Source organism: Phyllobates terribilis, unplaced genomic scaffold (assembly GCF_046119375.1).
Source record: "Phyllobates terribilis strain yellow unplaced genomic scaffold, ASM4611937v1 Scaffold_3__8_contigs__length_932513732, whole genome shotgun sequence".
Classification (NCBI taxonomy): Eukaryota; Metazoa; Chordata; class Amphibia; order Anura; family Dendrobatidae; genus Phyllobates; species Phyllobates terribilis.
In genome coordinates this window covers 266128183-266200271 of record NW_027362763.1, presented here as the reverse complement: position 1 = coordinate 266200271, position 72089 = coordinate 266128183, and the positions used below count along the sequence as shown (strand labels likewise).

The 72089-nt window shown below is 42.7% G+C and overlaps 1 protein-coding gene across 2 annotated transcripts; it reads right to left on the bottom strand.

The window, feature by feature from the left end:
- Positions 1-12013: 12013 nt before the first annotated feature.
- On the bottom strand, positions 12014-59743 carry MLF1 (myeloid leukemia factor 1). Of its 2 annotated transcripts, XM_073674790.1 has the most exons (8): positions 59589-59743; positions 42824-42980; positions 40123-40167; positions 27649-27735; positions 20131-20259; positions 16687-16846; positions 14986-15127; positions 12014-13289 (listed from the first exon to the last, which is right to left on the bottom strand). In XM_073674790.1, the coding sequence occupies exons 1-8, from the start codon at positions 59633-59635 to the stop codon at positions 13259-13261; spliced, it is 798 nt and encodes a 265-aa protein (XP_073530891.1). In that variant the 5' UTR covers positions 59636-59743; the 3' UTR covers positions 12014-13258. The 2 variants fall into 2 exon arrangements, with proteins under 2 accessions (XP_073530891.1, XP_073530892.1); XM_073674791.1 differs by lacking the exon at positions 40123-40167.
- Positions 59744-72089: the final 12346 nt, after the last annotated feature.

The following is a 72089-nucleotide window of genomic DNA, read 5'->3' as shown; positions in this document are numbered from 1 at the left end:
CAGCCAAAAAAAATTATGCTTTATCATGAAACCGCCGAACAAAAAGTGGAAAACGCAATCAAAAAGATGAATGTAAATAAAAATGGTATCTCTGAAAATGTCATCTTGTTCTTCAAGAAACAAAGATGCGATACAGCTCCATCAGCGGAAAAATTATAAAGTTATTGCTCTCAGAATAAAGCAATGCAAAAATAATTATTTATGTAATTGTACTGACCCAAAGAATAAAGCTGCCTTATCAATTTTACCACATGTGGAACAACATAAAAAAAAAACACAAAAAAAACAATTCCTGAATTTCTGTTTTTTGTTCATTCTGCCTCCCAAAAATCAGAATAAAAAGCGATTAAAAATGTCATGTGCCGGAAAATGGTACCAATAAAAACATCAACTCGTCCCAGAAAAAAAACAAGATGTCACTTGATTCTGTCGGCCGAAATATGGAAAAATTATAGCTCTCAAAATATGACGATGCAAGTTTTTGCAATAAAAAGCGTCTTTTAGTGTGTGACAGCAGCCAGTCATAAAAACCAGATATAAATCTGGTACCGACCCAAAGAATAAAGTCGCCTAATCACTTATACCACACGAGGAACAGCATAAAAAATAAATATAACCAATTCTTCACCTGCTGTTGATTTGTTCATTTAGCCTCCCAAAGATTGCAGTAAGGCTCGGCGCACATTCATCCTGCGCTCTGCGCTGAGCGCTTACACCAGGTTTTCCGTGTAAATCTCTGAAATACGTGATTCTGACAGAACCCCCGGTGGAAGATTCCCCATAATGAGGCAGATGGAGGCAATGCGGACGCCGTCTGACCTGTGTTCCGGCAGTGTCCGTCTTTTCAGGCGTGCATAAAAGTGCCGTTGGCTACAGTTTTGTGCACTTCTGAAAAGGACAACGCTGAACAGAGGCTAGACGGAGTCCAGAGTAACTCTGCTGCCTCATTTTAGTGAATGGATCCCTAGGGGGTTCATCTGAATCACATCACTCCAAGATTTAGATGGAAACTCTGATATAAGTGCTCAATGTAGAGCGCATGATAAATGTGATCCAAAATGTTATGTAAAATGTTCCCAACAAAAGCTTCAACTCAATCCACAAAAAAAAGCAAGTCCCACTCAGGTCCATCATCTGTTTTCAGAAATATAGGGGGCTTCCACATTACTGGTAGCACAAAGGCTCTGGAAAAGCGCCATGGCTTCTCATCCCCCAAAAGAAATTCAGAAAATTCTGTGCTCCCAAATCCAAATGCCCCCTCTCTTTGGAGCTACACAGTGTGCCTAAACCGCAGTTAGCATCCACATGTTTGGCATTTCTGTAGCGATGAGAGGCCGTCTAATTTACATGTGCATGTCTCCAGAAGCATGAGCTGGGCATAACGTACTGGTCACCACAACTGCAGTTTTCAATTTTCACTCAGCAACATCCACTGCTGCTTGTTTCTGTAAAAGACCCATCGGGTCAAAATCGTCACTACACCTGTAGATAAATTCCCGAAGGGGTATCATTTCCAAAATCGGGTTACTTGAGTGGGGATTCTGCTATTCTAGCACTTGGGGGGCTCTGTATTTGGAGACCGCATACTATTCAAGAAAAATCTGGGCTCCAGGAGGCAAATAGCGCTCCGTCCCTCCTGAGTCTCGCCGTGCGGCTAAGCAGTACTGTACAGCCACATATGGGGTATTGCCACGTTCATCAGCAATTGTGGGACAAAAAAATGGTGCCATTTTTACCCATTTCCCAGTGTGAAAATGTAAAATCTGAGGCTAAAACAAAATTTTGGTGGTAAAAATGTAATTATTTTTTTCTTCACTGCCCAATGGTATAAAATTCTGTGACCCACCTGTGGTGTCAATATGATCACTGCAACCCTAGATGGATTCATTGAGAGGTGTAGTTTGTAAAATGGGGTCTCTTATGGGGGGTTTGCTGTTCTTGCACCTCAGGGGCTCTGCCAGTGTGATATGGCACCCTCAAACCAGTCCAGCAAAATTTGAACTCCAATATGGTGCTTCTTTCATTCTGAGCTTTGCACTGTGCTTCAAAAGTAGTTTTCAGCCACAAATTGGGTATCGGTGTACACAGGAAAAATTTCACAACAAATTTTGGGGTCCATTTTCACCTGCTATCCTTATGAAAATGAAAAAAAAATGTGGGGCTAAAATATTTTTGTGGGAAAAATATATTTTTTAATTTTTACAGATCCACATTGTAAAGTTCTGTGAGGCACCTGTGGGTTCAAGGTGCTCACCACACATTTAAATAAATTCCTTGAGGGGTCTAGTTTCCAAAATTGGGTCACTTGTGGGTGTTTTCCACTGTTTAGGAACATCAGGGGCTCTCCAAACACAATATGACACCTGCAGACCATTCCATCAAAGTCTGCGTTTGAAAATGTCACTCCTTCCTTTCTGAGCCCTGCTGTACACCCAAACAATAGTTTTCCCCCACATATGGGGTATCTGCATGATCATGAGGAATTGCACAACAAATTTTGGGGTCCATTTCCTCCTGTTACCCCTTTGAAAATAAAAAATTGGGAGCTAAAAGAAATGTGTGACAAATTGTATTTTTCTATTTTCACGGCTCTACATTATATACTTCTGTGAAGCACTTGGGGGTTCAATTGTATGGTGCAATTTCTCCTGTTGCCCTTATGAAAATGCAAAATTTGGGTCTAAAAAACATTTTTTGTGGGAAAAATGTGAAATTTTTATTTTCATTGCTCAACATTATAAACTTTGTAACGCAGCCGGGGGTTCAAGATGCTCACCAATCATCTAGATAAGTTCCCTGAGGGGTCTAGTTTCCAAAATGGTGTCACTTGTGGGGGTTTCCACTGTTTAGGCACATCAGGGGCTCTCCAAAGGCGACATGGCGTCTGCTAATTATTCCAGCAAATTTTGCATTCAGAAAGTCAAATGGCGCTCCTTCACTTCCAAGCCCTGCTGTGCGCCCAAACCGTGGTTTTCCTACACATATGGGGTTGGAGCATGCTCAGGAGAAATTACACAACAAATTTTGGGCTCCATTTTTTCCTGTTACCCTTGCAAAAATAAAAAGAAATAGGTCTAAAGTAAAATTTTTGTGAAAAAGAGTTAAATGTATATTTTTTCCTTTCACATTCCAAAAATTCCTGTGAAGCACATGAAGAGTTAATAAACTTCTTGAATGTGGTTTTGAGCACCTTGAGGATGCAGTTTTTAGAATGGTGTTACTTTTGGGTATTTTCTGTTATAAAGGCCCCTCAAGGTCACTTCAAATGTGGTGTGGTCCCTAAAAATATGATTTTGTAAATTTTGTTGGAAAAATTAGAAATTGCTGGTCAACTTTTTTTTCCAAAATTGTGCTGATGTAAAGCAAACATGTGGTAAATGTTATTTATTAACCATTTTGTGTGACATGACTCTTTGATTTAAGGGTATAAAAATTGAAAGTTTGAAAATTGCTAAATTTTACACATTTTCGACAAATTTCCATTTTTTCACAAATAAACGCAAGTCATATCGAAGAAATTTTACCATTAACATAAAGTATAACATGTCACGAAAAAACAAAATCTCAGAATCAGTGTGATCCTTTGAAACGTTCCAGTTATTACCTCATAAAGTGACACTGGTCAGAATTGTAAAATTTGGCCCAGTCATGAAGGTGAAAAGAGGCTCGGAGGTGAAGGGGTTAAAACCTTGTCTGGAAAGGGTGTGTAAATAAGGATTGCTGAGCCCTGGAGTGGGCCACACACCTTTAGTATTAAGTTAATGTACAGATGCACAAATACACTATGTGGCCAATATACAAACATATAAATACATGATGCATGAGGGTGGCATGGGGGTTCATATGACAGCCGGGGGGGCTGTTGAAGACCTTCATGCCTGTCATCATGGCTGTGGCTGGGCTTCAAATGAGACCATAAATTTTACTATATGCAGTAATACTGATCAGACGATAACAGGTTCAAGTCCATGAAAGGAACAATAAATACAGTAATAGTTAAAAAAAAAGTTTTAAAAAAATCTGAACAAAAAAAAAAAGTTCGAATCACCTCCCTTTTACCCCATTAAAAATAAAGATAATAAATAAAATGTAAAAAATTACACATACAGCTGCATGCCCATAAAAACCAATGCCACTGTGACGCTGAGTCACTACTCACAGGCAAGCCGTGAGGCTGGGTAGTCAGGAGGTCTGAGGTCAGATACCCTTCTGTACTTCAAGCCCTCCTGGTAAGACAAAGGCGTGGTCAGGTAACAGTCCAGGGTCAAATGCCAGAAGGGTACGTCAAAACCAGGGAGTACAACAAACAGATAGTTAGAGGCCAAGTCCGGGGTCAGGTACCTGAAGTCAGAGAGCGTCCAAAGCAGAAGGGATAATCTACGAGAGTAATCACAACAGATCCAAGTCATAAGCAAGATTAGAAGTAGACATAGCACAATCACACACACCTAAAGCAAAGCTACAACTGACTACTAACAGCTAGCTAGCTAAATACCTTGCAAATCATTTCAGGATGGGAGGCACCTGGGGAAACACCTGCAGACTAGACCAGATTGAGCAGCAGGGCTGTCAATCAAAACGCTGACAGCCCAGCACGCCCCAGAATCAGATTGAATGACTGGACTGTCACTCACAAAACTGACAGTCCAGCACACCACAGATCCCATAGGGCGGCTGAGCTGTCACTCAGAGCGTCCCTAGACCACAGTCAGATAAGAAACTGTAACAGCCATGACTCTTCCAGGATGCAGTTTTTGTGCTGATGTTAATGTCAGAGAAGCTTTGGGACTCTGCAGCTATTGAGTCAGCTGGTGAAAGTTGGTGACTTTTAAATGGAACTTGTCACCAGGTTTGTGCCATATGAGTTAAGGTCAGTACCTTTCAGCCCTGATATACAGCATTCTATGTGAATATGCCCCCAATCCAGCCTGCAACAAAAGAAAAAGACCTTTTATTATACTCACTTATGGGGTGGTCGGGTCCGATTGGTCTCGCTGTCTTGGTCTGGCGCCTCCTCCTTCTCTGCTTCGTGTGGATGATGCATCCCACGTCATCCACACAGTATCCCCGGCATCGCGCTCCTGTGCAGGCATACTTCTCTAAACTGACCAGGGCGGAGTAAAGTACTGCAGTGTGCATACGTCGAGGCTCTTTGACCTTTCCTGGTGCATGCGCACTGCAGTACTGTGCTCTGCCCTCGACAAGGCAGAGAGAAGTACGCCCCGTAGGCGAGTATAATAAAAGGTGTTTTTCTTGTCTTGCAGGCCGGATTTGGGGCATATATAGAATATTAGAATGCTATATCTCAGGGCTGGAAGTTACTGGCCTTACCTCATATGGAACAAACCTGGTGAAAGGTTCCCTTTAAGCACTATGCACCTCAGCCATCTTCTATTCTGTTTTCTAACATTATTAAAGTTTCCACTTTTCAATATTACCACTCACAGTTGATTATGGCTCCTCTCCTGCTTTGGCCTGGTCATTACGCCCCTGGTTAACTCCAATAGGTAGCACTATACTTTCTGTCCTCTTCATCTCTGATGAGATTTATTGCATATAAACATTTACAGAGCCCGCAGACAGGAAATAGAAATTACAGGCTGTTGGAAATAAGGAATGATGCCTCAAAAAAGTAGATATTACATATAGATATATTTAGATTACTGGTCATGCTTCGGCAGCACACATATGGGTAAATAAGACTTTATCTGCCAGGATAGTAGATCATTGATTAGCAATATTTAATTAGGGCACCAACTACATATGCTGGATATAAATTTTAAATATTTCTTAAAGTACTTTATATATGGTGTTTGCGGTGTTCCTTCGGCTATACCTTCATACTTCAGGCTGAATACTAAGCATTTGCCTGGTCCCTCTACCATATATGATGCTATTGCCCCGGAGCTCCTTTTGCAGCTATGAATTTCCACTTTTGTAAAAGTTCTGATGTGCATGGTATTACCTTTCACTTTGAGGATGATGCGGAGGTGGTAGGAGATTCCAGGAATGGCTGAGAGTTCTGGTACGAGTACACCAAGAAAGCCACCGCAGAGTTTTTTGCTGTCCATCCAAAGTACACAAAAATGGCATCTACTGAGTTCTCTGCTGTCTGTCCTAAATATGCCATGATTGCTGCCACTGAATTCTCTGCTGTCTGTCCAAAGTATACCAAGAAGGCAGCCACTGAGCTCTTAGGTCTCCACCCAAAATAGGTATACCAAGATGGCCTCTACTTACAGTACGTTCTCTGCTGTACATCCAAAGTATACCAAGATGGTAGCCACTGAGTTTCCAAAGTAGGTAAACAAGGAAGACCACATCTGTCTGTCCAAGATGTGTACCAAGTTGGGTTCCCGGGGAGGGACCGAGGTGGTGCATGTGTTTTAAAGACCGCACTCTTTCAATTGATGGCTGCGTCTCTGCCAGGCAGCAGAACCTTCAACAGCTCTAAAGTATCTAGAAGATGTTCTCCTAGAAGTGTGATGTGCTGGCCTTGTTATTGTGCGTCTGTCTTTAGATATTCTGTTTTCTCTTTCCTTGCAGGTATCTCATCAGCTACATATACAAGTGCTTCTCACTAAATTAGAATATCATCAAAAAGTTAATTTATTTCAGTTCTTCAATACAAGAAGTTAAACTCATATTATATAGATTCATTACAAACAGAGTGATCTATTTCAAGTGTTTATTTCTGTTAATGTTGATGATTATGGCTTACAGACAATGAAAACACAATAGTCGTTAGCTCAGTAAATTAAAATAATTAACAAAAACCACCTGCAAAAGGCTTCCAATGCAATTAAAAAGGTCCCTTAGTCTTTTTCAGTAGGCTCCACAATCATGGGGAAGATTGCTGACTTGACAGATCTCCAGAAGACAGTCATTGACACACTCCACAAGGAGGGTAAGCCACAAAAAGTCATTGCTAAAGAAGCTGGCTGTTCACAGAGTACTGCATCCAAACCTAATTAATGGAAAGTTGAGTGGAAGGAAAAAGTGTGGTAGAAAAAGGTGCACATGCAACCGGTATAACCGCAGCCTTGAAAGGATTGTTACGAAAATGGCATTCAAAAATTTGGGGGAGATTCATAAGGAGTGGACTGCTGCTGGAGTCATTGCTTCAAGAGCCACCACACACAGACGTATCCAGGACATGGTCTACAAGTGTGTCAAGCCACTCATGACCAATAGACAATGCCAGAAGCGTCTTACCTGGGCCAAGGAGAAAAAGACCTGGACTGTTGCTCAGTGGTCCAAGGTGTTGTTTTCAGATGTAAGTAAATTTTGCATTTCTTTTGGAAATCAAGGTCCCAGAGTCTGGAGGAAGAGTGGAGAGGCCACAATCCAAGCTGCTGGAGGTCTAGTGTGAAGTTTCCACAATTAGTGATGGTTTGGGGAGCCATGTCATCTGCTGGTGTAGGTCCACTGTGTTTTATCAAGACCAAAGTCAGCGCTGCCGCCTACCAGGAAATTTTAGAGCACTTCATGCTTCCCTCTGCCGACAAGCTATTTGGAGATGGAAATTTCACTCTCCAGCAGGACTTGGCACCTGTCCACACTGCCAAAAGTACCAATACCTGGTTTACAAACAACAGTATAACTGTGCTTGATTGACCAGCAAACTCACCTAACCTTAACCCCATTGAGAATCTATGGAGTATTGTCAAGAGGAAGATGAGACTCCAGACAATGCAGACGAGCTGAAGGCTTCTATCAAAGCTACCTGGGCTTCCATAACACCTCAGCGTGCCACAGGCTGATCACCTCCATGCCACGCCGCATTGATGCAGTAATTGATGCATAAGGAGCCCCGACCAAGTATTGAGTGCATTTACTGAACATACATTTTGATAGGCCAACATTTCGGATTTTAAAAACATTTTTCAAGCTGTTGTTCTAAAGTATTCTAATTTACTGAGATAATGACTTTTGTGTTTTCATTGGCTGTAAGCCATAATCATCAACATTAACAGAAATAAACACTTGAAATGGATCACTCTGTTTGTAATGACTCTATATAATGAGTTTCACTTTTTTTGTATTGAAAAACTGAAATAAATTAACTTTTTGATGATATTCTAATTTAGTGAGAAGCACCTGTATTTATTCAGTTCTTGATCTGTGAGGATCTCTGCATTGGGACCCTCAGTAATCAGACATTTATAATTGATCGATAATAAATGTCTTTTGTGGTAAAATCTAACAATATATTTTATGTACTAGAAAAAAAATCTATACAATAGTTGAGCTTTTTTACATAAAATTAAAAAAAACCCTTTATTAATGTCTGAATAATGCACAATTCTGTCTGTCATGAATCAATTTTGTAACATCTGTTCAATTTATAATGCATTATATATATATATATATATATATATATATATATATATATATATATATATATATATATATATATATATAATCAACAAATCACAAAAGTGTACAAGAAGGTTTATTCTGCAATACATTATAAAGTCTGAAAATAGAAATACGATTAATATATTCTTAGTTCAGAGGACTGAGAATTTCGACCAAAATATAAATGCATTACATACAGCCTTGGTAATGATAGAATAGCTTTTTTAATTAATCAGCCAAGTTTAGAAAAAAAGTGGGGAAACAGATGAATGAATGAAGAATAACTAACGTTCCTCTTTCATGTCATGCAAATGATCACAATGCGTTGGCTTAACAGCAATGGTTTGCTTTAATTTGATTGTGAATAAGTCCAGCACTTTATATTTTAACAGTATATGTACAGGGATGACTTTACATCAATGGATCTATATACATGAAGCCAAAATGCAAATGAGAGTGATAGGCCATGTTTACATCTGTATACATTGGGAGCATGAACAGACATATCCCGCTGACATAAGTTACTCTGTAGCCACACTATACAGCATGAAATACATTTTAATGTTACAGTTGGGGTCACAGTTTTTGCAGTGGCAGAATGTACAGGAGAGTGCACCACCCTGATGGAAGAGCCAAGAGGACACGCTTTCAAGCTCCATCGGGTAAATGAAGACCTATCATTATCTTTGGCATAAACGGTGGGAGCATTTCCAGCACATATGTTGAACATGTTTCTATAACATGTGAACAGAGCTCTAAGTGGTCACCTTTCAATTTTTGAAAATAGAAATGGAAATGTTGCTGTTACACAGTTTTGAACCCTAGTTCCTGGGCTCCTAATCATTAGAAATCAGGAGCTAGGGTTCGAGACGAGCAAGAGTCTACTAAAATTCTTTTTTGTAGTGTTGACTTAATATGTTGGAATAAATGTCATTGTTCTTAAAGAAGTTGTCCACCACTTGGAAAACACCTTCTCATACCCCACATTTGGCCCTGATAAAATAAAATAAGCTTATATACTTACCTCCCATGCTGGCACTGTTCCAGAGTTGTTGCGACTCGCAGTCCGGGGGCTCCCGTGCGGTTGTTGTGACACGCCCGCCACCCGTCACTGTTCCCGCCTTCTGTTGAATTGAACATGAAGAGGAAGTCCGGGCTGCAGCTGATCTCTGACCTCCTCTTCATGTTGGATTTGTCCGAAGGCAGAGACCATGACACCAGCGCTGATTGGGTGCCTGGCTCACGTGTCATAACAACTGCACTGGAGCCCTGGGACCACGAGTGCTGACATCACTGGAACGGAGCCGGCACGGGAGTATAGCTTTTTTATTTTATCAGCACCAAACATTTAGATCAAGAAGGGGTTGTCCTAGTAGTGGACAACTCCTTTAACATTATTTGAACATGTGCCGGACTAGACTTTCTTTTAACGGGACCAACCCTCCAATATGCTGCGATTACTGACACTATATCTTGCTTGAGAATACCATTTAGCAGGGGGGATAGCTGAATTTTTTTTTTTTTTTTCAAACTCAGCTCTTGTATAAGAACATAATTTTTGTGAATACAGACATAGGAGAGACTAGTTATTTCTTCCTTTGTTGTGGTTTACAAAGGCAAGGTATTTTGTAGTGCTGACCAATACATAGGTTATAAGTATTATAGCGGTGCCGGTTTCTGGTTAGCTCTGTACTGGGCACCACTGGTTTTCTGGGTCCAAACTGACCAAGAGCAACATCTGAATGGCGTTAGTATGTTCTCTCTCCAATTGTGTATGTTTTCTTCCAAAACCTAGGTTAATGGACTTTCCAAAAATTGGTTTTAGTATTGAGATAGGGATTTAGATGAGAGTCCCACTGCAGACAGGGGCTGCTGTGAGTTTATACAATCTATGTACAGAGCTGCGCTATACAGTGGGGCAAAAAAGTATTTAGTCAGCCACCAATTGTGCAAGTTTCCCACTTAAAAAGATGAGAGAGGCCTGTAATTGACATCATAGGTAGACCTCAACTATGAGAGACAAAATGAGAAAACAAATCCTGAAAATCACATTGTCTGATTTGGAAAGAAATTTTTTTTCAAATGTTGGTGGAAAATAAGTATTTGGTCAATTACAAACAAGCAAGATTTCTGGCTCTCACAGACCTGTAACTTCTTCTCTAAGAGGCTCCTCTGTCCTCCACTCATTACCTGTAGTACTGGCACCTGTTTGAACTTGATATCAGTATAAAAGACACCTGTCCGCAACCTCAAACAGTCACACTCCAAACTTCACTATGGTGAAGACCAAAGAGCGGTTGAAGGACACCAGAAACAAAATTGTAGCCCTGCACCAGGCTGGGAAGACTGAATCTGCAATAGGCAAGCAGCTTGGTGTGAAGAAATCAAATGTGGGAGCAATAATTAGTAAATGGAAGACATACAAGACCACTGATAATCTCCCTCGATCTGGGGCTCCACACAAGATCTCACCCCGTGGGGTCAAAATGATCTCAAGAATGGTGAGCAAAAATCCCAGAACCACACGGGGGACCTAGTGAATGACCTGCAGAGAGCTGGGACCAACGTTACACAGGCTACCATCAGTAACACACTATGCCGCCAGGGACTCAGATCCTGCAGTGCCAGACCTGTCCCCCTGCTTAAGCCATTACATGCCCGGGCCCGTCTGAAGTTTGCTAGAGAGCATTTGGATGATCCAGAAGAGTATTGGGAGAATGTCATATGGTCAGATGAAACCAAAGTAGAACTGTTTGGTCAAAACATAACTCGTCGTGTTTGGAGGAGAAAGAATGCCGAGTTGCATCCAAAGAACACCATACCTACTGTGAAGCATGAGGGTGGCAACATCATGCTTTGGGGCTCTTTCTCTGCCAAGGGACCAGGACGACTGATCCGCGTACATGAAAAAATGAATGGGGCCATGTATCGTGTGATTTTGAGTGCAAACCTCCTTCCATCAGCAAGGGAATTGAAGATGAAACATGGCTGGGTCTTTCAGCATGACAATGATCCCAAGCACACTGCCAGGGCAATGAAGGAGTGGCTTCTTAAGAATTTCAAGGTCCTGGAGTGGCCCAGCCAGTCTCCAGATCTAAACCCTATAGAAAACCTTTGGAGGGAGTTGAAAGTCCGTGTTGCCCAGTGACAGCCCCAAAACATCACTGCTCTAGAGGAGATCTGCATGGAGGAAAGGGCCAACATACCAGCAACAGTGTGTGCCAACCTTGTGAAGAATTACTGAAAACGTTTGTTATACATCCTTTGTTGGCAGTGACAGAGGTCAAAGTATTGAGATGAACTTTTGCAGGTGACCAAATACTTATTTTCCACCAAAATTTGAAAACAATTTCTTTCCAAATCAGACAATGTGATTTTCTGGATTTGTTTTCTCATTTTGTCTCATAGTTGAGGTCTACCTATGATGTCAATTACAGGCCTCTCTCATCTTTTTAAGTGGGAAACTTGCACAATTGGTGGCTGACTAAATACTTCCCCCCCCCCCCACTGTATGTTTTTACTATATAACCAACATTAAATAATTAAAAGGTATATTCTTGTCCATGGAGGGTAATATTCCAGCAAACAAGCATGTGGAAAATTTGCAATTTTACTGCTAATTCAAACATGATCTGACTATTCTGTAGGATGCTTCATGAATGTGATTCTGTACCTTACCATCATTATCATCACCTGCAAGAAAAGGACTCCAAAACAATCGTATCACCATCTATTCTCACCATTCTTTGCAATGTCTTAATTTTTGGAGTCTAAACATTCATAATCCCTTTATTACTATTACTTTATTGCTCTCATTTAATGAAGCACTCCCACTATCTTTTTTATGCAGAAATGTGTGTGTACATTATTAGTGTTGTGCAATGTGCTAGGATAAGGGGTCATCCGAGGACGCTTGAGTCCTAACAGAGTATCTTCGGCGTGCTCGCAAAATATGTTCGCGTCACCGTGGCAGCATGTTTGAAAAGCCGCGACATGCAGGGATTGCCTAATAAACAGGCAATCACTGCATGTGTTGCGGCAGTCTAACAGCCGTGAGACATGCAGCCGAGGCGACATGAACACATTTTGCGAGCACGCCAAAGATACTGTTATGACTCGAGTGTCCTCGGATAACCCCTTATCCTAGCACGTTCGTGCAACACTAATGTACACACACATTTAATGAATAAAAAAAGTTAGTGTGAGTGCTTCTTTAAGCTTTTACATTACGATTTATAGCCATAGTGAGAGCAGTAAACAAATCTTAAAAAAAAAAAAAAAAAAAAGTTGCCGATTAAAAAATTAATTGTTTAGACCTTTGTAGTTTTTTTTTTCAAAGATCGCCAATTTTCTGATCATAGTGAAAAGTCACTAATGGTGAAGCCATCCCTGTAACAGGCTTTCCTTGCAATATATAACATTCATATTATGGTATATGTATCAGACAGTATATGGCGAGTTAGTGACCTCTGTGCTATAGGAGTTTAGACACTTCTGATTCACAGTAATAATTTCAGTATATGACATTCCTAGCATCTCACTAAAGTAGATACAATGCTTTAGGACAATCACAAAGTTTAGCTTAAAGTTTAGTTTTCTACATCTTTTACTGAACCTGGAAAAGTGCATTTTCAGTCATAAAATATTACACTGCCAAACATGATAGAGAAGTGCTGAAACGGTCCTACACGAAGCTTTGCACAACACTAAGCTGGCACAGGAGAGCAGGCACCATCAGTAATGAATGACCTTAAAAATAAGATGCAGAACCCAATCAAATGTGCACGTCTTGTTTATTTAAGAGACCTTGTTACATCTTGCATGTCCCTTTAAATGATTCCTAGTTGACCTTGAAATATTCTTGTAATTATTGATGTCACATTCTTTGGCGAATCTTCTAGATGACCATTTTTGAGATGCACCGTTCCCTAAAATAAAGAAATGTAAAAAGTAATGTTACAACTGCAGTCAATGCTTTGTCTATTTGTAACAATATTTAGTGTAGAGAAATTACTAATACACAAGGATCCAAATTAGAATATTGGAATTCTAAGCAATTGTATACGTATACAGACCAGTTACCACACTCTGCTGTACAATTACATCCTGCAGATGGAGCGGTCTCAGGATTTGGGCCTGCGACCCCTGCAGCAGGTAACAGAGCTGGCACCCTGCTTTAGAGGCCAGGACTGCAGATATCCGCATTGTTGACTGCAGAATCTAAGAAGTCAAAATGAGGGACCTCCCTCTTTCACCTCATCAGCCCCCAGCAATGCAGTTGTGGGGTGCCAATAAGTGGTCATGGTAGCTAGGGACTTAATAATGGCCTCCATTGTTGTTCAATCCTGTCAGAAACACAGCCTTTGTGTTAAACAATCAAAGAATCAAATATTCTAGTGAGATAGAGAAAATTTTGTTCAAACCCCCCTTAAAAAGAAGAAATAAAAAAACGGAGCAAAAAAGTCATATGCACCCCAAAATGGTACCAATGAAAATATTCACTCATCCAACAAAAAAGTCTGCACACCACTCCATCGATAAGAAATGTTATGGTTCTCAGAATAGTGCAACACAAAGAATAGGATTTAAAAATATATATGTGCTAAAATAGAAATACTGACAAAGTACAGTACTGACATGCAGAGTAAAGAGACATGGCGTTAATGTGAACACTGTCAAAATGAAACCCCAAAAACATTACAAAACAAAATTGCAGTTTTTTTTCAGTTGTGTCTTCCCAAAAATGTATACAAGTTTATCAATACATTGCATAAACTTCAAAAGTGTACCATTAAATATAGAATAACTCTATATATAGGAAAGGGCTAAGAGTTTCAGTATTTAGATAATATTCTACTCAGCTGAATTTTATCTAATATGGACAATCATGTGACAATCTCTCATAAGAGCACATGATTTTGGAAGTCACATGACAGGAAGTACATTATATACATTATAAAGGTGAAACAAATATAATTAACTAATTAAAACACGTCCAGTTAGTAGGTATAGAACCAGGTATATGAACCACATGAGGATTATCACAATATTATTCTATTGAGCAACTTTGACAAAAATATTAAGAATCATTAAGAAAATAATTTTCAAGAAATTAAAGGAAATCTGTCAGCAGTTTTTTGCTAAGTAATCTGAGAGCAGAATAATGCAGGGTCTGAGACCCCAATTCTGGTGATGTGTCACTTGCTGGTCTGCATTCTGTCATTTTGATACAATCCCTGTTTTCTTTGCTGCAGATATAGCAGTGCTCAGAATGCTGAACCCTGTATAACCAAGCCCACACCACTGACTGGCAGATTTCTGTGTACACTGTGCATAGACAGAAAGCGGCTAGTTAGTGGGGGGGCGGGGTTGACTAGAGCTGTTGACTAGGAGGCATGCAGACACCTAGTACTGTAGTGAAAATATCCTGCTGATAAAACACTGATTTTATTGAAACAGCAACACCCAGCCTAGTAAGTGACATCACTGGAATCAGAATCTCAGCCCCTACACAAACCTGCTGACAGATTCCGATTCCCTTTAAGATCTGCTAATGTATACAACAGCACATTACTGACATTGTACATACTACTGACACTTTACACAATTGCTTTTCAGGCTCACCTTTTAGGCAATTTGGGAGGTCCTATTTTGGTAGAATACTGAACTTTTTGGTGTTTCGGAGCTTCTATGGAAAACGGTCTATCACGTGGCTTATATTCTGAAATCACCCGCTCCCATTCATTGTCAAATGATGGTGCGTCAGCTGCAACAGAAGAAAGTACAGTTACAGTCCAGCTACACACTGCTCCGTTCTGCTGTAGAACATCCTCCATGCTGCTGCTTTTGACAGTGCTACATAAAGATATATGGGAGACAGTATTGCAGCTTTTCTCCACCCATAAGCTCAGAGAAGCTGAAAATTAGAAATAGAGGCTGCAGAGGGGAAACTAATGAAAAGATGAAGGATACAAGTCATATAATGGTCAGAAATAATGTTATTCCTTATGCAGTCTCAAGGGTAAAGTTTCTCCTTGTGGTTGGTGTAGTGAGACTTATAGGTTATGCAAAGTTTCCCTGGGAATTAAATATGCAAATAGCCTTTTAGATAGTGCCAATTATTGGAAGTGAGAGACCCAAAAGTCAATATCGACCCTTTAAAGGGCCTTGCCACATGACTTAGGATAAGAAGTCAAACAAGAAAAGACCATTTGCAGACACGGGTTTTTGTTTTTTTGCCCCTCATCAGTGCACAGCAGAAGAACTGGTTTAATGGGTGACAGGCCTTTGACAGGTGATAAGGGTTTGTGCACATGATGTCTTTCAGGTGGGTACACTCTCTAAAACATCACATACAGCAACTAAAAAAACAAAAACAAAATACAAAATAAAAATGAATAAAAATGCAGTCAAATCCAAGTCAATATTGACTCTTTAAAGGGCCTTGACACATGGCGCTCCATTTGCTTACACGTTTTTAGGGATTTTGCTTTTCATTAGTGCATAGCAGGAGAACTGGTTAGCTTCCTATTCTGAATCATGTGGAAGAGCCCTTTAAATGGTCAATACTGACTTTTAGGATTGCTACCTGAAATAGGTGGCACTATAGTCCCAGTCTTTTTCCTCTATGGAGGAGGCCATGTGCATATTTCTCATGTACACACAACAGCTTATTCTAAAAAAAAAATAAAAAAAAAAAATCACTCTTTAAAGAGAGCCTGTCACCAGGTTTAAAGTGTCTAGTTTTTGCTCTTATTTTATTACAGCTACTTCCCTGAGCAAGCCATTTTATTTTAGTTTAAATCTGGCATACGATTCCAGAGATATCCTATGCTTTTTTATTTGGTACTAATTTTTATGATCTTTACAAGGGGTAATAATACAGAGCTGCCTAAATACATGCCCCTGAGAATCCTGTGAGCAATGCCCCTTATTAAAGACCATAAAAGTTAGCACCATATAAAAAGCATAGCATATCTCTGGAACCCTATAGCAAAATTTAAGAAGAAAAACAAAACTGAATCCTCAGGACAGCATCGGGAATAAAATAAGAGCAAAAACTGGTCACTTCTGACCTGGTGACAGGTCTTCTTTAGATTATATTTTCAACTAACGCAAAGCTATATGAAGGTCCCTGTAAGAATACACTTTGTATTGGCTGCTTTAACAATATTCATGGTGTCTACTTTGTTAACACTATATAATTTTGCGGTGTTGGCCACAAAGCTGAATAAAAGGCATAACATCAGGAATGTGAAGACTAACCCAAATACCAAAAGTGCAAAGTATCTAGAAGGATTTGGAAGAAAAAGATGTAGGACTCACATTCATCCATATTTAAAAATTCCTGATTGAGTTCTTGATCTCCCGTCTTGTTGTTCTTCATTTGCTTGACAATATGGGCACGGTCTTGGATGTGATGTCCGACAGCCATCTGTTCCACTCCACTTACAGAGTCCTTGACAGATTTCTTAGTTTCTTTTATCTGCATGTAAATTGTAGTTTTCATTACGACTGCTATTACAACACCATTAGAGTAGGTGCACACTTTTAGTCATGGTAGAATGGCTTTTATGATCAGAATAACGTTAACTAGGTACCCTATATTATTTACATGTACTATTACTATTTTTTTTTATTTGCGGTAGGATATATGCACTTTTTTTTTTTCTTGGGTTTTCGCTTTAATGATGAGTCACGCTTTTGTCTTAGATGCAATAATAACTGGAGATTGGTCTGGAGAACACATGGGCAAAGCAATGAAGAGGCCCTTCAAGAGGGAACATGAAAGTTTCCTTGGAGACGTTTTTCAACACAACAATGCCAGGCAGCATGTTGCTCTTGCTATTGTGAGCAGCCTGCATGGTCTAAACGCGTTAACATGGCCTGCAGTGTCTCCAGACTTGTCTCCCACCAAGCACATCTGGAACATCATTGGTTGGTAATTGAAAAGGGAATTGCGTGCCCAAGTACATTCAACATCCCTCAGACAACCATTAATAACCTCACTCATAGTAGCCAAGTAAGTGCGTGTATTTCTGCATGTGGCACTCATACTATGTACTGAAAAAAATCAAGACGTTTTGAAAACTTTTTCTTTACATTTTTTTCATAATTTGCACATAACTAACCTGTCTATGAAACCTGTGATTTCCATAATTCCACAACTTTTACTTATTTGTGTTGCAATTTCAATGTTGAAGAGTGTATATAGTAAGATTTTACAGTACAGACCAAAAGTTTGGACACACCTTCTCATTTAAAGATTTTTCTGTATTTTCACGACTTTGAAAATTGTACATTCACACTGAAGGCATCAAAACTATGAATTAACACATGTGGAATTATATACTTAACAAAAAAGTGTGAAACAACTGAAAATATGTCTTATATTCTAGGCTCTTCAAAGTAGCCACCTTTTGCTTTGATGACTGCTTTGCACACTCTTGGCATTCTCTTGATGAGCTTCAAGAGGTAGTCACCGGTAATGGTTTTCACTTCACAGGTGTGCCCTGTCAGGTTTAATAAGTGGGATTTGTTGCCTTATAAATGGGGTTGGGACCATCAGTTGTGTTTTGCAGAAGTCTGGTGGATACACAGCTGACAGTCCTACTGAATAGACTGTTAGAATTTGTATTATGGCAAGAAAAAAAGCAGCTAAGTAAAGAAAAACGAGTGGCCCTCATTACTTTAAGAAATGAAGGTCAGTCAGTCCGAAAAATTGGGCAAACTTTGAAAGTGTCCCCAAGTGCAGTTGCAAAAACCATCAAGCGCTAAGAAACTGGCTCGCATGAGGACCGCCCCAGAAAAGGAAGACCAAGGGTCACCTCTGCTTCTGAGGATAAGTTTATCCGAGTCACCAGCCTCAGAAATCGCAGGTTAACAGCAGCTCAGATTAGAGACCAGGTCAATGCCACACAGAGTTCTAGCAGCAGACACATCTCTACAACAACTGTTAAGAGGAGACTTTGTGCAGCAGGCCTTCATGGTAAAATAGCTGCTAGGAAACCACTGCTAAGGACAGGCAACAAGCAGAAGAGACTTGTTTGGGCTAAAGAACACAAGAAATGGACATTAGACCAGTGGAAATCTGTACTTTGGTCTGATAAGTCCAAATTTGAGATCTTTGGTTCCAACCACCGTGTCTTTGTGCGACGCAGAAAAGGTGAACGGATGGACTCTACATGCCTGGTTCCCACCGTTAAGCATGGAGGAGGAGGTGTGATGGTGGGGGGGGGGCTTTGCTGGTGACACTGTTGGGGATTTATTCAAAATTGAAGGCATACTGAACCAGCATGGCTACCACGGCATCTTGCAGCGGCATGCTATTCCATCCGGTTTGCATTTAGTTGGACCATCATTTATTTTTCAACAGGACAATGACCCCAAACACACCTGCAGGCTGTGTAAGGGCTATTTGACCAAGAGGGAGAGTGATGGGGTCCTACGCCAGATGACCTGGCCTTCACAGTCACCAGACCTGAACCTAATCGAGATGGTTTGGGGTGAGCTGGACTGCAGAGTGAAGGCAAAAGGGCCAACAAGTGCTAAGCATCTCTGGGAACTCCTTCAAGATTGTTGGAAGACCATTTCTGGTGACTACCTCTTGAAGCTCATCAAGAGAATACCAAGAGTGTGCAAAGCAGTCATCAAAGCATAAGGTGGCTACTTTGAAGAACCTAGAATATAAGACATATTTTCAGTTGTTTCACACTTTTTTTGTTAAGTATATAATTCCACATGTGTTAATTCATAGTTTTGATGCCTTCAGTGTGAATGTACGATTTTCATAGTCATGAAAATACAGAAAAAGCTTTAAATGAGAAGGTGTGTCCAAACTTTTGGTCTGCACTGTATATATATTTATACTAAGAAAACATCTAAAAGATAATTTTTTAAAGCGAACAAACCCTTTAATAAACTAGGGAACACAGGTTCACCAGGCTCTATGCAGCTGCCTTACCACAGTTTGGGCACTACATGAGGATCCAATTTCCCAGAACACCACTTCCCGTAGTGCCAGGCTTTAAAAAAGTGTTAGAGATGTACATGCCACACACCCTTTAGGCCGGCCTAGTCTGTGCTGTAGGATAAATACAGACTTCCAGAAACTTCTTCAAATTATATAAAGATGTGTGTTTTATGATGTATTTCATGTCACCTCTTACCTTTATGATTTTTTCGGGATGGTGATGCTTTGTGGTTGTTATTTTTAGTCAGTGATGTGCCACCCTTGGCCTTACCTAAATATAAACTGTATGGCCTTCAGCACTCTCCTTGGCACGCTGGCTAATAATCATGCCTTAATATTTTCTTCACAAAACAACAACTAATTGCTGCACCATGTCGCTGACTGTCAGGAAGCTCCTGTGTAATATTATTAGAGACCTTTGTTGAAGCACATACTTCTTTGACAGATTGCTATTTTCTACTTCCGTCTAGAAGGGAACATGTGCTCGGCTTTAGGGTTCAAATTCATATTTCTTAGTGGCGTTAGGTACAGCAGCTGCCAAGGAGCCACTGAAAGGCCAGGGTTAAATTAGTCACCGGAGTAGCAAAGTAAAATTACTCCATGCGATCCATCAAGAAGAGCAGGAAGCACATTATACACCAGGCTATATTTTCAGAGCTCACACTCATACTCCTGCGTGAGTCAACTTCATTTTATAAACCAGTATATTTATTGGAAGCCAAAGCTATAAAATAAAGTGATGTGAAGACTATAAAATACAGAGCTTCTTAGAGACATAAAACTAATCTAACACTTACACCACCAGGAGCTTTACGGGTTTGACTTGTTGCTTGGAAAATCTTAGGAGGTTCGTCACCAGTCTTGGAATAGGTCATCACCGAGGAAGACTTAAATGAGTGAACGTCAGGTCTGTCTGCCAATCCTTCCTGCAGAGAGCAAGATAAAACGTATATATAGTAAATGATGATGTGAACAGAACGATAGACAGACCAAGGTATGACCGATATAACAAAGGACCATGAGGTTCAGTAGAGGATAGCCCCACTTGTTAGGGTGCAGTCAGACAGCCGTATAACATGGACGACAATCGCATCGCAATGCACAGACTGGCCGGCAGCTCTCCTGACCCAAGTGTGGCAGCATGTATTTCTATGCAGCTGTCACGCTCGGGTCAGGTTAGCTGCCGGCCAGTCTGAGCACTGCGATGGTTGTCTGTTATACGGCTGTCTGACTGCACCCTTACTCTGGCGTACAAAACCTTGTAAAGTACAGTTGCATTTGTCCCCTATAGCTGGCATTTGGACACCTGAGCAACAAGACTTCAGAAGTTTGCTCCTTTTTTTTTGTGTACTAAAAAAACAGACCTCTGTTATCCGTGTCCCTGATCTAATTATCATCCAATTTTGGTCGGTGTATTCTTTATTACCATAATGGTGAAAAACATTTGTTTCATATGAAAAAAAAAATCTAAGCTTATCCTACGCAAAAAAAAAACCCACAACGAACAATACTTGAATGATTTTTTGGGTTCTCTTTTTCAGACAAATCGGTCTGCAAAATAAAAAAAAAAAAGAAAAAAAAAGGAAATTCGAACAATTGGTATGTGTTCTTACTGGGATATGTGCAACTTCAACATATACATTGCCTTGTGAAAGTATTTGGCCCCCTTGAACTTTTCGCCACATTTCTGGCTTCAAACATAAAGATATAAAATTCTAATTTTTTGGGGAAGAATCAACAACAAGTGGGACACAATCATGAAGTGGAAAGCAATTTATTTGATATTTTAAACTTTTTAAAAAAATTAAAAACTGAAAAGTGGGGCATGCAATATTATTCGGCCCCCTTGAGTTAATACTTTGTAGCGCCACCTTTTGCTGCGATTACAGTTGCAAGTCGCTTGGGGTTTGTCTCTATCAGTTTTGCACATCGAGAGGCTGAAATTCTTGCCCATTCTTCCTTGCAAAACAGCTCGAGCTCATTGAGGTTGGATGGAGGGTGTTTGTGAACAGAAGTTTTCAGCTCTTTCCACAGATTCTCGATTGGATTCAGGTCTGGACTTTGACTTGGCCATTCTAACACCTGGATACATTTATTTTTGAACCATTCCATTGTAGATTGTGCTTTACGTTTGGGATCATTGTCTTGTTGGAAGATAAATCTCCGTCCCAGTCTCAGGTCTTTTGCAGACTCCAACAGGTTTTCTTCCAGAATGGTCCTGTATTTGGCTCCGTCCATCTTCCCATCAATTTTAACCATCTTCCCTGTCCCTGCTGAAGAAAAGCAGGCCCAAATCATGATGCTGCCACCACCATGTTTGACAGTGGGAATGGTGTTTTGAGGGTGATGAGCTGTGTTGCTTTTGGAACAAACATATGGTTTTGCATTGTGGCCAAAAAGTTCGATTTTGGTTTCATCTGACCAGAGCACCTTATTCCACATGTTTGGTGCGTCTCCCAGGTGGCAAACTTCAAACGAGACATTTTATGGATATCTTTGAGAAATGGCTTTCTTCTTACCACTCTTCCATAAAGGCCAGATTTGTGCAGTGTACGACTGATTGTTGTCCTATGGACAGACTCTCCCACCTCAGCTGTAGATCTCTGCAGTTCATCCAGAGTGATCATGGGCCTTTTGCCTGCATCTCTGATCAGTCTTCTCCTTGTTCGAGATGAAAGTTTAGAAGGACGGCTGGGTCTTTGTAGATTTGCAGTGGTCTGATATTCCTTCCATTTCAATATGATCGCTTGCACAGTGCTCCTTGAGATGTTTAAAACTTGGGAAATCTTTTTGTATCCAAATCCGGCTTTAAACTCCGCCACAACAGTATCTCTGACCTGCCTGGTGCGTTCCTTGGTCTTCATGATGCTCTCTGCACTTGAAACAGAACCCTGAGACTATCACAGAGCAGGTGCATTTATACGGAGACTTGATTCCACACAAGTGGATTCTAATTATCATTACCAGTCATTTAGGACAACATTGGATCATTCAGAGATCCTCACTGAACTTCTGGAGTGCGTTTGCTGCACTGAAAGTAAAGGGGCCGAATAATATTGTACGCCCTACTTTTCAGTTTTTAATTTGTTAAAAAAAGCTTAAAATATCCAATAAAATTCGTTCCACTTCACGATTGTGTCCCACTTGTTGTTGATTCTTCCCCAAAAAATTAAAGATATAAAATTCTATGTTTGAAGCCAGAAATGTGGCAAAAGGTAGAAAAATACTTTCACAATGCACTGTATGTGAAACACAGACATGTGAATGAGGCCCAACATCCATATAAAATACATGCTCCTGATAGGACATTTATGTTAAGCAGACATGCACCTGGTGTAAGGTGTACAGTTGTGGGAAAAAGTTTTGAGTCTGACAAAGTCTGCTACTTAAGTGTTTTTAGATCTTTTACTCAGATGTTTCTATGGTTATTGAAGTACAATTATAAGCATTTCATACGGTTTTATACTTTTATTGACAAATGCATCAAGTTTATGCAAAGAATCAATATTTATTTTTCAAGACCTCTGCAATTCGCCCTGGCATTCTGGATATCAGCTTCTGGCCCCAATTCTGAATGACGGTAACCCTTTTTTTCCTTTATCAGTGCTTGGAGCTTCTCACATTTCAATTTCTGTTTTTTTTTTGTCCACTCACTTTATGAAGATTGACCACAGGTTGTCACAGAGATTGAGGTCTGTCGAGTTTTCTGGCCATGGACCCAAATTGTTTTCTTCACCGAGCCACTTAGTTATCGCTTTTGCCTTGTGACATGGTCTCCATCATTCTGGAAAAAACATTGTTCAATCACCAAATTGCTCCTGGATCATTGGGAGAAGTTAAATATTCTCCAACTTCCCCCAATGATCTAGGAGAAATTTGGTGATCAACAATGCTTTTTCTAGCATAATGCCTTCTCCACTGACAATTTACCATAGATGCTCAATGAGATTGAGATATGGGGAGTTTCCTGGCCATGGACTCAACATATCTGTGTTTTGTTCACTGAGCAACTTGGTTATCCCTTTTGCTTTGTGACATGAACAAATGAAAAACAGAAATTGTGATAGAGCCCAAGCACTGATTAGGCAACAATGTGCTGCCATCAGAGATAAGCGAATCCGAACTGTAAAGTTCAGGGTTCGTACCAGACATCTAGTGTCTGGGGCTCAACTACAAACACAGACTTCTCCCGAAAGCCCGTTTTAGCGTTCAGCGTTCCGGGAGGAGATTAGTTTGGCAGCCCCCTGGCCCTTATTGTGACCATTTCCAACACCAGAGTTTGGATCCCCATGGATTTTTATGGAGTTCGGGTTCTGGTTAGAGTTTGGGTAGAGTTTTAGTACCAGAACCAAAGTTTGGACTAAAGTTCGGACGAACCCAAACTTCCATGGGTCCACTCATCCCTAGTTGCCACTCAAACAGGATCTGGCCCAGAAGCTGAAATCCAGCTGATATATTCTGATACTGCGAAGTCTTGAAAAATAAGGGTCAACCCTGAAAATATTGAGTCTTTGTTCTACAGTAACCATAGAAACATCTGACTAAAAGATCTACAAACACTGAAGCAGAAAACTTTGTGAAAACCAAAATTTGTGTTGCCACAACAAATTTCCATTTGCTGATAATAAGCAGAGCTTGGGAAAATGCTGACGAAGATACACAATAGAAGGTATTATATGCTTTTTTAATATACAAAACATTGCTCCATTTACAGAAAAAAACAAAACATAATTATACAGTATTTATTAATGAAAAAAATAATATCAGTGACTATAACACGTGTGCCATATTGCTGCCAGCATGAGAATGGCTTTTGCTGTCACAGGATATTCACTAGCTTGGCTTTAACTGGTGTGCTATGTTTTTGGAAGAGCAAATGTGAGATTGCGAGCCGATAGCACGATTATAGCACTATGATCCCAGGGCTTGAGTGTCTCGTGTGCGAGTGAAGATTAGAATTTTTTTTTAACACTGGAGATGCAGCATTAGAGGGGAGATAATATTACTACATTAAAGTATGAATCACTCATATATAGACTTGGCTGATACACTGTACACATAAGCAAGTCTGTGTAGCCTTCCACCCTGACCAAACATGGTAGACGGTTACAATAGAGTGTATGTGAAGGGAAGGGATATATATAGCAAGAACGATGATATATAAAATGGGGCATTAAATCAGGTCTAGGTATAAAGGAGGCATTTTCTTGGAAAGACTAAACAGATCTTAGTCTGGCATAGGAAGAGAATTCCAAAAGGCATGAAAAGCTTCTATTAATCGCCATCAGGAACAGTGAATGAAGATCCTGTCAGGGCACGGAGGACATCTTCTTGGCAGCCATTGTGCAGGGGTGGAAAGCGTATCATAACCGGATCACATGCACCCATATGACCTGGACCACAATAATTTTGTAACAGAAAACCCAGACACCAATATGATATGAGCGTTTCTTCCTCTAGAACTGCCTCTGTTGCTTTATTTTGGGCTCACTTCACAAGATGCCAAAAAAGAATAAGCCGTAAATGCAAATGATGAAGGCGAATCAATAGGATCCTCTAAAAGTGGGGGGTAATGTTAATGTTTCTAATTGAAAGGGACGAAAGCGGTTGTGTCATGAAGATAACCTATTCCAAAAAAATAAGCCAGTCTAGCTACAGGGCTGTCCTTCTACTGAATGGACGGGCCAGGTCCACCTGGACAGTTAACGAGTACCTAGAACTAGTCTGGGGCATCCAGAAAAGAGTGGCATCCCCAAACTGGTAATTTTCCTAAATCTAAGTTATTGTCAATAGTTCTCATCAGTAACTCTAATGCCCCCACCTCTCCATCCCCGAAATGGACTGAATTTCTAGAAAAAGGCAAGCCCGAACTTCCAGGTTGAGGAATCCTGGCATGAAGTATGGGAGTCCACAACCCTCTTGCGAGATCTCACCTTTTCCACTAACCCAGTGCTGCTCTGTACTTTACTAAGGGGTTACAGACAGAAAGGTAATGTCTGTAAGGTTACCCTAAACAAAGAGCAGAGCTGGGTTAGCATAAGGAGTGAGATCTCATGCTTCACTGTGAGGGGCAGCAGAGGGTTGTGGATCCCGCTCTGCATGCTGGAAGTTTGGGTCTAACTTTTGATAGAAACTCAGGCCCTTTGGAGGGCATTAGGGTTTCTTATGAGCACTTTTGATAATAACTTATATTCAGTAAAATCACCAGTCAACATTTTGGCCCATGGAATGGAAAATACTGTTATTTTTTTAATGCAGACCATTGGACCATGTGCACTTGGACATTGGCTAAAACTGGTCTTTGTCCTCTGTCGTGTATATGGACAGCACACGCACTAAAAATAAGTTCATGTAAACAAAACTTAAGTGTATTCGCCACATGTCCAAGCAGCAATAGGAGAGTAAATGATAAAGGTTTCCTGCGAGATCCAGCTTTTGCTTTTCAAAATTGCAATATGTGGCAAAAAATGATCAAGTAATAAGGACATGATAGTAAATGTTGGCAGAATTTTGCTTTAGGCATATTGTGAGTTTTCGTTTACACTTTGCAAATTGGATGTGCGTGTGAATGAGATGATGACTGGCATCGTCCAATATTTTGTAATCTTTGGGAGGCTCTTCAATGTGGATTAGCCTAGATACTCTGCTTACAGAGACATTCTCATAGCAACAGCCCAAACATTAGCTGCATCCAAGACAATATATATATTTAGAATGGTGTACGATGTAATTATCAGGTTACCACTTCCCACTACTAGTGATCCAGTAATAAATTCATTTTATGAACAGTGAATGACATAAGAATGTATCTACACTTAAAGGGAATCTGTCAATAACATCACCCCTCCTAAGCAGTCTATATGGGCATAGAGCTCATAGGAAGCTGAATAAAATGATACATTGATATCTGTGATCTGATGTCTTATGCCAGAGAAATCCATCTTTTTCTTATATGTAAATGAGGTGTTCCAGGTTATGGGCCGGACACTGATCTGCATGAGAATCTGCCTCCAGAGATTATTTTACATAAAGGGGGAGTTACCAGTGTGAGACAAGTAATTAACACAGCGCAAGGAAAATTAAATTTGTTTCATAACAAACACATTTGCTACAGCTCTCACAGCTCTACTGTACTTGAACAATATTACAACCCTGTCTGCCTGTGACACGATAGCTGAAGCTGAGAGGAACCTGCAGATGTATCAGTCAGGGCCCAGTCAGAATGACATATTTCTATGCAGCTGTCACGCTCAGGTTAGGAGAGCCAATGGCCAGTCCGAGGATTGTGATGCAATCCTCATGCGAGTAATACGGCATTCTGACTGCTCCCTTATAATCCAGCACAGCTCTGCAATGAGATCAGGAGAGCAGAGAGCGGCCATTACACATCACACTGATAACACTGGTAACCATTACACATCACACTGGTAACCATTGCACATCACACTGGTAACCATTGCACATCACACTGGTAACACTGGTGACCATTACATATCACACTGGTCGCCTCCTTTCATTTACATCAATCTCTGAAGGCAGATTCTTATGCAGATCAGTGTCCAGCCCATAGCCAGGAACAGCTCATTTACATATTAAGAAAACATTGATTTTTCTGGAATAAGACATCGGATCACAGATATCAAGGTATCATTTTATTCAGATTCCTATGACCTGCATGCCCATATAGACGGCATAGGAGGGTTAATCCGACTGATTGATGACAAGTAAAAGTACCAATAAAGTCAGTAGCTGCTAAACTGGTATTTGGATAAGGACTATTTTGGAAAGCTTCATCTGCACAACACTAATTGCAGGATTATAAATGGAGCAGGGAAGGACCATAGTGCAAAAGTCAAAACGCCGTTCACTTCAATAGACTATGCCAATCGAGAAAAGGAGGGTTTGAGGATTGCTGACCATGCCCTTAAAATCCTTTTTAGTCTGTGCAGAAGGGGAGACCTTTAAAAGCAGAAACCGGCAGGGATCTGCTGTGGACTAGTCATCCGAGACGCATAGTCCCCGGCAGGATTTATAATGTAGGTTTTCTCTGAAGCGCCACACAGTAAAAACACACATAGCTACAACAGTGCAGCAATACTGATTCCTGCTGCGGTGGTTGGGCAACATAAATCAGAGGACAGGTCAGGTAGCAAATACTACATGGATATTTCTAGGAAAAAGAGAGACAAAGCACATGACGGGAGGATAGCCGAGAAATCACCAATTGACACTAGCTTCATTAAAATCATAATTAAACCCTAGTATCTCAATTATTATTCAGCTATGATGATCAAAATTGGAAAAAAAACACTTACAAACTGTTTGTGTATGTCTATCATTCTGTTCCTCATGTTTGTCATCATACTATCAACGGAATGAAACCCATCCTTGAATTCGGGGACCTACAATAACACACAATTCGAGAAAACATTAGGTTGATTAAGGTAACCATCATAGCTCCGTACTGTAAGCATTTTATTGTCAAATATCTCAAAACTAATAAATGGAATACATTGAGTAAAAAAAATTGCAACCAGAACAATATCTGCAGAATTGCATGCGTACAAATTAGTAAAAATGACATGCACTTATCCTTACTTCACCCTAAACTATAACATTTGAAGCTATAAAAAGAGGCTTAAACTATTTATTAAACCCATGTTAACTCTTATGCAATGAAGTCGCTTTAAAACAGAAATCACATTTTTTTATTGAGCAATAGATGTTTTTATTCTGGTGGCCGTGGTCATGTCTTCAATATGCAAGGTAATACATGCTAAAGAAACTAACAAAAGAAACAATGTTAGACTAGAAGATCTGCACATGTCCATGGAAATAGTCATGACAATAACAAGGTACAGCTCAAAAGCTGGAAATCAGTGCAAAAAAAAAAAAAAAAAATTGTAAAGAGCTTTCTTTAATTATACGACTAAATAACAATATTTATAAGAAGTGTGAGACCCCCCTTAATAAAGCTATAACCTAACGAGTTTGGAACATGTTACATAACTTGAACTGATCGCTTTGTAATAGAGGAGAGACAATTGCAGCCTAAATAAGTGATTTATAGCAAGTATTGTGCAGTAAATTACTCTTTATATGACGATTACTGCCCAGTTATGGGTCTTTAACAACACTACTAAAAATTCATATAGCTTACCTCGTAAATGTATGAATCATGTCATGTAACACATACAACTTCATGTCAAAAGGAACACAAAAAAAAAAACACAAAATGACGGCTCAAACCAAGCACGGCTTGGTGCAACCTTGGCATGGCCGAGCCGTTCAGTGCACCTCCCCAGCTACTTATATTTCATCTCTCTCTGCTGTTCTCTGACTCCTTTAAACCCAAAGCTGTCAAAGAAGAGGGGAGCAGGGATAGATAGAAAACAAGTAGATGGGAAGGTGCACTGAACTGTATGGCCATGCCCCGATGCACTGAGCATCTCTGCTTTGTTTGAGCAGTCATTTTGTGTGATAGATTCCTTTTTAACATAAAATGAGCTGATGCTATACTATTTAACTTGACATTTTCAATGGCTCGTTAAGGTTTGCTGGAAGCCGGCTGTCAATCAGCCAATCATGACGTTGGAAGTCCCGCCCCATTGACAGAGCAGCCAGGAAGAGGAAGAGCCGTTATATATACACACACACACATACATACATACATACACAGTACAGACCAAAAGTTTGGACACACCTTCTCATTTAAAGATTTTTCTGTATTTTCATGACTATAAAAATTATACATTTACACTGAAGGCATCAAAACTATGAATTAACACATGTGGAATTATATACTTAACAAAAAAGTGTGAAACAACTGAAAATATGTCTTATATTCTAGGTTCTTCAAAGTAGCCACCTTTTGCTTTGATGACTGCTTTGCACACTCTGGGCATTCTCTTGATCAGCTTCAAGAGGTAGTCACTGGAAATGGTTTTCACTTCACAGGTGTGCCCTGTCAGGTTTAATAAGTGGGATTTCTTGCCTTATAAATGGGGTTGGGACCATCAGTTGTGTTGTGCAGAAGTCAGGTGGATACACAGCTGATAGTCCTACTGAATAGACTGTTAGAATTTGTATTATGGCAAGAAAAAAGCAGCTAAGTAAAGAAAAACGAGTGGCCATCATTACTTTAAGAAATGAAGGTCAGTCAGTGCGAAAAATTGTGAAAACTTTGAAAGTGTCCCCAAGTGCAGTTGCAAAAACCATTAAGCGCTACAAAGAAACTGACTCATATGAGGACCGCCCCAGGAAAGGAAGACCAAGTGTCACCTCTGTTTCTGAGGATAAGTTTATCCAAGTCACCAGCCTCAGAAATCGCAGGTTAACAGCAGCTCAGATTAGAGACCAGGTCAATGCCACACAGAGTTCTAGCAGCAGACACATCTCTACAACAACTTTTAAGAGGAGACTTTGTGCAGCAGGCCTTCATGGTAAAAGAGCTGCTAGGAAACCACTGCTAAGGAAAGGAAACAAGCAGAAGAGACTTGTTTGGGCTAAAGAACACAAGGAATGGACATTAGACCAGTGGAAATCTGTGCTTTGGTCTGATGAGTCCAAATTTGAGATCTTTGGTTCCAACCACCGTGTCTTTGTGCAATGCAGAAAAGGCGAACGGATGGACTCTACATGCCTGGTTTGTCACGGGTGTGTCGCCACGAAGATCGTCACGATTACACAGCCTGACTTCTCGCAGCTGACTTTTTGGTGCTTTGTGTTTTTCGGCAGTGAGGGAGTTAATTCTCTCTCTCTCTCTCTGTGCTAGACGAGGTCCAGCCTCGCCCAGCTGCAATCAATGCTGCTGTAGTGAGACTCCTTCAAATGCCTGCTGGTCTGTTAGGGAAGTGTCGGTGAAAGCATTTCATGCAGACTAACAGAGCAGATCGTGGTATTTGGAGTTTCAGAGATAAGTGTATTTGGAGTGTTTTTTCCTTTCCTCGCTTTATCATTTACCTCCTTTCCCGTTGGTGTTCCCTCTGTTGTAGTTGTGTAGTTTTTGTATGCAAGGTGGTTTTGGTTTTTCCCTTGTACTGTCTCGTTCGTCTAAGTACTGTGTGTGGGCATATTATTACTTGTCCCCTTTTGTTGTGATCGGGGTCCTTCTCAGGACTAGATTACTTAGGTGCAGGGATCCTCAGGAGGTAGGGGTTACGCTGGCGGCCTGGATCTCTGTACCTTTAACAGTACCTCCAGGTTGAGGGATTAGTCAGGGTCCCAGCTTAGGGTCAGCTTAGGCCCCCTACCTCCAGTATACAGAGACAGCGTGACATTTTCACCGACCACTTAGTTTTTCTCCAGCTACCATGGATCCAGTAGCCGGTCTAGCTCGGCAGTTGCAGAGTTTGTCCATGGAGCTGGCGGACGTTAGGTCCAAGGTTTTGTATCCTCAGGAGCAAGCCGGACCAGAACCTAAAGTAGCTCTCCCTGACAGGTTCACTGGGGGGCGGGACAAGTTTTTTGTTTTCCGGGAGGCATGCAAGTTGTACTTTCGGCTGCGGCCTCGGTCATCGGGGAGTGAAGAACAAAGGGTGGGAATTGTCATCTCGCTCCTACAAGGGGACCCACAATCTTGGGCGTTCTCTCTTCCCCCGGGCTCCCCGGCTCTCCAGTCAGTGGATAGGTTTTTCGCTGCTCTGGGACTCGTATATGATGACCCAGATCGGATCTCCCTTGCTGAGTCTAAGTTACGTAGGATCCAGCAGGGAGATCGTCCGGCGGAGGAATTCTGTTCGGAGTTCCGTAGGTGGGCCACGGACACCCAGTGGAATGACCCGGCTCTTAGGAGCCAGTTTTGTCAAGGTTTATCCGACAAATTACAGGATGTGTTGGCACAGTATGACTCTCCCGCGTCACTGGAAGCCGCTATGGCCCTTGCTATTCGCGTTGACAGACGGCTTCGGGAGAGGTGCAGGATAACTCTACCCCCTGTGATGACTCCACCTCCTACAAGGTCCCCTCATATGGTGGTTCCCCTGGTCAGTCCAGAGGAGCCTATGCAATTAGGAGGGACATCATTTCGGGGGAGGGGACCGGTGGTGCGCCATAAGACAGGAAGGTGTTTCTTCTGCGGGAGAAAGGGACATTTTATTGGGGGGTGTCCATCCCGTCCCTTGCAGAGTGAAGAGTCGTCGGAAAACTGTTGATCCCAGGTTGTGTGGTGGACGGCAATCTGGGAGTAGGTATTTCGTCCCTAGGTTCGTCTCAGTTTCTCGTACCGGCGGAGGTGGTGGTGGGTACGAGAACTGAGAGGATATCTGTTCTTCTGGATAGTGGGGCCGGGGCTAATCTGGTTGATGCTCGGTTTGCCCGGGTTCAAGGTATGCGATTGAGTGAGTTGGCTAAACCCATCCCCATATTCTCGATCGATGCCAGGCCTCTCGGTCAGGGAAGTTTTTTGCAAGCTGTGCATGACGTAAAACTTCAAGTGGGGGCGATACATAAAGAACTGTTGTCTTGCTACGTGTTGGAGGGTCTTCCCACTCCTATAGTGTTGGGCCTTCCTTGGTTAACTAAGCATAACCCGGTTATTAATTGGCAAACCAGAGAGATAAGCCAATGGAGTAAATTCTGTAATAAAAACTGCATGAACACGGTCATCAGTGCGGTTACTCCTTGGGTCTTACCTCCATTTCTGGTGGACTTTGAGGATGTATTCTCGGAGAAAGGGTGTCAGGAACTACCTCCTCATCGCGAGTATGACTGTTCTGTAAAACTGCTCCCTGAGGCCAAGTTACCTAAAGCTAGGTTGTATAACCTTTCTGGTCCTGAGAGGCAGGCCATAAAGGATTATATTTCAGAAAGTCTGGCTAAGGGGCATATTAGACCTTCATCTTCACCGGTGGCTGCGGGGTTCTTCTTTGTTAAGAAGAAAGATGGAGGCCTACGCCCTTGCCTGGATTTCCGTGAACTTAATCGGATTACAGTCCGAGATCCGTATCCGCTCCCACTTATTCCCGATCTCTTTAATCAGATCGTGGGCGCCAAATGGTTCTCTAAGTTGGATCTCAGGGGGGCGTACAATCTGATTAGGATGAAGGAGGGGGATGAGTGGAAGACGGCGTTTAACACTCCGGAGGGGCATTATGAGAACCTTGTCATGCCATTCGGTCTGACTAATGCCCCGGCGGTGTTCCAACACTTTGTTAATGACATTTTTCGCCGCCTGGTGGGACAGTTTGTTGTCATATATCTGGATGATATCTTAATTTACTCGCCGGATCTGGTGTCTCATCAGGAGCACGTTAGGCAGGTGTTACAGATCTTGCGGGATAATAAACTGTATGCCAAATGGGAAAAGTGTGTGTTCGCCGTACAGGAACTCCAGTTTTTAGGCTTCCTGGTTTCAGCGTCCGGTTTTCGTATGGACCCTGGGAAAGTGCGGGCAGTTCTTGAGTGGGATCGGCCAGAGAATCTTAAGGCACTACAACGTTTACTGGGGTTTGCTAATTATTACCGGAAGTTCATTCGTAATTTCTCGTCCATGGTTAAGCCTCTCACAGACATGACTAAAAAGGGGACGGATTTTTCTAGGTGGTCTGACAAGGCTTGTCAAGCATTCTCCTCCTTGAAAAAATGTTTTGCCTCGGCACCCATACTCATTCAACCGGATGCGTCACAGCCATTCATTGTAGAGGTAGACGCTTCCGAGGTAGGGGTGGGAGCAGTATTGTCACAAGGTTCGTCCCCTGGTAAGTGGCATCCGTGCGCCTTTTTCTCTAAAAAATTGTCGTCCGCTGAGAGGAATTACGATGTCGGCAATAGGGAACTCTTGGCCATTAAGTTAGCTTTTGAGGAGTGGCGCCATTTTTTGGAGGGGGCAGTCCATCCGGTCACCGTCATCACCGATCACAAGAACCTGCTATATCTGGAGTCCGCGAAACGTCTGAATCCCAGACAAGCTAGGTGGTCATTGTTTTTTACCAGGTTTAATTTTGTCGTTACATATCGTCCTGGGTCAAAAAATGTAAAGGCGGATGCCTTATCTCGTAGTTTCCCTGGGGCCGGGAATACGGACGACCCGATTCCTATCCTTCAGGAGGGGGTGGTGGTTTCGGCAGTATGCTCTGAGCTGGAGGAGGAGGTATTGGAGGCTCAGGGGGACGCCCCTGTTGGACCTCCGGGGAGACTGTTTGTTCCAGATCAGTTGCGACAAAAGGTGATCGAGGCACACCATAACTCAGTTTTTGCAGGACACCCGGGGAGTAGAGCAACTGTGGATCTCCTCTCGCGTCGGTTTTGGTGGCCTAACTTGCATAAGGAGGTGGTAACTTTTGTCGCGTCCTGTGGGGTTTGTGCGCGCTCTAAGACCTCACATACCCGTCCGTCTGGGGCCCTCTTACCTTTGAAGATCCCGGAGCGTCCTTGGACTCATCTGTCTATGGACTTTATTACGGACCTCCCTCCGTCTTCGGGTAAAACGGTCATACTCGTTGTAGTGGACAGGTTCAGCAAGATGGCACATTTTATCGCTCTTCTGGCTCTCCCTAATGCTAAAACTCTTGCGCAGGTGTTCATTGGGGAGATTGTGAGGCTTCACGGGGTACCCTCCGAGGTGGTGTCTGATCGGGGGTCTCAGTTTGTGTCCAAGTTCTGGAAGGCGTTTTGTGCACGGCGGGGGATGCATTTGTCGTTCTCATCGGCTTTTCATCCTCAGACCAATGGTCAGACGGAACGTATGAACCAGAGCTTGGAGACATATCTCCGGTGTTTTGTGTCAGAGAACCAGGAGGACTGGGCTTCTTTCTTACCTCTGGCAGAGTTTGCTCTTAATAATAGGCGGAGCGAGTCCACTGGTAAGTCCCCGTTTTTTGGGGCATATGGTTTTCACCCCCAGTTTTGTACTTTCAGTAGGGGGGGCTCTTCGGGGGTTCCTGAGGAGGAACGATTTTCCTCATCACTCGCTTCAGTATGGAGAGGGGTGCTGAAGAATCTGAATACTATGGGGAACCGATACAAACGTATGGCTGATAGGAGGAGAGTGTCTGGTCCGGACCTAAGTGTGAACGATCGGGTATGGTTGTCTACCAGGAATATAAAACTTAAGGTTCCCTCCTGGAAACTGGGTCCCAGGTTCATCGGGCCGTACAGAATCAGTTCTATTATTAATCCGGTGGCATTCCGTCTTGACCTCCCCCCTACGTTTAAAATTCACAACGTGTTCCACAGATCGTTGCTTAAGAGGTATGTGGCGCCGGTGGTACCGTCACCTTTACCTCCCCCTCCAGTGGTGGTCAAGGGTAACTTGGAGTTCCAGGTATCGAGGGTCATCGATTCACGCTTTAATCGCCGGTCCCTTCAGTACCTGGTTCATTGGAAAGGGTATGGTCCTGAGGAGAGGATGTGGGTTCCTGCGTCGGATATTAACGCAGACCGATTAGTTCGGGCCTTCCACACGACTCACCCGGATAAACCTGGCCCTGAGGGTCCGGAGGCCCCTCGTAGAAGGGGGGGTACTGTCACGGGTGTGTCGCCACGAAGATCGTCACGATTACACAGCCTGACTTCTCGCAGCTGACTTTTTGGTGCTTTGTGTTTTTCGGCAGTGAGGGAGTTAATTCTCTCTCTCTCTGTGCTAGACGAGGTCCAGCCTCGCCCAGCTGCAATCAATGCTGCTGTAGTGAGACTCCTTCAAATGCCTGCTGGTCTGTTAGGGAAGTGTCGGTGAAAGCATTTCATGCAGACTAACAGAGCGGATCGTGGTATTTGGAGTTTCAGAGAAGTGTATTTGGAGTGTTTTTTCCTTTCCTCGCTTTATCATTTACCTCCTTTCCCGTTGGTGTTCCCTCTGTTGTAGTTGTGTAGTTTTTGTATGCAAGGTGGTTTTGGTTTTTCCCTTGTACTGTCTCGTTCGTCTAAGTACTGTGTGTGGGCATATTATTACTTGTCCCCTTTTGTTGTGATCGGGGTCCTTCTCAGGACTAGATTACTTAGGTGCAGGGATCCTCAGGAGGTAGGGGTTACGCTGGCGGCCTGGACCTCTGTACCTTTAACAGTACCTCCAGGTTGAGGGATTAGTCAGGGCCCCAGCTTAGGGTCAGCTTAGGCCCCCTACCTCCAGTATACAGAGACAGCGTGACATGGTTCCCACCGTGAAGCATGGAGGAGGAGGTGTGATGGTGTGGGGGTGCTTTTCTGGTGACACTGTAGGGGACTTATTAAAAATTGAAGGCATACTGAACCAGCATGGCTACCACAGCATCTTGCAGCGGCATGCTATTCCATCCGGTTTGCGTTTAGTTGGACCATCATTTATTTTTCAACTGGACAATGACCCCAAACACACCTCCAGGCTGTGTAAGGGCTATTTGACCAAGAAGGAGAGTGAAGGGGTGCTACACCAGATGACCTGGCCTCCACAGTCACCAAACCTGAACCCAATCGAGATTGTTTGGGGTGAGCTGGACCGCAGAGTGAAGGCAAAAGGGCCAAGAAGTGCTAAGCATCTCAGGGAACTCCTTCAAGATTGTTGGAAGACCATTTCCGGTGACTACCTCTTGAAGCTCATCAAGAAAATGCCAAGAGTGTGCAAAGCAGTCATCAAAGCAAAAGGTGGCTACTTTGAAGAACCTAGAATATAAGACATATTTTCAGTTGTTTCACACTTTTTTGTTAAGTATATAATTCCATGTGTGTTAATTCATAGTTTTGATGCCTTCAGTGTGAATGTATAATTTTTATAGTCATGAAAATACAGAAAAATCTTTAAATGAGACGGTGTGTCCAAACTTTTGGTCTGTACTGTGTAATATATATATATATATATATATGTGTATAACTGGGTGGTGTTATTATATACCATATATATTTATGTACTTTATTAAGCTATACTTCACTTGCCATTTATATATATTTATATATTTTGATAAATAACCATTTTGGTAATCTTTAGTCATCTTTTTATATTATACCATTCTTTGCTGCCTTGTATTTAGTTCCATTAAATGTTACACTAGTGGTCATATATTTACCTGGGGGAACTACAAGCAGGATACTTGCCTTATATACTATTGGGGTCCAGACTCTCCATCCTTTTTCTTCTGTGGTGTGTCTTTGATTTTATTATTGTGTGTATTTACCTTTATATGTCTTTATTAAAGTTTTGGCAAATTCTTACTTGGGCTATGTGTTTGTTTCTTTGCCCTAATTTGGTGTGAGACATGGAGCATCTGAATCACTGGCAGTGACCGCTCTAAGCTGGTGCCGGGTATAACAGGCAGGTAGTTAGCAACTAACTGCCTGTATTTTTGTTTTGTTTTGTTTTTTACTATGGGCCTAAAAAAAAAAAAAAAAAGTCCTGGACAACGTCTCTAAGTATGAAGTTAAAGTTTGCGAAGTTTGTTCTATAAGTGCAGAGTTGAGATGTGATCACATGCATTTAGAGGTCAATGGGAAGCCATGTTGTACACCGAAAATCATGGATTTATTTTGAAGAACAGTAGAATACCCAGAAAATATGCTTCTGGAAATATAGCTGAAGATTTTGATGTTAATAATATCTGTGTCACCGCTTTTCTTGGGGGATTCATGTAAAAATCCAACCTGTTTCCCACAAAGGCACTGTACGTAGGACTGTCTAGCAGCCCTCATAGATATTGCATTTTTGGTGGATCTGGGACCTAAAATGTTTATGTCTCCACCAAAATCATATGTGAAAGCTGATATATAATGAAACATTGACACTTGTGGGTGATAGGGTAAATGTGGAGGATACCTTGTATAAAGTGTGTCTGACCATCACCCCTGACTGCTAGCAGATCAGACATATATAACTACAGTATGACAGGCAGTACTGGAGGGACACCTGACACCAATGAGAAAATAGGTTGCGAGAATTTTCTTTAATTAACATAGCAAGTGAAACTTCTAGGGTTGCATTCCAGATTTGCATGTTTTTAAATATCTAATTGGTTTATACAGTAGATGGTCATTTATGGGCAACTTTGTGATCGGTTGGGAACAAATACACTGCTCAAAAAAATAAAGGGAAGACTCAAATAACACATCCTAGATCAGAATGAATGAAATATTCTCATTGAATACTTTGTTCTGTACAAAGTTGAATGTGCTGACAACAAAATCACACAAAAATCATCAATGGAAATCAAATTTATTAGCCAATGGAGGCCTGGATTTGGAGTCACCCCCAAAATTAAAGTGGAAAAACACACTACAGGCTGATCCAACTTTGATGTAATGTCCTTAAAACAAGTCAAAATGAGGCTCAGTATTGTGTGTGGCCTCCACGTGCCTGTATGACCTCCCTACAATGCCTGGGTATTCTCCTGATGAGGTTGCGGATGGTCTCCTGTGGGATCTCCTCCCAGACCTGGACTAAAGCATCTGCCAATTCCAGGACAGTCTGTGGTGCAACGTGACATGATGTCCCAGATGTGCTAAATCGGATTCAGGTCTGGGGAAAGGGCGGGCCAGTCCATAGCTTCAATGCCTTCATCTTGCAGGAACTGCTGACACACTCCAGCCACATGAGGTCTGGCATTGTCCTGCATTAGGAGGAACCCAGGGCCAACCGCACCAGCATATGGTCTCAGAAGGGGTCTGAGGATCTCACCTCGGTACCTAATGGCAGTCAGGCTACCTCTGGCGAGCACATGGAGGGCTGTGCGGCCCTCCAAAGAAATGCCACCCCACACCATTACTGACCCACTGCCAAACCAGTCATGCTGAAGGATGTTGCAGGCAGCAGATCGCTCTCCACGGCGTCTCTAGACTCTGTCACATGTGCTCAGTGTGAGCCTGCTTTCATCTGTGAAGAGCATAGGGCGCCAGTGGCGACTTTGCCAATCCTGGTGTTCTGTGGCAAATGCCAAGCGTCCTGCACGGTGTTGGGCTGTGAGCACAACCCCCATCTGTGGACGTCGGGCCCTCATACCACCCTCATGGAGTCAGTTTATAACCGTTTGTGCAGACACATGCACATTTGTGGCCTGCTGGAGGTCATTTTGCAGGGCTCTGGCAGTGCTCCTCCTGTTCCGCTTTACACAAAGGCGGAGGTAGCGGTCCTGCTGCGGGGTTGCTGCCCTCCTACGGCCCCCTCCACGTCTCCTGGTGTACTGGCCTGTCTCCTGGTAGCTCCTCCAGCCTCTGGACACTACACTGACAGACACAGCAAACCTTCTTGCCACAGCTCGCATTGATGTGCCATCCTGGATGAGCTGCACTACCTGAACAACTTCTATGGGTTGTAGAGTCCGTCTCATGCTACCACGAGCGTGAAAGCAGAACCAACATTCAAAAGTGACCAAAACATCAGCCAAAGAGCATTGGTACTGAGATGTGGTCTGTGGTCCCCACCTGCAGAACTACTCCTTTATTGAGGGTGTCTTGATAATTGCCAATAATTTCCATCTATTGTCTATTCCATTTGCACAACAGCATGTGAAATTGATTGTCAGTGTTGCTTCCTAAGTGGACAGTTTGAATTTACAGAAGTTTAATTAATTTACTTGGAGTTATGTTCTGTTGTTTAAGTGCTCCCTTTATTTTTTTGAGCAGTGTATATTCCTTCCATTCACCAAACAGCTGCACTTTAGGGTTTATCATTTGGCTCCTGCGACGATCAGCTGATCATGCTGGGTCAGCTCCTGGCACCCCCAGGTAACTTATGATTTTGCCAGAGGACGCCATGGCCTATCAGGCAACGTAGTACTTCATGGCAGCTATCCAAAAAGGTCCAAGTCAGAAGTCTTGAGTCCACCAGAAAGGAAGCCACTCATACATTTCTGACTTACAGAGGTGGGTCATGAGTGGAGTAATCACTAACATATCATCAAGTGTATATGCAAAAGAGAGGTAACTTTTAACATTGAAAAAATGTGAGAGTGTTTGCATGCATCCTGGGTGCTGCAAAGCCGATCTGCCCACATTAATGGTAAGATGGAGGAAAAGACAAGATCGCCACCCCCACCAAACCAATAAAATGGCTGTGTAGTTCTTTAAAAGATAAGTTCATTCCTTCCAGAATGACGCACTTTGGGGTCTTGAGGAGCATTGGGGTATGAGGATGCACTTACAGCTCCTCGGATACCGATAAATTTCGAACTAGCAGAGCACTCTCCTGGTCGATTGCCAGGACAGTGGGTGTACCAGAGCAAACAATCCGCTAGTTAGCAAGGAGAGGACACTGCTATGTAGGTAATATAGCAGAGGCTGAGGAGCTGTAAGTGCATCCTCATGCCCCAATGCACTTCCAGACTGAATTTCAAATCACAATTCCCCTTTGGAGTAATAGATGGATCAATTAATTTATCTTTTAAAGGGCTACAGATACACATTATTGATTTTAGTGGCTGGTGGGGTGTTAAGCGGTGTGGGGGGGGGGGGTGATAACATTTCTGAAAGGCTCCCTTTAAAGCCAGCCTTAATATGTATATCCACTTTTTATGTATATTGCAGAGGTTGGCCAACAAAAACATGTAATATTTCTATATTAATAAAAAGGTGTATTTACTGCACGTCCCTCTGAGGGGTACTGTGTTCCCCATCTAAATGGAGTATTGAAAAGGAATGGCCGTGTATGTGTGACCAAGTCTCTGGGAATGATAGATGTAGACAATGCAAAGCTGCTGTATAAAGTTTATAAATGTTTTTTCATGGGCCAATTCCCGTAAGTAATGTGGTATAAAACTCTATGGTAATCAATCTTTCATCTGAATTAGCCCATAATACATGCAGTGTACAATGATACTCCAAACCCAGTGTTAGAGGAACGTATCATGCCTTCAAACAGGACCACAAACCAGAAGCAGTTATAGACTACTGACCATACTAGAAAAGGAAGCACTAGGCATATGACTTAAACTTGAGGCCTGGAAAAAAAAAAAAAGTAGGAGTTGTCAACAGAAATTTCCGTATAGCATACATTTAGCGACTGGTTTCTAGGTATAACACCTTAATTGTTATAGAATAGTGTGAAATATGATGTTGCTTTATGAATTATACACTGTGTTCCAAATTATTATGCAAATAATATTTTCACAGATTTTCCCAAATTACCTATATGAATTGCAGTCATTGTAATTTTCCAGTCAAATAACTATTAGAGTACAATTGAAAGGTTTTTGTACAAACTGCCAATGATAACAGTATATTTTTTAAAAAATAAAAAACTCAAACTGCACTCAAAATGCATGTTCCAAATTATTATGCACAGCAGAGTTTTCAACCTTTTCATTTTAATAAAGAACAAAAAAATGGTCATTTTTGAAATTATAAGCATTAGCAGGTTATTACAAACTGAAATCAAACAGTTTTCAACTCAAAACTTTATTCTAGGTGATGTTACATTTGCACATAGGACCCCTTGTTCGAAAGGAGCTTCTGAACTCTCTCGTCCATTGAATTTGTCAGGTTTTGGATGGTTTCTGCTTCAATTGTTTTGCATGAGGACAGAATACCCTCCCAGAGCTGTTGCTTAGATGTGAACTGCCTCCCATCATAGACACTCCTTTTGATGATGCTCCAGAGGTTCTCAATGGGGTTGAGGTCAAGGGAGCATGGGTGCCACACCATAAGTTTGTCCCCTTTTATGCCCATAGCAGCCAGAGATGCAGATGTGTTATGTGCAGCATGAGACGGGGCATTATCATGCATGAAATGATCTCGATGGTCCAGATGGATGGAGTGAAGGATGGCTGGTTGATGGACACCCCATGCAAACACGGCTACGGCGCCAACAAGGAGGAGGTGGAGTAATGTTTTGGGCTGGAATCATGGGAGAGAGATTGTCAGCCCTTTTAGGATCCCTGAAGGGGTAAAGATGAACTCCATAATGTATGTTGAGTTTCTCAAACAGCACTTCCTTCCATGGTTCAAGAAGAAGAACCGTGCATTCTGCAGCAAGATCATTTTCATGCATGATAATGCCCCGTCTCATGCTGCACATAACACATCTGCATCTCTGGCTGCTATGGGACAAACTTATGGTGTGGCACCCATGCTCCCTTGACCTCAACCCCATTGAGAACCTCGGGAGCATCATCAAAAGGAGTGTCTATGATGGCGGGAGGCAGTTCACATCTAAGCAACAGCTCTGGGAGGGTATTCTGTCCTCATGCAAAACAATTGGAAGCAGAAACCATCCAAAACCTGCCAAATTCAATGGACGAGAGAGTTCAGAAGCTCCTTTCGAACAAGGGGTCCTATGTGCAATTGTAACATCACCTAGAATAAAGTTTTGAGTTGAAAACTGTTTGATTTCAGTTTGTAATAACCTGCTAATGCTTATAATTTCAAAAATGACCATTTTTTTGTTCTTTATTAAAATGAAAAGGTTGAAAACTCTGCTGTGCATAATAATTTGGAACATGCATTTTGAGTGCAGTTTGAGTTTTTTATTTTTTAAAAAATATACTGTTATCATAGGCAGTTTGTACAAAAACCTTTCAATTGTACTCTAATAGTTATTTGACTGGAAAATTACAATGACTGCAATTCATATAGGTAATTTGGGGAAATCTGAGAAAATATTTGCATAATAATTTGGAACACAGTGTAAAGTGCTGTGATAATTGATTAAGACACAACGAGGACCACAAACATAAAGTAGGGTGTAGGTAGTTAGATAGTCCACTGTCTTATATATGGAGATTTCAGAATTGACAACTGGGTGTTACCAGTAGAAGGACAATGAAACTGCCCAATCAGTGTTGTACCAGGCTATGTAAGGACACACACCCAAAGGAAAAGGCAACACCCAGCTGTCAATTTCTTCATGAATTCCCAGTAGGAGAAGCAGGGGAACGGCACGATGTAGAGTTACTAGAAAAGCTACTCCAAAAGTGTAATTTCGTAGAAAGTTCAAGCATTTACTAAGAAAGACATGTCTCTCAAGCCCATGGCTCTGAAGCTCATTTATTGAGCTGCTGGTGTCTACATTCAGATTACAGTGTGTGAACCTGGCAGAACTCCAGCGCCCCCCGCCGTGTCTTCATTCTTGGTGTAACATTCCTGGGGGTTCAGATAGTACTGCCTTTGTGATTAACCTGTTACTTGCTGCATGTCTTCTATACTGGACTTTTTACGACAGAAAACCATGCAAGTGAGGCGGAGGGCTGATTTCAGGGGACGGAGTTGACATTCTATATATAGCTGATGGAAGAATGCCAGGCTTGCTTTTATCAGCTACACACTGAGCGGTATAGAAAGGGACATCTGTTCTAGGGGCTCAACAGTACTAAACTCGTACATCAGTGCCTGTAAGTGTAATTACTGGCCTCGCTAGGTAGCTGAAACTGTTGTTAATAGAACAGTATTAATGAGTGTTACTCTATAATAGGAATGGTACTGCGGGCAACAGCTGGGGATTATATCACAGGAAAAGAGAAGCTAAAACCTGGGCAGCCACAAGCCGGCATTACAAAACCTGGACCTATGGTAACAATCAGCGCTTTGAAATGAATCGGACTATAAAATCTCAGCTGATGACAGCAGTGTGAACCGAGGAACTGCTTGGAGAACGCTTACCCTGTGATCTTCTCTCAGAGCCACCTGGGAACCTTGCTGCCCTCTCCGGCCATAAGATCTGCCATCTGGGATACTGAAAAAGGGATCACGGCCAAAAGGATCAGAGAAACTTCTCATCATCTGTCTCACATGTTCTTGGTGTGCGGTGAATGGATCCCTATAAAAACGGCAGGATTATCGTCAGTGGCAATGTATAAACTACAAGATGTATGAGATCAGTGTGCTTTTTATATTTATTACTATAAATATAATTATTTTTCCTTATGTACAGATACAGCGGGAGAAATAAGTATTAAACATGTCATCAATTTTCTACGTAAATATATTTCTAAAGGTGCCATTTATTTATTTATTTTACTCACTTATATAGCGCCATTAATTCCACAGCGCTTTACAGACAATATCGGAACTGTCCCCATTGGGACTCACAATCTACATTCCCTATCAGTATGTCTTTGGAGGAGTGTGGAAGGAAACCAGAGAACCCAGAGGAAACCCACACAAACACGGGGAGAACATACAAATTCCTTGCAGATTTTGTGCTTGGTGGGATTTGAACCCAGGACCCCAGCACTGCAAGGCACCAGTGCTAACCATTGAGCCACTGTGCTATTGACATGAAATTCTCATCAAAGAAATCAAACCATAGATGTCCATAAATTATGTGTAATAATGATAAATGACACATGGGAAAAGTATTGAAAATGCTTAATGAAATTTATTTAATACTTTGTACAAAAGTTTTGTTGTTGATGACAACTTCAAGATGTCTCCTGTATAGAGAAACTAGTCACATGCATTGCTCAGGTGTGATTTTTGGCCCATTCTTCCACACAAACTCTTCAAATCCTGAAGGTCTCGGGGCTCCTTCTCTGAACTCTGAGCTTTAGTTCCTTCCATAAATTTTCTATTAGATTCAGGTCAGTTGATGGCTGGGCCATTCTAGCAGCTTTATTTTCTCTTTCTCTAAAACCAATTGAGTTTCCTTCCCTGTGTGTTTGGGATCATTGTCTTGCTGAGATATCCACCCTTGTTTCATCTTCATCATCCTGGAAGATGGCAGCAGATTTTTTTCAAGAATGTCTTGGTACATTTGTCCATCCTTCCTTCAATTATATGAAGTTTGTCAGTGCCGTATGCTGAAAAACAGCCCCACATCATGATGTTCCAACTTTCAAACTTCACTGTTGGTATGGTGTTTTTGGAGTTATACGCAGTGCCTTTTGGCCTCCAAACATGGTGTGCATTATGTCATCCAAAGGGTTTCATTTTGTTCTCTACTGACCAGACTAGATTTTCCTAGTATTTCACACGCTTGTCTAAATGTTGTTGAGCAGACTTGCATGATTAGCATGCATACAGGCCATGGAGGTTAAGGGCATTACTTATAGTTTTCTTTGAAACAATTTTAACTGCTAATTCTAGGTCTTTCTGTAGCTCTCCACAAGTGGTCCTTGGCTCTTGAACAACTCTTCTGAAAATTCTTTTCACTTCTGTCAAAAATCTTGGTGGGGAACACCTGGTCGTTGCCTGTTTATGGTGAAATTATGTTCTTTCCATTTCCGGATTATGGCCCCAACAGTGCTCACTGGAACCTTCAGTAGTTTAGAAATTTGGACAAAATTACTGAAAACTTCAGTGTGCATAACTATTCGCCCCCTAAAGTCAGTACTTTGTAGAGCCTCCTTTTGCACCAATTACAGCTGTAAGTCGCTTTGGATAAGTCTATATGAGCTTTCCACAACTTGCCACTGGGATTTTTGCCCATTCCTCAAGGCAAAACTGCTTCTTCAAGTTTGTTTCCTCTGATGAACAGCAATCTATCTTCATGTCTGACCAGAGATTCTCAATTGGATTAAGGTCTGCGCTTCGACTAGGCCACTCCAAAACATTTACACATTTCCATTTAAACCACTCAAGTGTTGCTTTAGCAGTATGCTTTCGGTTATTGTCTTGTTGGAAGGTGAACCTCCATCCCAGTCTCAAATCACTGGCAGACTGAAACATGTTTTGCTCAAGAATATCCCGGTATTTCGCACCATCCATCTACCCCTGGACTCAGTCCATTTTCCATGTCCCTGCTGCCGAAAAACTTCCCCACAGTATGATGCTGCCACCACGTTACACTGTGGGGATGGTGTTGTTGGGGTGATTAGCTGTGTTGGTTTGGCACCAGACATAGCATTTACTTTGGTGGTCAAAAATTTCAATTTTGAACTCCTCTAACCCCAGCACCTAACTCCATACATTTGGGGAGCCTGAGTTTACCACATGTGTTTTGGAAAAACTCAAAACAAGCCATACAATTTGTGTAAGTATAGGCTTTTTTCTGCCCACTTTTCCATAAAGGACACCTCTATGGAATGTAAGGCTTATAAAGCTCGTGTGGACAGATAGACCAAAGATAACCCTGAAGGAGCTTCGCAGAGTTATGTGCTGCCTCTCTGATTAATGCCCTCCTTGTCCTGGCTGAGAGTTTTGGTGGGTGGCCCTCACTTGGTAGGTTTGTTGTGGTACCATGTTCTTTCTTTCATAACCCAACCCTGATTTATGCTTCTCAACAACTTTGTCCATGACTTGTTTGGAGATCTCCTTGGTCTTTATGGTGTTTGGTTAGTGGTGCTTCTTGCTTAATGGTGTTGCAGCCTCTGTGGCCTTTCAGAAAAGGTGTGTATATCCTGACAGACCATGTGACATTTAGATTGCACACAGGTGGACTTCCTTTCATTAAGCATGTGACTTATGAAGGTAATTGCTTGCACCAGAAAATTTTTAGGGGCTTCATAGCAAAATGGGTGAATACATACAGTTGTGCTCAAAAGTTTACATAACCCAGCAGAATTTTTCCTTTCTTGGCCTTGTTTCAGAGAACATGAATGATAACAAAAAAAACTTTCTCCACTCATGGTTATTGGTTGGGTGAAGCCATTTATTGTCAAACTACCGTACTGTGTTTTCTCTTTTTAAATCTTAATGACAACCAAAAACATCCAAATTACCCTGATCAAAAGTTCACATACCTCAGTTCTTAATACCGTGTATTGGCCCCTCTAACATCGATGACAGCTTGAAGTCTTTTGTGGTAGTTATGGATGAGGTTCTTTATTTTCTCAGATGGTGAAGCTGCCAATTCTTCTTGGCAAAAAGCCTCCAGTTCCTGTAAATTCCTGTGCTGTCTAGCATGAACTGCGCGCTTGAGATCTCCCCATACTGACCTCAATATCATTGAGCCACGAGACTGAGATAGCCACTCCAAAACCTTCACTTTGTTCTGCTGTAGCCAATGACAGGTCGACTTGGCTTTGTGTTTTGGATCGTTGTCATATTTGAACATCCAAGTACGTCCCATGCACAGCTTCCGGGCTGATGAATGAAAATTTGCCTAAAGTATTTGCTGATAAAATGCTGCATTCATCTTTCCCTCAACTTTTACCAAGTTTCCTATGGCCTTTGTAGCTCACACATCCCCAAAACATCAGCAATCCACCTTCGTGCTTTACTGTAGGAATGGTGTTCCTTTCATCATAGGTCTTGTTGACCTCTCTACAAATGTAACGTTTATGGTTGTGGCCAAAAAGTTCAATTTTGGTCTCATCACTCCAAATTACCTTGTTCCATAAATTTTGAGGCTCGTCTCTGTGCTGTTTGGCATATTGTAGTCGAGATACTTTGTGGCATTTGCGCAGTAATGGCTTTCTTCTGGCGACTCGACCATGCAGCCCTTTTTTTTTCAAGTGCCTCCTTATTGTGCATCTTGAAACAGCCACACCGCTAGTTTTCAGAGAGTCCTGAATTTCGGCTGATGTTATTTGTAGCTTTTTCTTTGCATCCCGAACAATTTTCCTGGCAGTTGTGGCTGAAATCTTTGTTGGTCTACCTGACCGTGGTTTGGTTTTTACAGAGCCCCTGATTTTCCATTTGTTAATTACAGTTTGAACGCTGCTGACTGGCATTATCAATTCCTTGGATATTTTTTTGAATCCCTTTCTTATGTTATACAGTTAAAGTACCTTTTCCCGTAGATCCGTTGACAATTCTTTTGCTTTCCCCGTAACTCCCAATCCAGAAACGTCAGTGGCTGGATGAAAGACGCAAGAGTCTGTCTGGATCCCAGAGACTCACCAGCTTTTATGCACACACCCTGATTACAAGCAAACAGGTCACAGGTGAGGATGTTACCTTTAGTAGCCATTCAAACCCATTTGTGTCAAATTCTGTGCATGTTATCAGGCCAAAATCACCAGGGTATGTGAACTTTTGATCAGGGTCATTTGGATGTTTTTGATTGTCGTTAAGATTTAAAAAGAGAAAACACAGTAGTTTGACAATAAATGGCTTCACCCAACCAATGAGTGGAGAAAAAGTTTTTTGTTATCATTTATATTCTCTGAAACAAGGCCAAGAAAGGAAAAATTCTGCCGGGGTATGTAAACTTGAGCACAACTGTATGCATATGCCAATTTTTAGTTATTTGATCCCATAAATTTAAATTTACGCCTATATTTTTCTCACTTCACCAACGTAGACTATTTAGTGCTGATGTATCAAACGCAAATCGGATTACAAAAATATTTAAACACAGGTTATAATGTAACAAAATAGGCAAAAAGACAAGGGGGTGAATACTTTTGCAAACCACTGTAAATGGGAAAAAAATGGGGTTTTGGTGCTGAAAAATCTGCTGCAAATACTCAGTGTGCACATACCCTAACACACAAAAGGTGCGGTTCAGTTGTTCAGCGTAAAGACAATATGGCTATATGGGAAAGCAGTACAGTGCTCCAAAGATGACGTATGGGGAAGGGGAGACACCTCCACTAAGTAGCGTATTCATAACCTCAAACATCATCCTATTTTAAATACCAGAAAATAGAACCTTCAAAGAGCATGAAACAAATGAAAAAACACACAAAATAAAGAAAGAAATAGATGCATTGTTGATATACAAGTTGATTATCCACAACACGTATTAAAAACCACACTGAAGACTCATACAAAAAAAGAAATCATGTAAGCAGGCAGAGGGTCATTGAGAAACAAAGTTTATGGACAACTGCCCAATGAATTAGATCAGTATCTAGAATGAACATACAATAAAAGGTGTCATTACCAGACACTATCAATATACAAAGCGATACGTGTGTATAAATGTATGTATAAACAGCAGAGAATGTACTAATAATGGATCCCAACCTTCATGGTGTCCCAACAGATGTACAGTACACTATACCAGATTGATATAGCAAATGTAAGTAGAACTGTATGTGCAGAGAAGTGATGAAAGGTTAAAAGGCAATGTGCAGGACACTTCATAAAACAATACAGACCCAGTTTCTTTGGTGTAAAGTTCCTCTGCTCCTCTGCCTCACACTCCAACTCATGTTTCGCAGCGTGCTTCCTCAGGGAGTGACATCACCTTTCTGCAGCACGTGTGACTTTTTACAAATCCTATTCAGATATGGCAGAAGGATTTTCTCACTTGCAGAAATATCTCTAACTAATCTTCTGTACATGACCATACCCTATAACCTTTTTTTTAATTTCTCAATGTGTTTCATTAAAAAAAAGGAAAAGCCTCTTATGAAAGAAAAAAATATCCCTGGAAATCACAGATGCAAGAAAATACTGACTAAACATGTGGCGGCTCTATATTAGATTACCGTGTTGCTTTTCTCAGACAAGTGATAATTAAAAAATTGTGACGAATATATTTTTAGTAGGTGCAGACTCATGGTTCCAAGAACCTGTGACAAACATGTCCAGACATGAAATCTGGTTTATTTTAAGGTAAACGCTATTTAATTTCCAAAGCCATATAAAACCTGGCCCTTAACACAACTTCACTTTGTCATAAAATGTAACCTTGCTCACAAGAATAATATCATTATCACTGTACCCAGGATGGGTTCAGTCCTAAAAAGATCAGCTTTGGTTCCTGATTCAAAATATTTTGTAGCATTTTTTTTTGCCAAATTAAAAAAAGAAACATTATTACATGTAAAATAAAGAAAGCATTTACACTAATTGGCCACATAGGAGCAAAATTATATTTTTTTGTCAACTAGAATTGTCTGTCAGTAGCCCTGCCAGGGTAGTGTGGGTACAATAGGAGGGTGCACAATGGGATACATAGTGTTGAGGGAAAATTTATTTTGGGGGTGACCATAAAGCAAAGTGAAATATGTAATTTAGATGCTCATGAAAGATTCTGTTTGGTCCCCTGGACATTGACACTTCTGAAATAATGCAAATAGATGAGTTGTAAGGGAAGATTAAATATGGATGCTTAACCTTATTCTCATGAATTTGCAAGGAGTAGTGCCAGAATTAGTGAAGGGAAGCCAACGAAAAGACCGGGCAGAGACTTTACCATAAGAAATATTTATTCCCTCTAATACTTGGCTGAAGTTTTGAAAGTCTACAAAGTTGTTTTACAAAGTGTTCATTTACATAAAAACAAAAAAAAATGTTACATCAAAGCCTGAAAGAAAACGTTACATAAGAGGAAGACGGTGTGGCGAAATGATTAACTACAAACACAATATATCAAAGAGTAATTTCATATGATCGGTCACATATTGTATCATTCCTTCATAAAAAGATGCCTGGCAGAAACTGCTGTATATCGTACATTAAAGCTGTCCAAGAGATTTCACACAGCACTGGCCAATTTTCCAACATACCACTGAAAGAATAATGAGATTCCGACACAGACTTGAAAGAAAATCAATTTTAAGGAACATTCATCCAGCTGATGATGTCATGAAACCATCAATGCAGAATGAGAATATGTTCCAGGGCTCAATCCTCTATGATTGTCCAAGGAAATGCAACTGGTTTAGGTAATGTAAAGCTGGACTGAGCATAGCCCCACTAAATAAGGAAAAGGGGCCGACAAACTAAAAAGAGTCAGCACAACCTGAATGTTTTCCCATTAAAAGTAAATATACCTTAAATCTTTGGCTGCTTTACCATATATGTTAATAGGTTTTCCTTCTCTTGGGGAAATATTCTAAACTATTCCAATATACAATAAATACCCTTTCCAAGCAAAATAACCTGTAGGTAATCCTCCTAGCACTACCCTGTTATCTCCAGCCCTTCCCATAATACATTGATTGTTCTACACCTATGGGTTCTTCAGAAGCTGTGCCCTCTCAAATACATACAAAATGCTATTCACGATTTATTAAATGCTTCAATCTATCTTGATAGAGTTTACTTTATTATACTATTGTAACAACATGGCCTTATGCCATACTGACGGCAGCCGGTGGAAAAAAAATTAGCTTCAATTGTCTGTCATGGAAAGGACACTTCTAATAATTGGGCCAACTGACTAAAACTGATACTATAGAGTTATAACCCGCGTAAGGTTTTTTAAGTGGCACAATAACATTGCTATATTTTAAAAATGACATTTTAATCTGCTACTTGACATAAGCAAATAAGTCAGGACTAGCCCAGTATCCCATCATGCCCCCGGGCAGGATTGTCATCTTACCTACAATCCACATCAGGGTAGGACTGCTGGAACCTCATGGGCAAGATTTCCAGCAGTCCTACAAAGACAGGGAATGTATAGAGGATGGCAGCCATGTGAGGGGGGTATGCTTAGAGGATCGGATGCAGGACTAGTCAGGGAGAAGAGATCACCCCCTGAGATGCGATTGCATGGTGCCGATGGGTTGCCCTGGCAGGGGACCTGCTAAAGGCCTGCGTCACTGCCATGTTGCTTCATTTGCGAAACCCCCTACCCAGTTATAGGTTGGGCGTAATTGGAGACCATGATTAGGACTATATCATGCAATACTGTAGTATTTTAGTGTATACAACTAGAATGATCACAGTTTAAGTCAAGTGGAAACTAATAAAGTCAAAAGTATTTTTTTTTAAATAATAATAATTCAAATTACCCCTTTTTCCCCCCAAGTGAAAAAAAAATGTAATAAAAAATATACATATTCAGTATTGCTGGTGTTTGTAATAGTCTGATCAAAATATAGAATTGTTTAGTACATAAATGTTGCAAATATAAAAAAATAAATTAAAATGTCAAAATTGCCATTTTGCCATGAAAAATGCAATGAAAAAAAAACAAAATACAGTATGTATTCCAAAGTGATACCACTACTAAAAACTACAGCTCAACGTGCAAAAACACACAGCTCCATCCTCAGAAAAATTTTAAAGAAAAGTTATTGGTCTAGGAAAATGGTTAATAAGTTTTTTGAAAAATAAAACAAACAAAAAAAAAAAACTATGGATGTTTGGTATTGTCATAACCACAATGACTTGAAGAATCATGCTCCTAGGTTATTTTTACTGCACAATTATTACTGTAAAAATTAAACCCAAAAACAAGAAAACTGGAGGGAGAGGAGGTGTCACTATTTTACACATTTTTCCCATTTCTCTATACACTATATGGTAAAGGCAATGAAGTCTTTCAAAACTACAACTTGAAATGCAAAAAAAACGAGCCCTGATATATCTATGTATAAAGAAAAAAAAATGTTACGACTGAAAAAGGGAAGTAAAAAATTAAAAACCGAAAGCAAAAAATTGTCTGCGTCCGTTAGGGGTTACTGAAATTATTTATGTAACATTCATCTTTCAGTACGGTAAACACATAACACAAACATTAAGTAATAATCACTATAAGGCTGTGTGCCCACGATGCGTTTAAGTGTTTCCGCAGCGGCAATTCCACTGCGAAATGCTTAAAAAACGCATGGTAGAAGGTCTGCTATGTTCCCCAATGATAATCCGCATGTGCTGTGCACATGCTGCAGAAATTTCCGCTGCGGATTATCATTGCGGAAAACTACGCAGCACTACCAGTTATTTTGCGGAAGCGCGGCGTTTTCGCCGCCATTGACTTGTATAGGAACGCATGGATTCCGCATCACTGTATATGTAGATGCGCATTCCATGCGTTCCAATGTGCGGATGATACCCGGGTGTGGAGGAGAGGAGACTCTCATCCGGACCCGGGTACTATAGAACCTGTAAAAAAAAGAATAAAATAAAAAAATAAATATTATAATTTCCTTCTGATGGCCCCCGTTGTGCTTGTGTTCGCTTGTCGGCAGATCGCGGTGGACTGAAGGACCTGCGCTGACGTCATTTAGTCATGTGACGGCAGGTCCTTCAGTGTACCGCGAGCTGCTGGCAAGCCAGGACGGATCGAATAAAGACTCCGGGGGCCATCAGAAGGTAAGTATAATATTTATTTTTTTTACCATTCTTTAATGTCACACTGTATAAATCAATGCCAGTTGCATGGATTTATATAGTATGACCAAGTTGTCAAGCACTTTCCAAGTGATACTAAAAATCGCTTGGAAAGCGCTTGTCAACCCGCATGCGGAAATGCATGTGAAGAACGCTTCACATCCGCATGTCCCTGGCAGGAAAAACTCATGTACAATCCGCATGCGTTTTTTCTGCCAGGGAGATGCAGAAACGCGCAGGTAAAATCCGGAGCATTTCTGCATCGTGGGCACATAGCCTAACTGTAGCAGTATCATCACACAGGGTAATGTTACATTACTGCCACCAGATCACCGAGTACTAATACTATAATGCAAGTTATCACAGGCAAATCTACAATGAAAGTTCAACACTAGTATTATACACCTGTACTAAAAAATTACAAGTCTATCCGGCCGCCACGGAGCACAACTAGATTTCTAGGTACTGTACTGTGTTCTCCTTGCAAATGTTATCAGATTAAAAGGGGGCTTTACATGGATTTATCCAACAGACGATCTTGCATGCGAGTCCAAAAACCCTACAGTGCACTGCCTAAAGTCTTCTATCAACACGCTCAATCCACGTTATACTTAGAACACATCTCCGTTCACTTCTAAGGTTACTCTGAGGCCGCGGTGACCTCCCGCCAGGCTTTGGTATATTTACTCCTTTCTACACCAGCATCATCCTCCATTCCAATTAAAATGTCTGGATTTCAGCACCGTGCTGGCTACAAGTTACAATATCAGGTTTCCACCATTTATCAAGAAAAATAATAACATGTTCATGAACTGCAGACATTGACAGAGAAGAGTTTGTCCTGATCCATTACACTAATATACAAGTCACGGTGAATCTGGGCACAATATAATTAGAAAAGATCCTTTTGCTATACAGGGCATCCGTGCCTTGTGCTATAATATAAAAAAATTAGAGGGGACGTTGGCGCTGTAAAGGCTGTTAAATCCATTGGTGTGGGGTGTAGCACTTGGTGTAGAGGCGGTGAGGCGCAGCACCGAATAATATCCGTAGTACGACAATAGAACCAGGAGCGATATAAAAACATAGAAGGTTGTGTTGGTGCACTGCCAGTGGAGTTGGTGAGGATGCGGTAATTAAAATTAAATACCTTTTGTTTAGAGTTTTCAAAAATCACAAACTGGTTCTTGGCTCCAGACCGAAGCCTTCATCTGATATAAGGTGGGCGCGCAAAGCACTGTTTATATTCACATTTAGGTGGGAATGACAGCTTAACATTTTTTGAACATATAAAAATATGTAATACATAAAAGTAACAAATATAACATAATAAACTGCAAAATTATGTACGTTCAAAATACAAAGAAAAGTGGAAAATGTAGCGCTGCGCTAAGCTCAGTAGAAATGGACCCTTAAACTGTTCAGTGCCGAGATATCTTTCTGTGTTGTCTTTTTAATGATGGCTATATCTGCATCATAAAAATCATTCACAAGGATAGAGAACACATATCATCACCTGTCTTCATCATGCACGTTATGCAAGACAACCAATTTCTACACCAGCCTTGCATTTTTTTTTCTAAAAAGTAAGTGGGGTTTGGCCAACGAGTATTGTCAACCTCAGCTTGACGGTCTCACTTTAATTTACACCAGACAGTGACATCAGTTATAGCGGACATCTACTTCAGTTCTTTGCTGGCATATTTATTTAGCATGCTGGCACAATAGGCACTTAATGAATTATTCGGACACATTTTCATGAATTTAGTGAACCTTACAACAGCTGATTTTTTTCTAAACCTAGTATAAAATTTTTCTTTCATTCATATGAAAAAAGTGACCTTTTCTACTGGTTTGCCAGATCCACTTTTATCCATTTTTGGTCTGCTTGTCCGTTTTTACCATCAATGCAGCAGGCGCTTTCCTTCTCCTACCCATTGAACAGTAAAAAAAAAAACAGACAAAACTCAGATGACACAAGCATGGCATCCATATGCTGTCCGGTTCTGTCACGGACATATTTATTTGAATGGGTGAGTATGATCTGTAATCTGGATCAAACACGACCATGTCTCTGTTTTCTTGTCCACCATTCAGTCTGCAAAAACCCCACAGACATGTAAACAGCCTCAGACTGTAAGGGGTTAGTGCTCTAAGCGTGAAAACCACGGATGGCACACGTAGGTGAAAATCATACACCAGAATGAGGTGCGATGTTGAGATTCATTTTTTAAAAACTAATGTGTATGGATCAATGAAACTATGGATCAGTGTGCTTTCCGAAAAACAAAAAACAGACAGCACACCGACATGTACAACGCAAGTGTGAATGGAGCCTTATAATGATTATGTCTGCAGCACTCAACTGTCCTTCTATGACTACTGGTTCAGTCCAACAATGGTCAATTTAACTTTTTTTTTCTTCGTAGCGAGTATATGCAACATTCTCTTTTCTTACAGCACAGATTTTTTTTTTTAAAGGGGTTGTTCAGCTAGACAAAAAGTTGAAAACAAAAAACAGTAAACCGATTACATGTATTGGTATTCACTTCTGGGCTCGTTCTGACACAGAATGGCAGCTTCCCTCTTTTTCAATGTTTAACCATAAGCAGTCACAGGCTTGAAGGGGACTGGCTGACGACTAGTTTAGCTATTGCAATGAGCCAGACAGCCATTGACTTTCACGTGCCATCACAGGGAGGAAGTGGAGCTCGCTGTGTTGGAACAAACCCTAATGAGAAGCATAGTGAAAATGCAGTAATGCAGTTTCAAGGTCTTAGAGCAATCACTCTTAGCAATTTAGGAGACAACATTGACTTTTTTATAGTTTGAATTTTTTCAGTTGGCTCCTGTTCACATTAGTAAGGATGTGCTGGCCATTTTCACTACGTTTCTAAACTCTCTATTTGGCATATGCATTCCCTCCCCCATCAGCCTCAGGTGATTTTAAGTAGTAAGCTGGTTCAGTCCTGACCCATAAATTGTAGGCTTGCATTTCAGCCCAAGAGAGGTGACAGAAGGACAGGGACCAAACAATGAAAGACGACTTGAAGCTGGCTATAGAACACACACATATTGGCCAATCTATGCGCTAAGTGCTTTCCTTTACTGTTATTTTTCATATTAATATTACAGGAAAAAAAAGTGAAATATTTCATGTGTACATTTTGTAGCGCTTCCTAATGAGAAGCAGACACTAAATTGAGGACATCGGTATAATTATCATAATATTGGAGCATATCAATAGGTTTATAGGAGTTGTCCAGCACCGCTCCCGCATTGGATGGATAGCTGCGGCGATGGCAGCTCATCGGGTGGTATAGTGAACTGTTCTGAAATACCTCTTTAATTTGCATTTCCAACACATGTAAAAACCCATTCAATGCAGGCCGGATCAATTTTCATGTTCTTATAGTATGCATGGTTTCTATTGCATATTATGATATACAGTGGTGTGAAAAAGTGTTTGCCCCCTCCTGATTTCTTATTCTTTTTTATGTTTGTCACATTCAAATGTTTCAGATCACAAAATAAATTTAAATATTAGACAAAGCTAGACATGCTGCGATCCAAAGAAATTCAGGAACAAATGAGAAACAAAGTAATTGAGATCTATCAGTCTGGAAAATGTTATAAAGCCATTTTTAAAGCTTTGGGACTCCAGCGAACCATAGTGATCCATTATCCACAAATGGCAAAAATATGGAACAGTGGTAAACATTCCAAGGAGTGGCCGACCGACCAAAATTACCCCAAGAGCGCAGCGACGACTCATCCAAGAGGTCACAAAAGACGTCAGAACAACATCCAAAGAACTGCAGGCCTCACTTGCCTCAGTTAAGATCAGCATTCATGGCTCCACCATAAGAGACTAGGCAAAAATGCCATGCATGGCAGAGTTCCAAGATGAAAACCACTGCTGAGCAAAAAGAACATAAAGGCTCGTCTCAATTTTGCCAGAAAACATCTTGATGATCGCCAAGACTTTTGGAAGAATACTCTGTGGACTAACGAGACAAAAGTTGAACTTTTTGGAAGGTGTATGTCCCATTACATCTGGCATAGAAGTAACATAGCATTTCAGAAAAGGAACAGCATACCAACAGTTAAATATGGTGGTGGTAGTGTGATGGTCTGGGGCTGTTTTGCTGCTTCAGGACCTGGAAGACTTGCTGTGGTAAATGGAACCATGAATTCTGCGGTCTACCAAAAAATCCTGAAGGAGAATATCCAGCCATCTGTTTGTGACCTCAAGCTGAAGCACACTTGGGTTATGCAACAGGACAATGATCCAAAACACACCAGCAAGTCCACCTCTGAATGGCTTAAGTAAAGCAAAATTAAGACTTTGGAGTAGCCTAGTCAAAGTCCTGACCTTAATCCGATTGAGATGCTGTGGTGTGGCATGACATTAAAAAGGTGGTTCATGCTCGGAAACCCTCCAATGTGGCTGAATTACAACAGTTTTGCAAAGATGAGTGGGCCAAAATTCCTCCAGATCGTTGTAAAAGACTCATTGCTAGTTATCTCAAACACTTGATTGCAGTTGTTGCTGCTAAGGGTGGCCCAACCAGTTATTAGGTTTAGGGGGCAATCACTTTTTCACACAGGGCCCTGTGTGTTTGGATTTCTTTTTCCCTTAATAATAAAGACCTTCATTTAAAAACTGCATTTTGTGTTTACTTGTGTTATCTTTGTCTAATATTTAAATTTGTTTTGTGATCTGAAACATTTAAGTGTGACAAACATGCAAAAGAATAAGAAATCAGGAAGGGAGAAAACACTTTCACATCACTGTATTCATGTTTATTTTTCTGATATGTGTTGTCAATTAAAGAGAAATCTTTCATAAACAAATATAAAAGTGCTATTGGTGCACAGTAAAATGTTGGTCAGACTAACCATGACATCAGATGATAAATTATAACCCATGCTGGATTGTATATGCAGAAAATGAAATTTTATAGCTGAACTGGAGCATTTTCGGCAGAAAGGATAATAATTACTTTAGATCAGAACTCGGCTTACGAGTATAAGCTGCTATAATAGAAGGCCTCTCACGGTCTTGGTCCAGCGACCACATCAGTAGATTCACAGCACTGATTTTTATAAGTAGATCGGTGCAACATCACAATGACGTTATGCTGGGATTTACTCAACAGAAGAAGAACTAGGGATCCAAACTTGTAAGAGGGGGTCCACACAGCTCCTGTCTGACGGCCACAGACTACGGACATGGTCGCTGGACCAGGGTGCTGTGAATAGCTTCACTCACCTCTAATTATTATTAATATTATGTTATAGAAAAAATTAATGGGGTGTGCAATACAACATTATATAGACTGATGCAGAGCTAATCAAATAATACCCCAGCTCGTTCTGGCAGTGCCTCCACTTTGAACACTCATGTTTATGCAGCTCAAAGAACGCATCCTGAAACCTCATGCAAAAGTCAATAATACCAATAATACCATTGTGTGTTATGGATATATTCATGTATATATATTTTTTAGGGGAGCAGAATCATAGAGAATACATTGTCTTCAGAGTACTTCATTGGTGTCACTGATGGAAACATCTTCTGGGGCAGAAAATAACTATGCAAAAGCAAGTGTATCTTGGAGGGGATCTATCACCAGGTCAAAAGTGGATAGTTTTTGTTATTTTATTCCCATAGTTCCCATAAGTAATTTTAAATTCGCCTTACGGATCCAGAAATCTGGGCCTTTTTATTTAGTGCTAACTTTTATGGTCTTTACCAAGGGGACATTGCTTACAGAGTAATAATACAGAGACAAGTCATGTTCCCTTGGAAAATAACATAAAAATTAGCTCTAAACCCCCCCCCCCCCACGAATATTCAGGAAAGCAATAGGAATAAAATAAGAGCAAAAACTGGCCACTTTTGTCCTGGTGGTGACTCACGCTGCCCAAACTGTGGGAAGTATGGATCACTTTCTGACTGCATGATTGCAGTCAGGTATATGTATCTCTGAAAAACGTTAGTGCCAGAGCGTTTCAGAAAAAAAAAAACAAAGTTTGATGGTCCATAAGGAGAGACCTGACTAGTCCGGTGGTGCCCCTGGATGGCTTCTGCCAGTACCACTTTAGTTGATTGATAGGTCTCTCCATTCTCAATATTTACACTCATGGGAGACACTTGTCAATCTATAGCAATAGGGGAGCAGTTGGCCACCAGCAACGCTGAACTAGTCATGTCTCTCCCTGTGGTCCCTGGCCGGCCCTTTAAACTAGGTTTTCCCTGAAACGCCAGAGCAATTCAAAGAAAAATCTATCTGTCTGCAATCGTGCAACGAGGCTGATTAATGCTACCCGAGTTTTGGACAGTACGAATTTACAGACTCCCTGGATTTACCCGGTTTTAGTTATTGTTGGGTTCAAATAAGCGTTAGGAATTCCATTTTATGTTCAGTATCAGGAGGAGAAAACTGGATGGAAATATGACTGTCAACCACGCCACCAGACGAACATCATTAACTGATGATAGGATCCATCGGGGTTCAGTGACGCTGTCCATCACTTTACCATTATTTTCTTGTCAAAATGACAGAATCTGATGGATGCCCCAATCCCAATGTTATAATGTTATACTACATTATTATTTATTTTTTTAAAGTTCTCATCATTTCCAAGATATTTGTTTGCCGACAGTGAATGAGAACAATATTGACTTCATTTAGAGGCTACAAATCTGTACAAACCTAGAAGCAGATCCACTTTTTATTCACTCCATGCTCTTTAATCCTTTAGAATAGATGATATAGAATAACAACTATATTGAGACCCGGCCATTGGGAGAATGGACGCCTAATAGCACATCCTGGACAGCTGTGAAGTGACCGATGACCCATCTCATTGACTCATATCAGAGGTCGGTATTAGAGGGCCTAGGAGTCTATTCTAGTCCTGATCACTTCAATGAAGGAGCTGCTCCATAGAGATTATATGTCACCTCTAAGCAGCAGTCTAAAACTTGTATTGGAAACAGTCAGCATGCTTGCTCCCTCAGCTCCTATAGGCAGTGGGACACTCAGATGCTTCTATCAGATCAGATCACAGTCCAGTCCCAGCTGTGAGATCTACACTGCACAGAAGGAAAGTCAACCAAGAGGCTCAGCACAGACCCTGATAGATTTCCGCTCTGAAGCCTGGAGGCATGTGAATGCAGCTTTGGGAGGTTCTGACCTTTTTCAATGGAAGAGTTCTGTAGATACAGCGCACTATGGCGATGACAGGAGGCCATGCACGTCCCACCGGCGGCCTCCATATGGAGCCTGTACACTGCACATCAGAGCATGCTGGGACCAATAGTTCTCCAGCATGCAGACACAGTTTACTATAACCTAGCACCTGCTGAGCTTTGTAGTTCCCCAGCTGATGTTTTCAGCTGTCACTGGCCGCCCATCGAGTCCGTTACAACCACTGCGCCCGTGCTGCTGAGTGTCAGCAGTGGGTACAGTGGTGAAAACACTGAGGAGTCTCCTGCACATGACAAAACGGAACTCACGAGAAAAACGGATCCTCCTCGAAGTCTCTGAGCAGGCTCCCGAACATCGTGCCCCGCTGCCGCCGACACCGAGTCCAGCTGAGCTCAGCGCTGAACTGAGCGGACGAGCCGGTGACACAGTAATATAAAGCAGCACGTCAGGTGACCCGCAGCGACGCCTCTGATTGGCTCTCCGTCCGCAGAAAGCTCTGGAGATGGAGAGGCCTCTTGTCTCCATAGTAACCACTGTCAACAGTCTCACTGCCAAGTGGCCGAGGCTGGAAATAACAAGCACCTAATTACATGTTGTCTTATGTGATGCTCACTATAGTGGCCAGTAGTCACCACACACATGAATATTCCTGCACACACTCATTACTCACACGTCATAATAAGTGTCATCTAAAGGATGCAAATCACTGTCCTGGTCATGGTTTCCCTGCCCTGACCATAATCAGCTGATGTACATGAAGGCAGAGGTGTACCTGGGGGTTCACTGAAAATCTCTACACAAAGATTAACCCCTTCATGCTGCGGCCATTTTCCATGTTTGTGTTTTCGTATTTTACTCCTCTTCTTCCCAGAGCCAGAACTTTTTTATTTTTCAGTCATTATGGCCATGTGAGGGCTTGTTTTCTGAGGGACATGTTGTTACTTTTGAACGACATCATTGGTTTTACCATATCGTGTACCGGAAAATGGGGAAAAAAATCCAAGTGTGGTGAAATTGCAAAAAAAGTGCAATTCCACAGTTTTTTTTTTTACCACGTTCACTGAATGCTAAAACTGACCTGCCCTTCTTATTCTACAGGTCATTACGAGTTTGTAGACACCAAACATGTATAGGTTCTTTTTTATTTAAGTGATGAAAAAAAATCCAAAGTTTGTTTAAAAAAAAATGGCGCTATTTTCCGAGACCTGTAGCGTCTCCAGTTTTCGTGATCTGGGGACGGGTGAGGGCTTATTTTTTCGCTCCAAGCTTACGTTTTTAATAATACCATTTTGGGTAGATATGATATTTTGATCACCCGTTATTGCATTTTATTGCGGCAACTAAAAAAACTTAATTCTGATATTTTCATTTTTTTCTCGTTACGTCGTTTACCGATCCAATTAATTATTTTTATGTATTGATAGATTGGGCGATTCTGAACGCGACGATACCAAATATGTGTATATTTTATTTTTAGATTGTTTTATTTTGAACGGGCAAAAGGGGGGTAATTTAAACATTTATAGTTTTAAAAAATTGTAAATATTTTTAAAAACATTTATTTTTTACTTTACACTGGCTTCAATAATCTCCATGGGAGGGGAGAAGTTGCAATCATCCAATTGCCTGTGTTACACACAGCAGGGCTTCAGCAAAAATGGTCACTTGCTATGAGCGCCGACCACTGCGAGGAGCTTATAGCATTCCGGCAATGACAACCACAGGGGTCTCCTGCAGACCCCAGGTTGTCATGCCAACCCATCAGCGACCCGCAGTCATGTGACACAGGCGCCGATGAGCTGGATTTGCAACATGCTTCTGGCGCGGCCATGTTAAATGCCGCTGTCGGAGATTGACAGCGGCATTTATCATGTTAACAACAGCAGGTGGATCGCGATTCCACCCGCGGCTGTTAGGGGCACATAACAGCTGATCAGATCAGCTGTCATGTCCCTGGAAAGGTGCGGACTTATCACCAGAGCCTGTGCCAAAGGGGGAGAAACGCCATGTGCCGTACATGTCACGCGCCTCCTGGGCCGTGTGTGGGGGAATACCCGGAGCCGGGTCTCTGTGTAATGCTGGGGACTGTAGTCTCCGTGGCAGCGACCCGGTCCCGTGGCTCAGGGTGGTCAAACCAGTGGCGGATCTGTTTTCTTGGTTTTTAATGTTGAAATGTCCGACTACGCCACCCGTGGATTGCGGTCATTGAGAACCGCCGCTGCGGGGCAGACCGCTGAGGCTGATGTTGTGTGTGCAGCAGAGGGTAGTATAACTCCCCATGGGAGGAGTATAGCCTCAGGGCAGCGTGTGTAGATGGTGAGGGTTGTGGTGCATGGGCGCAGCAGAAATGACTCAGAGTCCGTGCAGTGCAGTTCAGGGTCTTTACTGTTGGTAATGAAGAAGGCCCTGCCGGGAGCACTGGCTAACATTAGAGGCCTGGTCAGTCTGTGAGCGAACAAAAGTCCCCCTGGCCAGGTGGAGGTGTAGGCCTTCCCGTCTGACTGCACTCTTCCTGGCTACCCTGCTGTAATCGTGTAGTAGCCCACGTCCCTGACTGTACCATGTGGTGCTCATCCGTATGGCTGGTGACTTGGGGCCTTTGGTACCTTCCGCTGCTCGATGGCGGTGCCGGTCCCTTGCGTGTGACTGAGCCTCCGGGCTTTCTACGGCTAGAGGACCTGAAATCCCCTGCCAGGTGGTTTCTGCTGCTGGATGTGGATATCCTCACAGCCTCGGACTCCGATGTCCGGTTCTCTGCGTCTTCGGCCAGGATGAGCTCTATCAGCTCCAATCCCTGGCCTTCAGCTCCTGTCTCCAACAGAGCTCCTTGCTGCTCCTCTGTCCCTTCCTCTGGAACTAACTCTCTAACCCCGCCTCAGATCCAGTTTATAAAGGGCAGGTTCCTCCCCTCTCTGGACTGGGGCAGGAGGCGTTGCATGCAATAGTGCTCCTGGCCAGGAAAGCCCATGCTCGCTCTCAGACATGGTATTTCTACCACTGTGGCAACCAGACCCCTGGGGTGCCACATTCCCCCCTGGTAAATTTTAGTACTCCGGGACTAAACACATTTTATGAAAACATACATAACAGGGTATAAGCAATAACACATCAACATATGTACAAGGAGTTCAGTCTTTATAGGTCACAGCGCTTCCGTAACCAGGTGTCCATGTCACCCAAGATGTATTTTGAGGGACCCATCCCAAACCCTCCACGTAGGCCCTGGGGTGGCTACAGGGCATCGATGATCCGGCGTTGGACCACGTCTTCAGCCACCTCCACGGGTTTTTGTTCTGTGGTCTGGCACAAAAGGGGCACTAAACAGGTGCAACTATTTACAAGGTACAGTTCCGGTTATTCATTGTCCATAACCTGTCAGTCCATAAACCCTGTCGGGTAACTTGAGAAACATAATTATTATTCATGCAACAAACATAAAACATTTCAACATTTGCAATATACAGTTATATATCATTTTTTCTAGATTCTCCAGCGAGCAGGTATCTGACCTCTAGTGCTCCTGGTGGACCTACGTAACACACTATCTGGTGGTGTTCTTTCTGGGTCCCTTGTTTCCACCCCTTGTGTAGTGGGCTCGCTAGTGTCTACACTACAGGTGTTTGAAGATGTTACGGGTAGGTTGGGCAGCTTTCTGCGTACTCTTTGGCTTACCACGGGCACGGCAGGCTCACTACTAGCAGAGGGTTGATTCTCCTGGGCTGCTGGTATGGAATCTTCTGCCTCCCAGGCCGGTTGCTCTTCCAACACTACTTGCTCTTCTGTAGGCCCTTGAGGGTCTGGCTGGAGAAAGGTAAGGACGGGTACCACAATAGCGTTGTTAATTTGTGTCCAGGACCGGGGAAATTCTCCGAGTACTGTACTGACCATTTCTTCCCTTTCCTCTGCGGGTTGAGGGCAATCTTGGTCTTCATCAGTGCTTTGCAGCTGCTTGGGACACTTCTTCAGGTGGTCTCTGGAGACAGTGGCTGTGGTCTCTCCTCCATCCTTACTGATAATGCATACTTTCGGATTTTCATGGCTTGAGGGCAGTACTGTGCACGGGTCTTTCTCCCACTGGTCATCCAACTTATGGAGCTGCCTCTTCCTCTTCAAGACCTGCTCTCCTGGTGCCAGGGGAACAGCGGGAGCATGCTGGTTGTAAGTCCTCTCTTGCCTTTCTCTTGCTTGAGACAGACTTCTCTCAACACTCTCCTGCACTTTCCGGTACTGCTGCTGCCGTTCTGTATCCCTGTCTGCCTCTGGCGAGGTGTCCTCGGGTGTCAGGACTCCCATATCCAGGTCAATAGGCAGCTTACCAGGTCTTGCTCTCATTAGGTAAGCCGGGGTGCAGTTGGTGGAATTTACTGGGATGTGGTTATACAAGTCCACCAGATCAGGCAGTTTTTCAGGCCACAAACTGCGCTCTTCCAGGGACAACGTTTTCAGCAAGTCTATCACCACCTGGTTCATCTTCTCGCACAATCCGTTGGTTTGGGGGTGATAGGGCGTTGTCCTTATCTTCTTGCAGCCATACAGGTTGCAGAACTCCTGGAAGACCTCCGCTTCGAAGGCTGGACCTTGGTCAGTCAACACTCGCTCCGGATACCCGTGTGGACGGCAGAAGTGCTGCTGGAAGGCTCTAGCTGCTGTCTGAGCTGTTAAGTCCTTGACAGGGACCACCACCAGGAACCGGGAGTAGTGGTCTACGATGGTGAGGGCGTAGACGTACCCGGACCTACTCGGAGCCAGCTTCACATGGTCCAGGGCTACCAGTTCTAGTGGCTGCTTGGTGATGATGGGCTGCAGGGGAGTCTTCTGGCTGGCACGGTCCTTTCTTCTCAGGTTGCACGGGCCGCAGTCTCTGCACCATTTCTCAATGGCCCCTCTCATGCCTACCCAGAAGAACCGTTCACGCAACAGGAACTCCAACTTCTTCCATCCAAAGTGCCCTGCTCCGTCATGGTATGCCTCCAGGACCATAGCCGCGTCTCGTCTCGGGACCACTACCTGCCAGGTCAGCTCATGTGTCCAGGAGTTGACAATTCTCCGGCACAGCTTCCCCTTGTAGAGAAACAGTTTACTCTTCTCCTTCCACAGCTGTTTGGTCTCTTCCGGAGCGTCTGGGTCAAGGCGGGCATCAGCCTGTGTCAGCATCTCTTTTACCAGGCGGACGGCTGGGTCACTGTCTTGCGTCTCCGCCCAGCTGTAGTGGGGTAAGGGATTGAACTTGGCAGAGTGCTTGTCCCTTACACAGTGGGAACACTGGGTAATCCCATGACGGTGGAACGCAGGGAGTTCAATCTCTTCCAGTTCTTCTGGATCTTCCCCTCCGTCCGGCAAGTTCGGCATCCTGGACAGGGCGTCTGCGTTGGCATTTGTGCGTCCCGCCCGGTATTTGATGGTAAACCCATAGTTGGACAGCCGGGCCATCCATCTTTGCTCCAGGGCACCAAGTCTTGCAGTGTCCAGGTGTGTCAACGGGTTGTTGTCCGTGTACACAGTGAACTTGGCAGAGGCAAGGTAATGTTTGAAACGTTCCGTCACTGCCCACATCACTGCCAGGAACTCTAGCTTGAAGGAGATATAATTCTCAGGGTTTCTCTCTGTGGGCCGTAGTTTTCGGCTGGCGTAAGCAATTACCCGCTCTCTGCCCTGCTGGATCTGGGATAGTACGGCTCCCAGCCCCACGTTACTGGCGTCTGTGTGGAGGATGAAAGGCTGGCCATAATCAGGGTAAGCCAGGATCTCATCCCCCGCGAGGGCCATCTTCAGCTGGCGGAAAGACTCCTCTTCCAGCTTGTCCCACCTGAAGGGCGGCTTCTGATTCTTGGTCTTTCACTGACCTAACAGGAGGTCTTGCATAGGGGCTGCCATTTTGGTGAACCCGGGGATGAATCTTCGGTAGTAGCCTACCAACCTGAGGAACTGCCGCACTTCCTTTATGCTGGAGGGTCTTGACCAGTCCTTAATCACTGTGATCTTATCAGGGTCTGGAGCTACTCCGTCAGCACTCACCACGTGTCCCAGGTACTGTACCTTTGGTTTCAGTAGACGACACTTGGAGGGTTTCACCTTTAGGCCGTAGCCTGCCAGGGCGTCAAGCACCTCTGCCAGGTGTTTCAGATGGTCCTCATATGTTTTGGAATACACGATGAAATCGTCCAGGTATAGCAGGACTGTCTCAAAATTCCTGTGCCACAGGCAGCACTCCATCAACCGCTGGAAGGTTCCTGGTGCGTTGCTGAGCCCGAACGGCATACAGTTGAATTCTCTGAGACTCATCGGGGTGGTGAACGCGGTCTTCTCCTTGTCTGCCTCTGCTACAGGAACCTGCCAGCACCCGCTAGTAAGATCCAAAGTGGAGAAGAAGTTAGCAGACTTTAATGCAGCTAAAGATTCCTCTATCCTAGGTAACGGGTACGCATCTTTGTGTGTGATACGGTTGATCTTTCTGTAATCTACACACATTCTCATGGTGCCATCTTTCTTTTTCACAAGAACTAGTGGAGCTGCCCAGGGGCTACAGCTGTCCCTGATTACCCCAGCCTCCTTCATTTCGCGCAACATTCCCTTGGCATTCTGATAGTGTGCAGGGGGTACAGGTCGGTATCTTTCCTTTATGGGTGGATGGTCTCCCGTGGGGATGTGATGTTCTACCCCCTTTACTTGCCCAAAGTCTAGCGGGTGTTTGCTAAAGACTCTTTCGTACTCCTGCACCACCCGGTAGACTCCCTGTTTTTGGTGTGAGGGAGTGGAGTTTGTGCCCACATGCAGCTTCTGACACCAGTCCTCCATTTGTTTCTTGGAGCCGTTACCCTCCTCTGGTTGAGATGGAGGCAAGGGTTCCACAGCCTTTACAGAGTTTTGGTTAACGGTGAACAATTTGGCTAGAGTGGCATACCGGGGCAAGTATATTTCTCTTTCCCCAATGTTTAGGATGCGGATGGGTACCCTCCCATGGCGTGCATCGACCACCCCCCGTGCTGTCAAAATGGTGGGCCTACTGTCTGAGTAGACGGGTTCTACCATGGCTTGGTAGTCCCGTCCTCTTAACCCGATTGCAGTCCAACACCAATCATCATCTCACTTTTTGGGGGCATGGAAATAGGGAACGGATCACTCATCCTAACACTTCCAATCTCACCACCAGACAGTTCTACCTGTTGCCTTTTCATGAGGGCTCTGATCTCTTTTTGTAGGACACGCTGCTGGCTGGAGCTGGCGTTCATCGCAACCTGCTGTAATATGACAATTATCTCTGCAAGACAATTTTCAATAACATTAGTACCCAAGGTTATCTTAGGGTGGCTTTCACGACGGTCAATGTCCACAATAATCAGTCCTTGCGCTGGCAGTTCAACTTTACCAATTTTGATGGTCACCTCCTTGAATCCCACCTGCGGTATGGGCTGACCATTGCTGGCGATGATGTTCAAATCGCTATCTGGGTAGCGGGTAATATCTGAGTCATTCCAGTACCGCTTAAAAAGCACATAGGGGATGGTGGTTACCTGTGACCCGGTGTCCAGTAGTGCACTCATAGGAATGCCATCCAGCACCACAGGCAAGACCGGTCGTCCCCCTACGTACTTATCACACCAGCTCGATGGGCCTGATGGTCTTATGCCTGGGGGTCGGCCCTCTGCCCCAGGTTGGGCCCGTTTAAATGACAGTACCTTGCCATATGTCCTGGTTGGTTGCAGCGGCGGCAGATGGGTTGTCCGTCCTGGTCGTAGCGGTCGCTGGGCCTTCCTCTGGACGATGGGATCCTCCTCTGTCAGCGCCAAGGGACGTCCTCCGGATCGGAAGCCAGCTGGTTCTTTCCTGGAGGGGACACCTGTAAAGACTGCACAGTTCTGGTTAGCGCGGCAACGCTTTTGGTCAGCTCTTGGACCTGATGGTGCAGGTCTGCAGCCGGGGCTTTGTCCAAAGCCTGTGCATCAGCTCCCACAGGCTCTGCAGACAAGGGCGCCGCCTCCTGGTGATAGGTGATAGCAGGGCGCCTGTGGGTTACAGCGCCACCTGGTGCCGGTTCTCGGAGCACCCGGATGGCACTGTCTTTAAACTGCGCAAAGTCCAAATCAGGGTTCTGCAAGGTCATTACACGCAACTGGGTTTGGTGGGCGCTGGACTGTAGACCCTCAATGAACTGTTCAGTCAACAGCTTATCCTCATTCCACACGCTGTCAGGGTCTGCCTGCTTAATGACTCTCAGGGCCTCCTGCAAATTCAAAGCATAGTCCCATATACTGTCTTGTGCCCGCTGTTTGCATCCATAAAATTTTAGTTTGATCTCTGCTGAGGTGCAGGTATCAAAAGTGTCTTTTAGACGGGCCAGTATTTCCTTTACAGTCTCCTTTTCCCTGGCTGACCAGGACTTCATTTCTCTTTGGGCTGCTCCGATTAACTGGCCTATCAGGATGCTCACTTTTTGTTCCTCGGACAGGGGGTATACTTTGAATAGGCTATACAGTCTTTCTTTAAAGTCGCTCAGGGTATGCGACTCCCCTGAGTACTGGGGTAACCATGCCGCTCTGGGGATATACGGCATCGTGAACGGCATCACTGCGGCAGCAGCCGCGCTGGCGGTGGGAGCTCTCTCCATTCCTGGTGTCTTCCTCCCCCCTAGTTAACCGTGGCCTACCTTCCGGTGCTTCTTCTCCGTAGGCCGCGGCTCCGCAGGCGATCGTCGGGGTCGAGGACCTTGCGTCGCGCGCTGGTGACGTCGGCGTCCGCTGGGCTCCTTCCAGGACCTTGCGCAGCGTCAGTACGTAAGGCGGGGCTTCAGCTCTCGCGCGCTTTTGGCGTCCACGCCCCTCTTCTTCCCGCGCGGCGTCCCCAAAATGGCGCCAAATGGCTGAGGATGGCGGGAAAACGTCTGAGGATGGCAGGAAACTTCACCACGGTAAGTATCACAGTCTTTCTTCAGGCATGCAGTACCCGGTGGTTGCGGGCACGAAATCCTGCCGACTACGCCAAAGTTGACGCGCCCCCTGGGCCGTGTGTGGGGGAATACCCGGAGCCGGGTCTCTGTGTAATGCTGGGGGTTGTAGTCTCCGTGGCGGCGACCCGGTCCCGTGGCTCAGGGTGGTCAAACCAGTGGCGGATCTGTTTACTTGGTTTTTAATGTTGAAATGTCCGACTACGCCACCAGTGGATTATGGTCACTGAGAACCGCCGCTGCGGGGCAGACCGCTGAGGCTGATGTTGTGTGCGCAGGAGAGGGTAGTATAACTCCCCACGGGAGGAGTATAGCCTCAGGGCAGCGTGTGTAGATGGTGAGGGTTGTGGTGCATGGGCGCAGCAGAAATGACTCAGAGTCCGTGCAGTGCAGTTCAGGGTCTTTACTGTTGGTAATGAAGAAGGCCCTGCCAGGAGTAATGGCTAACATTAGAGGCTTGGTCAGTCTGTGAGCGAACAAGAGTCCCCCTGGCCAGGTGGAGGTGTAGGCCTTCCCGTCTGACTGCACTCTTCCTGGCTACCCTGCTGTAGTCGTGTAGTAGCCCTCGTCCCTGAGTGTACCATGTGGTGCTCACCCGTATGTCTGGTGACTTGGGGCCTTTGGTACCTTCCGCTCCTCGATGGCGTGTGACTGAGCCTCCGGGCTTTCTATGGCTAGAGGACCTGAAATCCCCTGCCAGGTGGTTTCTGCTGCTGGATGTGGATATCCTCACAGCCTCGGACTCCGGTGTCCGGTTCTCTGCGTCTTCGGCCAGGATGAGCTCTATCAGCTCCAATCCCTGGCCTTCAGCTCCTGTCTCCTACAGAGCTCCTTGATGCTCCTCTGTCCCTTCCTCTGGAACTAACTCTCTAACCCCGCCCCAGGTCCAGTTTATAAAGGGCAGGTTCCTCCCCTCCCTGGACTGGGGCAGGAGGCGTTGCATGCAATAGTGCTCCTTGCCAGGAAAGCCCATGCTCGCTCTCAGACATGGTATTTCTACCACTGTGGCAACCAGACCCCTGGGGTGCCACACATGTACGGCACATTTCATGAAAGGGTTAACACTGGTATTACCGCCACACGGTGACCATATACTGGTAGATACCAGTGCTGCAGAACACATAAGAGATCACAGTACAGTTATATTTGGTGACATTCATTCTGATGGAGTCGTTCACTTTTCCCATCTTTTCCTTCTGACCCAGGCCGATATCACGACTTCTCCAGCCAGGACTCATCTGCACAGATTACAACAAACACACATTTGACTTCTCACATTTCCAGCACCGTCCTCATCTATTCCCAACCTGCAGAAATGCCTCATCCTACTGATACCCAAATACTGAGCTGCTGCTGCTGTATGTGTCCTTATTATTGATCCTCTTAGTACCCCACATAATAATGCCCACCACTGTGCCCTGTACAAAGTAAAATATCTCATTTGCGCCCTCTAGATGGTAAAATTGCACCCTAGAAATATTATTGCCATGTGCAAATGCCTTAGAAAACAGTGGCCCCCAGTGTACCCATTTGGCAGTCACAATACTGAGTGCCCCTATAACAATTATGCTTAAGTGCCCAGTTAACATTTGACAATGTCCCCTAAGTCTCTCCATAAATAGTTCCCTCTACACAACATGATACCCCCCACAGCTCCCACATATACAGCATGAAGGACCCACAGTAGCCCCCTTCCACTGTATGATAGCCCTCAGTAGCCCCCCCCACCGTATGAAGGCCCCCAGTAGTCCCTCTACACTGTTTGATGACCCTCAGTAGCACCCCACACTGTATGATGGCCATAAGTAGTCCTCCCCACACTGTATGATGACCCTCAGTAGCCCCCCACCCTATATGATGACCACCAGTAGTCATCCCCACACTGTGTGATGGCCATCAGTAGCCCCCCACACTGTATGATGAAACTTAGGGACTGAGAAAGGGTTGTCTGAGTAGTGGATAACCCCTTTAATAATATAACTTTCATTATAAAATCTTAAGTTTTACTCAAATTAGTTGATGGAAAAATGAATAGACTGCAAATAAAAACTACTACGTCTAGTATTTTGTATAACTTACATGATTTTTAGGACAGACTCAAGTCTGCTATGCATGGAATGAACAATTTGATGACATATTGCAACATCCATCTTTTTCCTTTATTCAGGATTGACCTTTTTTAGAGCCTGGATGTTGGATGGAGAGTGATGCTCAACTTATCTCTTCAGAATTCCCTATACAATGCCTTGAAGGAGTATTCTTGCCCCGTGAACTTTTCCACATTTTTTCACATTACATTCAGAAACTTAACTCTATATAATTTGGATTTTATGTGATATACAAACACAAAGTAGGAAGTATTTGTAAAGTAAGTCTAAAGGAAATGATACATAGTTTTCTTAATATTTTAAAAATATTAAAAAATATGGATTTCTTTTGGGGGGCAAGGAGCCATAGCGCTTTTCTAGAGCCTTTGTGCAACCAGTAACGTGGAAGCCCCCTATATTTCCATTGACAGATGACGGACCTGAGTGGGGACTTGCTTTTTTGTGGATTGAGTTGTAGCTTTTATTGGGAACATTTTACATATCATTTTGGATCACATTTATTCTGCGCTCTATGCTGAGCATTTACATCTGGGTTTCTATCTAAATCTCCAAATGCCGTGATTCAGATGAAACCCCCAAGGGATCCATTTGCTATAATTAGGCAGCAGAGTTACTCTTGACTCCATCTGGCCTCTGTTCAGCGGTGTCCTTCTTTTCAGAGATGCACAAAACTGTGGCCGACCGCACTTTTATGCACGCTTAAAAGACAGACACCGCCAGATCATAGGCCAGAAGGTGTCCACAGTGTTTCCATCTGCCTCATTATAGAGAAACTTACGCTTAAGTTTCCATCTAAATCACATATTTCATAGATTTACATGGAAACCCCGGTATAAGCGCTCAGTGTAGAGTGCAGGATAAATGTGAGCCAAGCTTTACTGCGATCATTGGGAGGCAGTATAAACAAATCAACAGCAGGTGAAGAATTGGTTTTATTTATATTTTATGCAGTTCCTCATGCAGTCTACCTGACTAGATGACTTTATTCTTCGGGTCGGTGTGATTACAGCGATACCAGATTTATGTTGGTTTTTTATCTTTGTATGCTGTCACATACTAAAAGTTTTTGCATCATCATGTTTTGAGAACTAGAATTTTTCCATATTTTTGCCGACAGTCAGGTGAGGGCTTGTTTTCCGTGGGACAAGTTGAATTTTTTATTGGTACCATTTTGGAGCACGTAACATTTTTAATCGCTTCCTATTCCGATTTTTGGGAGGCAGAACGAACAAAATACAGAAATTCAGGAATTGTTTTTTTTTATATGCCGTTCATCATTTGGTAAAATTGATAAGGCAGCTTTATTCTTCGGATCAGTACGATTACAGCGATACCACATTTATATCATTTTTTTAATGTTTTGCCACTTTTACACAATAAAAATTATTTTATAGAAAAAAGAATTGTTTTTGCATCGCTTTATTCTGAGTGCTATAGATTTTTTATTTATCCACTGAAGAAACTCTATGGCAGCTTTTTTTTTGTGGGATGGCATTTTCAGTGATACAATTTTTATATATATTTGACTTTTTAATCTTGTTTTATTCCACTATTTGTTCTGTGATTTGATGAATAAGCATAGTTTTTGCCAATGTTCACTGAAGGAGTTAACTGGTGTGACAGTTTTATAGATCAGGCTGTTCTGGATGCAACGATACCACATATGTGTACTTTGTTTGTTTTTTTACTCAAATATATGTATTTATGGTATAACATTTTTTTAATCTTTTTTATTATTTTTTAATTTATAGTTTAAATAT

What these genes read in the sequence shown, in the direction of transcription:
- MLF1 (XM_073674790.1), bottom strand. Translation starts at nt 59,635, where the DNA reads ATGTTCGGGAGCCTGCTCAGAGACTTCGAGGAGGATCCGTTTTTCTC. An exon ending in GTGCTTCCTTTTCTAGTATG is followed by an intron (nt 27,736 to 40,122) that starts GTCAGTAGTCTA and finishes GTGTTATTGTAG; the next exon opens with GTCCCCGAATTCAAGGATGG. An exon ending in CCCGTAAAGCTCCTGGTGGT is followed by an intron (nt 16,847 to 20,130) that starts GTAAGTGTTAGA and finishes ATTTACATGCAG; the next exon opens with ATAAAAGAAACTAAGAAATC.